Source organism: Lemur catta, chromosome 6 (genome assembly GCF_020740605.2).
Source record: "Lemur catta isolate mLemCat1 chromosome 6, mLemCat1.pri, whole genome shotgun sequence".
In the NCBI taxonomy this organism is placed as follows: domain Eukaryota; kingdom Metazoa; phylum Chordata; class Mammalia; order Primates; family Lemuridae; genus Lemur; species Lemur catta.
In genome coordinates, this window is record NC_059133.1 from 10,288,126 (window position 1) to 10,358,000 (window position 69,875).

A 69,875-nucleotide genomic window follows, 5' to 3' on the forward strand; every position below is an offset into this window, starting at 1 on the left:
CTTAGCATGAGGCGGGTTAAGGTCTGTTATCGTCTTCAAAGTGAAGCAGCTGCAAGATAAACCTGTATTTTGCTGTACAAGATTGTCTGTGTCAATTCAGTGTCACCACTATCCCCTTGTAAGGTTTCTTCTGGATGGCAGGGACTTCCCAGTATCCCCTTCCTCGTGCTGTTCTGGTTTAGTTCCCCAGTGAGAGGCTCTTGAGCAAGATTTGGAAGACAGGAGAGAAGAAGGCATTGTCTTCTGAAGGCACACGTGGGCACACGTGAGACCCCCCGGCAGCTCCCTTGGGAGCTCTTGAAAGCCATCCTTGCCCTTTAGTGGCAACTTCTTCCCTCCCAGTGGTGGCTTCTCCAGCTTGTGCTCTTCCTGCCCTCTGAATAATTGTTTTGACTCTAAAAGTGATTTTAGGGAAAAAATTGTTGATTATGGAAATCTGGAATTATTTGATCTTTTCAGATTTAAAGGCCACAATGACCTCACTGCCAGTAGAAAATGGGACGCTAGCAGTTCAGGACAGGTACTGACAAATCATTTACTTAAATTAGCATCTGTAATAGCTTGGGGTCAAGTGCCTATGGCAGGCAAGGCTTTGGGACAGGAGGTAGCTGCTGTAATAGGACTTTGCAACAGAAGGAATGGATTTTTCTGAAGACACTGGAAAATGTGGAGAAAAAAAAAAAGACAGACTTAGGGCTTTAGATTTCCAGCTCATGGCAAGGGCAGACAATCAGAGAATTCCTTGATCCCTCTGAAAGAATTCTTTATCTCTCATAGACACAGGGCCGAGAGTTCTGAAAACCAGCCCCCGGTGAAATACAATACAGACTGAATCCATGACCTTGCTAGATCTCGCATGTAAAAGTTAAAGGATCACTTGGGAAGGAGACAGACTCTATAAATTGGAATGGGGACATTTGGGCAGATTTTGATGAATCTGAATATCTTGAACCCCCAAATTCTGCTGGGTCTCTCTAGTTATCAATAGCAACTTTCTCCCCTAGGGAGGACGTCAGCCTTTTTTTGCCTGAAGACATTAATGAACTCCCCCCACGGCTGCTGCCTTGAGGGGTATGTTGATTCTACCCAAGAGTCCTTCCTGTCTGCTGTGGTTTTCAGACCCATAAAATCCTGGCAGACCCTAGGGTGTTGAGGACAAAAGCTGATCTGGAAGGAGGTACCAAAACAATTTCAAGATCTTTGCCGATTTATAATGGCAGAAACCCAGGGACTATGTGTGGGAAGGAGTTTTCAGGATGTTAGACCAAGGCAGAAGGAACATAATGTTGGACACACTCAATCTTCTAATATGGAAAAGCTCACTGGAGAGGCTGGATTCACTCTGTCGCACTGAGCAGCTGGGAGGGGCTTCGCCATGTGCTCAGTGCTGCAACCTGGACCCCAGGTCCCGTTAAATAAAGTCAGTGGCAAGCATTTTCCTTGGTATGTTATAGAGGAGGAAGTCCAAAGGCTTAGGCAGATAGGAATGTTGAAGTATATTTATTGTGTGCAACCTGCTCAATTTCCCCTGGGATAGTGCAGAGAATGCTGCCTTCGTTAAGCCTTTTAACAACACTTTAGTTGATGAGACACAGTGAGGCCTGCTGGGAATGGAGAAGCCTGGTTCCAATCGGTCATCCCGGGACAGAGAGCTCTACCACAGTGCAGATGCACAGCTGCACAGAGATAAAAATATTATATAATGAGCATGCAGAATGCCTGCTTGGAGTGAATTGTTAGAATAAGTCCATAACAGCAAGACATAATTTCTAACAATGTGCAAGCACTTGCTGATTGCTCGATGAAATGCATGGTTAACCTGTAAAATATAACTTACAAAATATGTTCAAAAGGAAGTAGAAATGCTAGTGAAAAAGAAAAAAATATGAGACTCTTTCTAATGTTCAGTTGTTTTGGTTTTTTTTTGCTTTTTTTTTTGGAGATGGAATCTCACTATGTTGTTCAGGCTGGTCTTGAACTCCCGAGCTCAAGCAATCCTCTGGCTTCAGCCTCCTGAATAGCTGGGATTACAGATGTGCACCACTGTGCCTGGCTTGATGTTCATTTTAATCTGATGCCCTATTAAATACTAAGCCATAGAAGCCCACCTAGAAGTGGGACAGGCCCACCTGCTAGGAAAGGCATTTGCCTTGGACACAGATCCTTCGGAGGCGAATGCCAGCTGTCATATAGAAAAGGAAAGAGTATTTTCAGAAAGCAACAAGTCTCCTTTTAAATGGCAAAATACTAAAAAAGAGAATAATTATAGAAAAAATGGAAAAGCTTATTTAATAATTCACCACTTATAAATGCATCAGCCCTAGACAGTTCAACAGGCAAGCTCTTTTAAGTTTTTAAATTCTTATCAGGCAAGTTGCTTTTAAGTAACAGATAATCCCTGTGTTATCTAGATGGTACCAGCAGAAAGGTAAAGATGGAAGGAAAATTTCCCAATTTGCTCAGTGCAGCTCTCACACCCTTAACGCACGCACGGAGTGGAAGCACACAAGCTGCTCTTTAGAAAGAAAACCTAAGATCAAGAGCGCGAAGGCCCTTTTTAGAACGGGGGTCAGCTGGCTGCCAAGCAGAAACGGCTTGCAGGCTACAGTTAGAAGCCAGGGAAAAAGCCTCCAAGGCAACAGTTTTGCTTTACCTGAACACAAGCTCCTGTCTCCCAGAAAGAAAAAAAAAGAGCTCTTGTGATGCTAATAAACAGATAATATACTCGTTGTTACACATATAAGACTGAGTAATTTAGTTACTTCAAATCCCTGTGAAATATTGGTCAGGATAAATTATATAGCTCATGAAAATTGATGATGGCTCAAAAATTGTGTCAGTGAACATAAATGATTCAACAGTGAGCTGGCGGATTTCTTAAAGAAGCAGGGTATTCACAGACTAGAAAACTCAGTAGCTGACTGTGCCGTTAAGAGAGAGATCTCTTGCTCTTTTTTCACAGTAGTAGAATTTTTGAATAGATGATATTTGACAGCTTTTAAAATTTTGAAATCTAAATGTAAGGCAACGCTTTTTATTATTTTTATTTTTAACTCTTTCCCCATGTTCCCCAAATCACAAAAAGAGATTTATAAACTAACTTTACTTGTAAACACAGACACAAAACCATCAGTAAAATACTGGCAGATCAAATCCAGCAGTGTATTAAAGGGATTTCTGACCAAGTAGAATTCATTCCAACAATGCCAACTAAGGAAACCTATCAGCATAACACATTTTAAAAGAAACCCTATAAATAAATCCCGTGACACTAGAAGTCCCTCTATAAGTCAGGGAAGTTGTCTCCCTTGTGGGTTTGGGTTCCAAGGGACTGTCCCACCACTGAGGCTTCTACATCACCAAGCTGGGAAGTGTCAAAGCAAAAATTGCAGCAGACAAAGTTAACAGGCAAAGAAGACTTTATTTGAGGCTCTGGCAGTAGAAGAGAGACCAGAACTAAAACTGACCTCGACTCCGTGGACATGAAGGATGGGGGGTGCTTTAGCACTGGGGCGAGGGGGAGATCATGGCCATTTGTGCTCACTGATTGGCTTTACCCAAAGGGAAAGTAAACTTTCTCATATTTGTATGACAGGAGGTAGTTTTACAACCGTCCACCACAAGGCTGAGAGATGGGTGCCATCTTCTTTGGTGATTGTACTTGGAAAGCACGGCTCCCGGTCCTGGGAAAGACGGTTCTGGGTGGTAGAACTGGCGAGAGGCTTTTCAAAAGATTTACCGACATCTCAAAGGGGCAGAGAAATAATTTCCAATTGCACGTCTTCTAAGGAAAATGTTCTAAGATAAGGGGAGGTCGTGGCCTAGAGTCAGCAAGAAGCCTGTCTTCAGTTTGGTCAAGCGGAGGGGAACACGGAGGCCGTTTTGGTCAGAGCCCCCTGCCACGGAGCCTCCTGGTGTGGTCTTAGTGTGAGATTCATTTTACTATGAATAAAATGTCTCACTGGCCGCTTGGAGGTGGGGACAGAAAAACATTTCCTTGGATATAGACTCTTGAGAGGTGACGGTCTGTTGTCATGTGTAGACTATTTCCAGTCGGATAAAGAGTATTTCTCAGAATTCAATAATAAGTCTCGACTAGGGAAGCAGTCGTCATCCCCTACGTAATCCTGCTGAAGACAGCTGTGTGCTCTACCAAGTATCGCGCTGTTTTAAACCTTCTAGCAAATCCAGGACAGGAATAATATGCAAAATAAGTATTGAAAATGAGAGACAAAACTAATTTGCAAACTTTAAATGGGTAAGAAGAAAAAAAGTTAAAAAATACTATAATTTGGAGAAGATAGGATTGTATGTCTAGAAAGCCTGTAAAATTTACTTTTTTTTTCCTTTCTTCTTTTTTCCAACATTCACCCTAAGTCAAACCTGTAAGATTTAAATAAGAATTATTCAACAAAGAAGACTTCAGGAAGGAGCTAGGTATAAATTCATTATAAAAATATCAATAGCTTTCCCTTGTACTAATAATAACCAATTGGAATAAAATAGGTTGGGAAGATATTAGCCACAAAAGAGAAAAAGAAAGAGAGAAAGAGAGAGAGACTGAGAGAGAGACAGAAGGCAGGTTGGTCAACTGGCCCTGAAATATCTTAAAAGCCTGCAGGTGAATCGAATAAGAACCTAGAAAGAAACTTTAAAATTTGCTGAAGTAAAATTCCCAAATAAATGTAGATCTATAGTTACTGGATCAAAAAATCCAATATTATAAAGCTGTCAAAACTGTCAGATCTTCACAAATTAAGAATTAAATTTAGTGCAATTCCAATAAAAATTCTGAGAGGACATTTTTTATGACTTGATAAATTGATTCTAATGCTAATTTGGAAGAATAATACCATGATACAATCCAATAAAATTTTGAAAAAGAAGAGTAATGAGTGAGGATATCAAATATGAAAATATATCATAAGTTATAGCGATGGGAAAAGTCTGGCATAACCATGGTAACAGAGAAATATTTCAGTGGAACGAATGAAAGTTGTCTTAGTTAATCTCTTGCTGCTCATGGAACCTAGGACCTCATGCATCACGACTTTCTTTTTGTGGGAAGAGGGAATTATTCTTTCTTATTCACTATTATTCTTCTTTTATTTTCAAAGCAAGCTATGCTGAGGTCTTCATGTCCCTTCCAAGAAAAGCTTGCATATCTCTAATAAGAAAGAATTATACGATGTCTGCAAGCTCTTTGTTCAGAGTTGCCTTCTCAAAATTATGCTAAAAAACTCTGTGCTTGGAATTCCACTTGCTTGCTCTTTATATATGTAGATGCTTCTCTTAAAAATTAGAGAGAAGTGATTGCATCATTATCCCAAGTGAGATAAAAGACAATGGTGAGTGCATGTCACGTGACCCTAGGAACTTCTCCATCTGGCCATCACAGGGGCTCTCTTGGGCCATGGGCAATCCTGCTGGTGTTGCCCCCGCCTGAAGGAGAACATGCAAGACTGTCCAGAAGGTTGAAGAACCCCACGTTCAAGCAGAGTACCAGAAACAGTGCCAGGATGTCTGGGTCATGACTGGCAAAGTAATGAATAGGAAATGGAGGGACGTTCTCTGACGAATCTCAGTCTCTTGGTATTGCACAGCTGTTGCTATTTCACAGGGATCAAGGAGACTCAATCTGCCCCTGGTCCAGAGAGGGGAGGCCTTGCCAGCCTCGGCCCCCAGGGGCACGCCAGGCACGGCAGAGGCCGCCCGCCTCAGCCTCCAGCCCACTCCAGCCCACCTGTGTGCTCTGCCTGGCTCTGGTCACAGTGCAACAGGCCCCTGTCAGAGTCTGATGCCACCCCACACTTGTTGCCCTGCCCCACGGCTGAGTGACGTCCTGCGGCTTGTATCAAGTGGTTTCCGGGCAAGGTCTTCTACCGAACCAGGGCATGCTGGATGGGCCGGCTCTGCACCCCGTCCGGCTTGCCTGTCGGATTTCCCGGGACAAATGAACACCTTCCTGGCTTAGTGAATTGCAGCCGACTTTCCAGAGTCCAGTCACCCTGGGGCCCTGGGGACAGGTGTTATGGGCCTGGGAGGGAGGCGAGGGGCCAGATTTGGCTCATGCCCTCGAATTCTCCAGGGCAAACTGTGCCCTTGTGAAACCTCTTGGGAATAATACTATCAGCTTCCATCTGTCAGTCCCAGCTAGCGGGAGTCTGCTTCTCAGGTCAGACTCGCCAGGCCAGCAGACGGAACGCTGTGGCCACGGCAGGTCCCCAAAGCCATTGTGGAGACCAAGATTGGTCTGGGATGAAACTTGCACTGCCCTTTCATGTGAGGAGAAACCCACAGAAAATAAGGGCAATGGAAATTCCAGCTGCCCTTTTGTAAAAAGAACCACCCTGTTATCTGCGATTAGAATTTTTTCTACTTCTTTTGTATTATTTAAATGTCCTTTTTTTTTTTTGAGGATGTCTGTACTTTGAGACAGGAGTCTGACAACCTCCTCATTTGCTGGTAAACTAATCGAGTCTTCTTTCCTTCTCCTCAAAGCCCTTGTCCTCGTTCCTCTGATGTGGCCTTGGGGACAAGTGTCAAACTTTTGGTAACAGAAGTTGGCGTGCCTGGGTGGGCCCAATGGCGCCCCGGTGGAATGGCACCCCACGACTGCCGGAGGAGGCAGGGAGCAGCCCGGATCAAAGCCGGGGCTCTTCACAGGTAGGAGCAACTTCTTTTTGAGGTGAGAGAGCAAGGGACAGCCCCAGCAGCTGCCGGAGCCTGATTTAGCTCCAGGGGACTCCGATCTCTGTCTCCCTGAAGTAGATGCAGCTCCCACAGCCTAAACTGAGTTGTGGAGAAGGAAGAGACCCTGATTCCACCCACAGGGAGGCTTTTCAGACCTTCCTGTTGGTTTTGTTTGTTTTGAGGCACTTTCAGGGGGTGGAAGTCACAGGTTGAGTGGAACTAGTGAAACTGGTTTGAATTCAGAGCTCATTTGTGGTTCCCAGGGAAGAGGGGTGGGGACTAGACTACCCATTTGGGGAAGGTTTTGAACCTTCCATTTGGGGTGAGGTTTATCCCCTTTGGATTCCCGTTTGTTTGATAGGCCCTGGCATCTTTGTGTTGAGGATGTCCTATATTGTCTGTTTATTGTTGGTGAGTTTCGTTGCAACCTAAGGAAGAACTTATGGCTACGAACCTATGTGTAAAGAGAACAGTGTCACTGTCATCCAGTGTGTGTGCTGGAGGGAGAGGAGAACTGGCTGTCACGTGGAAATTCCCATGTGCGTGGTAGGCCACGGCATTTACATTGCGTTGGGAATTCCCTATATTGTTCGTGTTTGATTGTGAGTTTTTGCACCACTTGCCTGGTGCGTTTCTGTATTGTGGTACCACTTGTATGGAATGTGAGAAAAAATGGTGGTTCATGGGCCTTGGGTTTATTCTGAGCTGTTGGTTCTTTTCCCAGAAATTTGTTGTTTGATCCTAATTTTTATTTGGAAGTGCATTCTAAGGAGTCTTCTCCTTGTCTCTTAAATCCTTTAAAAATGAAGAAAGACAAAGAGAATGATCCCCTTCGGGCACCCCAGTTGGTTTATGGCACTTCTACTTGCAAGTATTGGCATAAGGTTCAAAGGCAGGCCAGGATTTCTAGGATGGCCAGTTTTGTGTACAAGCTCCTTGCCATTCCTTTCACCCCCCAGTGAATTTTTTGTCTACCTCCATTTCAGGGACAGCCTCCTGAAGGCCTTGTGCAGTGTCAGTTCCCCAGTAGTGAACACGATGTGCATACCGCTGGTCTGGCCGGGAAGACAGGGGAGGGAGATGCAGCCCCCCAAGAAAGGTCTCTCAGGACTCCAGTGTGTGAGAACTTGCACCCTCATCATCAAGCTCCCGGACAAATACAAACATCTGTCATGGTCACCTGTGGCTCAATCTCCCCCTCCCGCTAATCAATTCAGTTTATGGATTTTTCTGTCTTGCCAGCTAGCAGGGATCACCTCGCACCCACGTGTGGATCTTCAGGTGAGAGACTTGTCTTCGAGGGCAGGCTCTGAGCCGCAGGGTGCGGGCTCCAATCCTGGCTCTGCTGCTCACCCGCTGGCTCGCCTGGGGCAGGTCGTGTGACCGCTCTGTGCCTTAGTTTCCTCAGTTACACAACTGATGTGACTAAGAGAATTTCTGCCTCCACGAGTCAGGAAGATCAAATGAATTGGTCCTGTGGGTCCCCTGGGCAAGGCCTGCCAGGAAGAAGCACTTGATCCTTCTCAGCCATTTCACTGGGGAACTCAGGCTCTTAGCTTTCCACTCTCGTGACTAGACGTCCAACACAGGATGCCCAGATACACTGGCATTTCAGATAACAACGAGTGATTTTTTTAGCATATGTTCTATATCCTCCTCTCCCTCATGCCTTTCTTCTTCCCTCATCCCTCCTGGATTTTCCCTGGATTTCCCGCCAACCACCACCACCTCTCCCTACCCTGGGCACAGCCACACACGCCTGTCCGTTGTGTCTGATGCACGTCCTGTGCTCACTGTCGTGCCCCCCAAACCAAAGGCCCTTCTGTTTAACAGATTCATCCTGCTTATGAGGCAACTGGGGTTTCGAAGAGCAACACCTACCCCCAACTACTCCAACACAGACACAAAAGTTCAGGGTTTTGTCTTATATTACAAATATTTTATTGCAGTCTTTTCTCCTTAACAATGTCTGGATATTTTGGAATTAATATCCTGGACTTCTTTCTAATACACGGGGGTCCATGTCATTCATTTTTAACAGAGGGTTCTACTAAAATGTCATGGGAATTTCAGTATGGATGAACATGTAAGTTGTTTATAAATTTCTTCAACCACAAGCATTGCTGTAATGAACAGGGATGTGGGAACAAAAGTAACAAGAACCCTTGCTCTCCCACTTATTAAAACATCAGAAAACTAGAACAACCGAAACGGTGGGTGCCATCAAGAGGACAAGGTAATAAAAATGGGAACCTAGAAACTGACGAAGGATATGCGCGAGGACTTCCTATGTCATAAAAGTGGCATTTTGGATACATGGACAAAGAATAGATAATTCAACAAATGCTGCAAAGACACTTCTGTGTCACATCCATACCTTCCAAAATAAAATTTTACATAAAAAGCTTGAAACAAAAAGAACTAGAAAAAAAAAATAAATGGTGACAAATGCAACTTTGCCGTGGGGAAGGCCTTTGTAAATCTGACACCAAAAATGGAAAAGGATTTCACTATAGATCTCTTGGACAACACAGAAGCTTTAACGCTGAGTACCCCCAAAAAGCCTCATATACAAAATCATAAGATAAATCACAGACTCAGCAGAAAAACTTTGCACCATCCATGAAAGGGCATACAGAAATAGTTTTAAAAACATAATTAGCAAAAGATAGCACCCAACAGAACAAAGACCTTAATAGGCTCAGCCTAGTTAAAAAATACCAATGCCCAAGACATTAATACATATACAAATATGTGCAAATTTGACAATCATCAAATAATGCAAGTCAAAGCAATTTAATGCCACTAATTTTGTGTATCAGAAAGGCAAAGATTTAAAAGAACCACTGTCCCCGCTTCAGGCCCAGACACAGATCAACAGTCCCTCACTGTGGCCACGGGTGGGGGGGTGGGGGGGGTGGAAGTCGTACAATCTTTCTGGAAGGGAGGGAAGCAAGCCATTCAGACTCAAAGCCCTCAGGCATCATCCTTTGTTCAGTAATTTTTCCCAATTCTTCTAGAGTACATGTGGGTTCTGGATTCCTCTTCCCCCACTTCCCGATATTCCCCAGGTCCTAGCCTGGCCATCACTTCGGCCCCTAACCAGCATTGCCCAGTCGGTGACTTCTCCTCATGACGTGAGGTCTCAGTTATCTCTGGGACACCCAGCAGGGCTCCCCGGGAGCTCCCAGACAGCCTCTCACATTCATCCTCTATCCGCCTCCTACCACGCTCGTTTCTTGGAGTGACGATCAAGGCTGGTCCGTGCTGCTCCTCCCCCCCCCACCAGCCTGGAAGTGCCGGTGCTGTGCTGCTCTTCCAAGTCCTGCCCCCATGGCGCCCACCTGGTGCCTCCTGGCTCAGCACCTGGGCAAGAATCATGTCATGCCTCAGTGCCTGCCCGGGGACAGGCAGCCCACACAAGTCCTTAAACACAACCAGACACATCTCGGTCTCCGAGTAGGCTCAGCTTGGACCCCAATCGCACTCTAATGATAAATCAGTGAAGAAAGGAAGAAAATAGCAAAAGCAAGGAAACCTGATAAAAAAGGAAATGAAGGGGAGATGGAAGGAGTATAATGGAAAGCCTAATAATTCACAGCCTAAACATAAATTAACATGAACTGTGTGTGTGTGCTCGCATGTGCGTGTGTGCATGCATGTGTGTGTGTGTGCGTGTGTGTGTGCGTGTGCGTGCGTGCGTGTGTGTGTGTGTGTGTGTGTGAGAGAGAGAGAGAGAGGAGCGGAGTGATTTGGAGTGATGTGGGGACAGCAGCGGGGCTGACCCCCTTCCTGGGCAGGAGGCCTCCCTAGGGCTCTGCAGAAGTGGCTGTGGAGGGGCGGGAGGCTGGCGGGAGGGAAGGCGGGACTCGCCTCGCCAGGTCTGGAGGGGCTCAGCACACCTGCCCAGGCCTGCTAACATCCCACGGGGGCAGCGACAGGTAGTCCTGCTGCTTCAGGGCTTTGAAGAGCTGAATGGCCGGCACCTGGGCCCCGGTCTGGCCCGGGGGCTTCTTGACCTGAAAAGCCTGGTCTAGATTTGTGACCTCAGGACAGGCTCCTGGGGAAGAGGGCTTACTCCGGGGCGAGACAGGACCTGGGCCCAGACCAGGGAGGAAGCAATAGTCACCCACCTGCTGCAGGACAAGGAGCCCCTCGGGCTGTGGGGATGCCAACGCGGGGCTCAGCACAGGGCTCAGCACAGGGCTCAGCGCGGGGCTGCTGGCCGCGGGAGGGGCAGGACTGCCCAGGGGGGACTTGGGGGACTGGCCTGTGGGTGGAGGGAGCTCCACATAGCCCTCAAAGCCTGGCTTCATGGGGGCTGGTACTCCAGGAGGCCCCCCGGCCGGCCCAGGACAGAGACTGGGGCTCGGGTCTAAGCAATGGCCCAGAGGGGGAGCTGGGGAGACAGACAGGGCCCCTGAGCTTGGGGTGAACAACAGGTCTGCAGCGGGAATATAACCAGAGGCCACGGCAGCATCCTTAGGGTCCCCAGAGCCTGTGGCCAGAGCCACTTGACTGTCCACTGGGCCCTGTCCATCCACCCTTGGCCCAGGTGCAGGAGAGGCAGGGCCTGCCCCAGACTCCAAGGAGGGGCTCCCCTCGGGCGCCGGGGTGGGCCTCCGCTCCACGTCCATGACCTGGGCCTGCCCCTCCACCTGGGCCAGTGGGACCAGCCGCACCTGCCCCCCAGCAGGCAGACACAGGTACTCCAGGGACCCTGGGGGCGGCGTCTTCTGGCCCTCCCCCGTCTGCGGGGGCACCAGCTGGCCCCCGAGTTCAGGCAGAGAGTGGCTGCGGGGCGGGCCCAGGTAGGGGCCGTTGAAGTCGAAGCTGGAAAGCCGATTCTCAGGCCTGTCTGAGGGGTCTGGCGGGGCCGGCGGGGGGCTGCGGGGCTGCTCTGTGGGCTGGCCGGAGGCAGCCGGAGTCACGTCAGGCCCCGATGGTGGGTCACAGACACCTTTAGGGTCCTCTGTGGTGAGAAGTGACACCTCGATGTCCTGGAAGCCTACAGGGATGACCCTGTGGGGAGAACGTGGGCAGAGATGTCAGAGCCACCCTGGGCAGATGACTGAGCTCTTGCACGGGGGGCCAGGGGGGTGGGGGCAGCTCTCTGGAGGGCCAGAGCCCACCTAGGGCTCCAGTGAGCACCTGAGCAGGGCGAGGTGAGGGGAGCAGGAGCCCCAGAGGGGGACGCTGGACGCTGACTCAGGCTCTCCCTGGGTCACACACTTCATCCTCCAGGCCTGGGTCAAGGTCTTCCTCCGCCAGGCTGGTGCCCTCTCCCTCTCTGACCTCACAGGCCATCCACCTCCAGTGCCAGGCTCATGGCCAGGCCGTGCCCTGTTCACTCGCTCCTTCCTCCTACCAACAGTGCCGTCAGCGCTCCCTGAGGAGACGGCGTGAGCTGCCTGCACAGGCCACCCCATGAGGCCTCTGCACTGTGGCACCTCCCTGGGCAGCAGGGCAGGGGGAGGCCATCTGCTCCAGTCTCCTGCCTCTGGTCAAGTCCCTTTTCTGTCCGTCCCTAACCTGGGAAGGGGAAGTTCTTCCTGATAGCCACCCGGGGTCCCTCCTGCTTTAGTGCAAAGGAGCCTCTTTGGATCTCTTCACTGTGAGCCACAGGCCAGAGGCCACCTCACTCGAGCCCCTGATGTGCACAACGGGGCCAACCCCCACCTGCCCCCAGAGGTCAGGAGCGACCGAGGAGCCCAGACACTCACCTCTCCAGCTCAGGGAAGTGGCTGCCCCACGGCCCCTGGTGTGGGGGGCTCCTGCTGGTGGAGGCCGACACGCTGTCTGGGAGCCACATGCCCCCACTCCCGTTCTGGAAGAGCAGGGACATTTGTGCCTATGGGCGTGAGGGGGCTTTGGGAGGGGGGACAGAGGGCGGAGGGCAGAGGGCAAAAGGCAGAGGGGGCCTCACGAGGACTCAGGGAGCCCCCGGATGTGGGAAGATCCTCCACATTGTCAGGAACAGCCACAACCTTCTGACACCAGGAAAGTGAGGCCCAGAGAGAGGCTGTGACTTCCCCAAGGTTCTCAACACTTGGGGACAGGGGCCCTGTTCCTGTGATTCCTCTAATCTGGGGTGTCACAGCCTCCATGCTCACCCCATTCCTCCTCCACACCGGCCCCAAGACCCCCCCACAAGCAAACCTGGCGCCGCCTGCCGGGCCAAGGGCTGCCCCGCCCCAAGCTGGTGTCCAGCCCCTGCTCATCTCAGCCCCCAAGATTCCCCCGGCCTCGGGTCCCCCCTCTCAGCCCCGTCCATGAAGGGTCTTGTCTTCCCCTCCACGTGCCCTGGGCCTGCAGTGACCTTTGCCACCTGACACCACCCGGACACTTCAAGGCTCAGCTCAGGTGTGCTGTTCTGCCGCGGCCTGCCGCGGGACACCCACCCCTCCCAGTAGCAGTGACGCTGTCCTCCAGCCCCCCCGCCCCGGGGCGTCCCCACACTCACTCTCCCTCGGGCTCCACGCAGAGCTCCGCAGGGAGGGCTGGGCTTGTGCACCTCCAGGTGCCCAGGGGAGCCCAGGCGGCAACTTCCAAGTCCAGCCCCGCTCTCAAAGCTTACAAGGCCCCTCCCCAGTCCTCCTAGACACCCCCACCCAAACCCACAGGAAGGGAAGGAGGCGGTAGGGACAGGGACAGGGGAGGCAGCAGCAGAGGACCCCTGGGCCCCTCACAGATCCTACCTGGAACAGGCAGCTCTTGCTGGGGTTGGGGATGGTCTCCTTCCACTTCCTGTTCAACCTGTAGACACCAGGAAGGTGACAGCCATCAGAGACCTCAGGGCCAGCTGCTCCCATGCGCATGTGCACAGGGGAAACTGAGGCCCAGGAGGTGGGTGGCAGAGCAGGGACTGGAAGGAGCTGGGCTGGGGGCACTGGTGGCCACTGAGGTCCTGCCCCCCCCCTCAATCCCACAGAGTCCCCTTACCTGTACCCATAGATGCCACAGAAGCGGAGGGCCAGGAGCAAGGTGAGGGTGATGCAGACCAGGATGAGGGCCAGGCCCCACGTGGGCAGCACTGCCGCAGCCAGGAAGGAGGAGGGGCATTAGCATCCCGGAGGGAAACGGCTGGAGGCTCAGGAGGTGGGGGCGGGGCAGGGTGGGTGGGGCTGGCTCCGTATCCCCCCAAGGACTCTGCTCTGTGCAAGCACAGGGCTCTGGAGGCTAACGACCTTGGGGAGTTCTGGGGGTGGGCAGGGGCCAGCACCTGCTAAGAAGAAGAGCGCACCGGTCTGAACCCCCACAATGTTCAAAGTGCTGGGGAGGACACAGGAGGGCTAGAGCCATTCCAGAAGCAAGAGGTATATGGGGAGTGCAAGGACCACAGTCCATGGCAATCACGGGGGACTTCCTTAAGGAGGCAGCACATAAGCTGGGCCTCCAGGAACAGAGAGAGTGAGAGAGGTGGGGATGTGAAAACCCAAGCTGGCAGAGGAACCAGCAGGTGCAAAGGCACCTCAGGAGCCCCTGACTCTTCCTGCTGCCCAGCCCTGAGCCCCTCATAGGCTGGGCCCCTCCAGGACTCCCCTCTTCTCCCTCCCCTAGGCCCGTTGGTCCAGCCTCCTTTCTGCTTGGTTGTGGCCTCTCCCTGGGCCTCCTCCCCTGCTAAGGCTGGCTGTGGACTTGGGGGCTTGCTCCCAACACCTCCTCTATTCTGTGCCTGAAGCCACGCCTTGGATGGACCTTGTCTTGCTCTACATGAGTCCCCTGGTGTCACCATGGTGACAGGTGAGGGGCCAGTGAATGCAGCAAGTGCAAGGAGGTGGGGAAGATTAAGAAATCAGATCCAACCTTCCAATCCCAGGCCCTAGTCTGCACATCTTGAATTTTTTCTTTTATGGTAACAAGAAACTTGGGCTGATCAACCACTGGGTAGTGGCTGCCACAAAGGCTAACGAAATCAAGGGTCATCGTAATATAGGCCTAAGCCCCAGTTTGAAGGAGGAGGGATTTGGAGACACGGCTGTCCCAGGAGGGTGGATGCAGGCCGGAGACATACCCCACTCGGTTTCCCAGGAGCACTCCTCGCTCCACTCGCTCCAGATGCCGCTGTAGCCACGCCTGGAGGGCTTCACCCTCACCCTGGCCCGGTAAGGGGTGGAGGGCTCCAGGGTTGGCAGGGCCATGCTGTGGGCATTCTGGAGGACCTCAGTCTTGCTATCCTGTGGGTTTGCGTGTGTCAGCAGGTGTGCTGAGGGCCCCAGTGCCTGTGGGCACAGCTGCAAACCCCTCCCACCTGGACGCCCCCGGTTTTCTTGTTCCCCTTTGGTCATCAGCTGCTACTGCACCCCAGACTTGCTGTGGCTTCACCCCCCCATGGAGTGTCTAATGGCGTGCCCAGCCAGGGACAGCAAGCACTCCAGCTGTAACCAGGGGCTCCACCTCTTCCAACACAGCCCTCTGACACAGGACAACACCAAGGCCCAGAACCCTGAGTGGTCACCTGGTCCCACCTTCATTTTTAGACTGCTCAACCTCCCCGCCTTCTCGGGGGGCAGCCTAGACCCAAATTCTGCCCTCTGCAAGAACGCAATGCAGGTCAACTGGACTCTGGACCCTGAGGTGGGAGTTCAGGAGCCTGGGGCCCGATCCCGGCTCCACCACTGACCCACCTCCCTCCTGGCCTCAGTTTCCCTATTTCTAGCCTGAAGTCTGGGGCTGTCTCTGTGGTTTCTGCTCTGGGCTCTGTGGAGGCCCTGAGGACTGCCTAGGGGTTGAGGCAGGAGACTGAGCCCCCAGGCTGGCCCACCCCCCTTGATAGGAGTAGCTGTCCTCTGAGCGGCTGCACACTGGGTCCAGGTAAGAGTTCTCTGAAGAAGTATCCCCAGGACTTTGCGACTTTTGAAAACCCTCATCCTAGCCTTCTCTCAGCCCCTTCCAGCCCTAACAGTCTGTGCTCCCTTGCAATTCAAGTTCAGGTGTTAATTTGGGCCAAGTCACATCACCTCTTTGAACCTCAGTTACCTCACCAAGGGATGGGACAGTGATCTGCTGACTGTACAGGGTCGTGATCACCAAGTCCCGGGGCTACCTCTGACTGGTCACCTGCTGGGAGCCAGACACCTGGCAGGTGAATTCCTCTGGGTGTTTCCTTCCTGTCTTATCCTCCCCACTGTTCACCCCCTCCCTGTGCACAGGCCCTTACCTCCCACGTGGCCGAGTCTTTCCTGTACTGCACCTCAAAGGTGTAGTCTATGTGATTGTATTGCATTTTCCTTGTTTCCCAGCGAAGGCTGTAGCTGTCTTCGTTCTTGGTCATGTTGAGACTTGGGCGGGCCATCTGGACTGGAGGGAGGGAAACTGTCATGGGTGGCCCTGTGTTCTATGCTAGACATCAGTGCTATTTCCACTGGTACAAGACTCCAGGTCCTGAACAGATGGTGACCAAACCGAAAGGTGAAGCCTCTGGCAGACGGCGCCTCCCATCTGCCCAGTAGACCCACAAGCTGAAAGAGGCCAAGGGAAAAGAAAGCAGAAACTGGGCATGGAGTCAGAAGTTCTGCATTCTAGCCTTGATTTGCCTATGAATAGCTGTGCAACTTTAAGTCAGTCACTCAACCACTCTGAGCTTCAGTCTACTCATCAGGAAAAAAAAACGATGCTCATAAGCTCGATTTCTTCTAAGGGCTTTTATAAAAATAATGCTAATGCCTGTAATTCATGAGGTCTCCTATGGGTCAGGAATTATCCTAGGCCCTTTACATATTTTGTACACTTGAACTGTAGGAATTCCTTTTACCAGGGAGGACCCCCAAGAGAGTTGATGGTGGATTCAAGCCCAGGTGACTAAGACAAACTGGCTGCTGCTCTTGACATAGCACTAAACACTGAATGGGAGGACTTGATCACCACAGTAGAATTTAGGGGGTTTCATTACATTGGGGTTCTGGCTACAAAAAAGGAATGAGGGCCATAAATCTGGGAGGATTAACAAGGTACTTACATACACCCCAGCCCCCAATTGAAATATGAACTACAGATCATGCATGTTGAAGTCTGAGAATATCAGAGGAGAACTTTGGAAAACAGGAAGGGAAAAATGCAATTAGGGAAAACAAGGGAAAGTTTTAGAGGCAGCCCAGGAGGTGTGGCGTGTAGCAGGAGCTTTGAGAGCTGCAGGGCTGGGCAAATACAGCCAGGGAGCAGGGGGCTGAAGCCCTGTTCCTAGGGGATAGACATTGTATCTTCATTCCCACTTTTCACCATCGTCATTGCTGTATCATTGCTTCTTGAGAATGTCAAAAGGAGATTAGAATTACTTTCGTTTGCCTTTGGCCACTGGACTGCATTGCTTTGAAAGTGACAAGCAGGAAGCCTGGGCCATGCAGAACCCTGAATTTTGGGGGGTTACACAATGAAAGGGTGCTGTCCCGAGACCACCCGCACAGAAAGCTCAGGGACACTCACTGTTTTCTGAGTTCTTGATGAGTCTCTCTTCCTTCCTTGGCCGAACAGAGATGGTGTACTGGCCATGGGTCCTGGGGGCGGGCACGGGAATCTGGCACCGGTGCCGGGTGTAGAGGCTGCTGAGCTTGTCCTTCAGCACCGGGGAGCACTCTTCCTCCCTGAGGATCACAGATGGCTGAGGGCAGGAAGGAGGAAGGGACCCCGGGAGGTAGGGATGAGACCTGGGGGTGGGCTGTGGCTTCCTCTGGGGCCCCAGGGACAGGAGGAGGCCTGGAGACAGCAAGACCAAGAGGAGAGGAGGGGATGGGGGAAGGAGACGCTCACCCTGCATCGGGGCTGGACTTGTAGAAGAGGCCAAAGGAGACAGAGCTGGCCACCTCCGTCCTCACCTCCCAGGAGCAGCTGAGCTCGGCAGCCCCATTGAAGAAGCACTGTAGGTTCTGGGGCTTGGCCTGGTCCCCTGGTTGGGAGACAGTCCTTCATTCCCTCCCTCCTTCAGCCCTCCCACAGCTCTTGGCCCGGGGGCTGCCATGGGACGCACCACGCAGAGGTCATGGGCTTTGGGGCCAACAGACCTGGGATGAAACTTCAGCCTGACCCTGCCAGCTGGGAGCCCGCAGCTCAGGGGAAAACCCTGCACCGGCACCGCCTCCGCCCTCCGGGGAGGATGGGGACAGTATCTAAGTTTCGGTGGGGGGGGGGATTGAGCACAATGATGTTGGTGAACCCTGCACGTGGGTAGCACCCATTAAGACACAGCTGTTAATAGCACTATTGTTACTATTACTGCAATTGCTACTATTTTCTACTATTGCAGAAAACTGGAACTCTGAAGTGAACAGATAACCAGTCTGCCTGTGCAGAGTCGCAGTGGAGAGGGAGTGGCCCGGGACAGGATTGTAAAGACGGCAGCGGGAGATCTGGGAAGCCCACAGGTGGCCTCTCAGACCCCTGCTGTGGCAGGAGCTCTCAGTGGGCCCGCTTCCCCCGGGCACTTCCCGACCCGGCTCCATTACCTGGCTGCGAGTCCCAGCGCACCTCTGGGCTCCACTCGCTGGGCCGTCCTGAGAAGCCGGAGCCCGGGGCCAGGCGGGTGCGCACTCGGGCCACGTAGGTGCTGCTGGGCATGAGGTGCTCGGGCCCCAGCGCGGCCTGGGACCTGTTGCAGCGGAGGGTGGGCGCGTCCTGTCGGGAGAGGGCGGCTGCTGGCGGAGGTGCGCTGGCCCGTCCCTTGAGGCTCGGGCAGAGCTGGCTGTGGTTCCTACCTGCCAGGGGTCCTGAAGCCGCCTGTAGACCACCTCAAACTCCAGGTCGCGCCGTGACAGCCAGTGGGGCTGGCGACCCCCAAGGGCCACACTCCAGGCCAGCAGGAAGCGGTCCCCGGCAGGGCGGATCTGGACGTCCCGGGGCGCGGGGGGCTGCACTGGAGGGGAGAGGAAGCGGAGGGCGCCTGAGGGCTGGCGCTGGTCAGGGCCTGCGTGGCCTTTTGTGTGGACACGCGGGCTCCAGGCCAACCCGCCCCATCCTGACCCGGCTCCTCCGCGGGCTCCAGCCCTCATCTGCAGGTCCTGGGGTTTGAGTTGGGAGGGTGGAAGCTGTGCAGGGGGCCGTGCACCTGCAGCACCAGCTCTGGGAACCGCGGGCAGGACACGCTCAGCTCAGCCGCCCCTGTCCTGAGGCTGCCGGCAGAGGGCGCTGCGGGCAGACCGGGCCCCTCCCGCTGTCCGTGCCCAGGGCAGATGCTCCTGCTCTAGGAACCTCCTGGGATCCCTGTCCCCAGGCACATCCCTTGTGCCTTCGCCTGCCCTGCCGTGGCGCCTCGTGAATCCCCCCACCGTGGTCTTACCACCCAGGTGGATTTGTGTGTCTTCCTGTCTGCCTGACAGGAGACGGGGGACAGGGGCTGGTGTTGACCCCTTCCCAAGCTCCAGGCCTGAGATGTGGCTGAGGGGTGAATCTGGGGGCAAGCTGAATGAATGAATGAATGAATACATGTCAGCAACCTTGGGGGCTGCTCATGAAGTCCTTCCAGCAACAAAGTAGGTGGACATCTGCTGGACCTACTGGGTTGGCCAAGAAGATGTGTTAATGAGTGACATGGCTCCTGGTTTCCTGAAGTGTCTGTCCCATTGCTGAGGGGTGACTTTGAAACACAAGATATCCACACGGATAGGATGTAAGGGCTCTGTACTAGACACAGGACGTGGCGTGCTGGAGCAGGTCAGAGCTGCAGCCCTCAGGAATCATAGGCCCAGAATGGCAGACACACAGCAGGGAACCGCCCTGCCCAGGCACAGCCAGGACAGCCACCACTCGTGGGTCACCGCAGTCCCCACCCTGATACTGTCACAGCGGGGATCCCTCCCGGCACAGCACTTTGGAAGCTGCCACCAACTGAACCGACTGGGAAGCCAGTGCAAAACCAGGGCACCCGACTTGGGAGATGGAGAAACTGGTAGGGAAGGTGACATGTCCCAGATCCACACGTGGGGCCTCAGAGCAGATCAGACGCACAACCGTCCCCTCCTCAGCACCCTCAGCCTCCTTGATTCATTGCCAGTCTGCTTTAGGCTGGACCCTGCCTCCTACCCAACATGAGCTCCGCGAGGCCAAGTGCCACCCTCCCCTCCCCATATTTCCAGGCTGAAAGCTCCAAGGGGCAGGGATGCCACCTGGTGTGTCCGCTGCTCTCCTGGTATATGTAGGTGCTCAATGAAAGAACAAGTGAACGAGTGAATTACATGTATATCCTAAGGGTGACTTGCGTCCCCCCATGTTCCCGTTCCCTGGCCATACCCCAGTGCATTCTCTGTCCTTTCTCCTGGGCTCAGCGCCTGAGCTCATGTTCTGGGCTCCCGCCTCCCTGCCACCCCTGCCTCCAGCATCCTCACACCACCTCTGGTCATGCCATCCCCTTTCCGTGGCTCTCCATGCCTAGAGGGTGGCTCTCAACGCCTCTGCAGGGCACAGAAGCCCCTCCAGGGCCAGGCCCCTGTGTGTGTCTCCTGTTTCTTCCTACCACCTGCAGCCCTCCCGAAGTCGGTGCTCCCCGGGCACGATGGCCAGCGCTTTCCCAGCATCCTGCCCCCTCCCGATCTCCCAGATTTGCACAGGCTGTTACCCCTGCCGGGAAGGCTCTTCCCACCCTCCCAGCCACTCTTCAGATCTGAGCTACAAGATTCTTTCTTCTGGGAAGCCTGTCCGGATCTGCCAGGGCTGGTGCCCTCTGCCCACTGCCCATGGCACACACTGGTGTCAGTAAACTCTCAGGCGGGACAACTTCGGGTGTTCCTGCCTACGGGCTCTGAGTTCCAATCAGAAGGGGACTTTCTCATCCGTCAATCACGTTTGGAAACAGTGTGAACTCCTCATGGCCTAACCTGTTCCCTCTTCCAGCAACAGGTTCCTGAGGCTGTGGCAAAAAGAAGCAGGAAGCCAAGGCCAGAGCCCCCTCCCCTCTGACCCTTGCCAGAGAGGCAGGGTGGCCCGGGGCCTGGGATCAGAGGCCCAAGAGTCAGACCTTCCTGGGTGGGAATCTCAGCTCTGCCAGCGGCAGCTGGGGTGGCCTTGGCAAGTCACCTCCCCCTCTGTGTCCCTTTCATAAGCAGCCAAAAGGCGGTGAGGGCAGTGCCCAGCCTAGAGTCACTTGGAGAGTCGTGCGGGAGCTGCAGTGTCGGCTGACAGCCGGCCACCTGCATGGCTTTTGCCATGTCAATGCAAACGTTTACAAAATGCCTCCGCTTTTTATTTAGTCTTATTCTAAGTAATAATTTCCTTGAATCCATGAATTTGAAGTGCTGGTTATATTTCTGTCTAACACAGAGTCCAGGAAACCCTAACTACATGAAATGACCATCTACACCCATGTGACGCCATGGACCATTTCACGGGCCACCGTGGGCTCCCAGCACACACGGGGCCACCAGCTCTGTGTCCAGCACGCAGGAAGCCCCAGGGAAGGCTGACCCTTCACTGTCACTACTGCTCGGGGGTGGGACTCTGGGAAAGTGATGTGACCTCTCTGGGCCTCAAGGGCCTCCTCCATATAATGGGTCGCTGCAGAAACGAGTTGAGGCCAGTAAGACGGAAGATTTTTGTAAATTGGTAAGTTTCTATGTGAGTCATCAGAATGGCTTTCTTGAAGGGAACCCATGGCTTGGGAGGAGGTGGGGGCAGCTGGGGACAGGGCAGGGGCTCCCCACATGGTACCGGCTCCAACACTTGCATTGTAAGGAGACTAGATCCTCATCCCTCAAGGCCCCAAACCCAGCCCCAAGCCAGTGTCTTCCCCTTGAACACTCCCTGGGCCACCCCTGGTGCCCACTGTCTGGACAGGGACCCAGCGCTCACCATGCTGGGCCAGAGGGAGCGTGAGCTGGACGCCCAGTGGCCGGTCCGGTTGGAATGAGAAGTAGTCTTTGTCGGCGAGGGTGAAGATCTGGTTGGGAATGACACATCTCCGGGGCACACAGTGGGGAGACGGGCAGTCTGACCAGGGCATGTCCTCACTGAGTTCGCAGGACACTGGCTTTGGACGGTCACTGTCAGGAGAGGACACGGCTCAGCCCGGAGTGAATGAGGGTCACTCACTCATCCACTGCTCATGGGGTGGCAGCCATGTGCCTGTCTTTGTCCGGAATCAGGGCCTGGCAGTGACCAAAGTGCACACAGACCCCTGCGCACGGAGCTGGCACCCAGGGGAAGCAGACACACACCAAACAGCTGAACGAACCGCGCAGTTCGTCAGATGGAGAAACCTTACGTAGCTACATGAAGCGGGGAAGGGGGGTGTGGGCTTGACGAGACACGGGTGCATCCGGAGATGGGTGTCAGGGAAGGTGTCAGTGCATGTGACACCAGGGCTGGGCCTGTGACTAAGCCCTGGAGCGTCCAGTGCAGAGGCAGGGGACAAGGAGGAAGGAGCAGAGGAGATCGGGGGCGAGGAGGCAGGAGAACCACTGGGCAGTCGAGTGACTGTAAAAGGGCAGGTCATAGCCCCGACGGGTCAAGTGTAAGAGGGCTGAGGATTGACCTTTAGAGTCAGCAATAAGCAGTCACTGGTGAGCTCGACAAGGGAGTCGGCTGAAAGCTTGGGGCTGACAGCCTGATCGAGTGGGTTCCAGGCAGGTCCCTGGGACGAGCGGAGGGTGTCGCTGTCAAGGGAGGCAGAGGCAGGCCTGGCCTGCAGGGCTGGGGGCCGAGAGCTGCCCAGGGGCTGCATCATTGTGGGCATCTGTAAAGGGGGTCAGGGTGCGTTTGCAGGTGATTGGGAAGGATCCCAGCAGAGGCACCATTGCTGGCACAGCGAGAGTGGGCACTGGGGTGGCAGTGACGTCCTTGAGCAGCAAGACCAGGTGGGACCCGGGCCCGGGACTGAGACAGGAGCTGGGACAGGTGATCCTCTGCCTGGGAGGGGAGGCAGGCCCAGGGCGGCGGGCAGACGTGGGTGGGGGGTGAGCGGGGGTCTGGGAGCATCTCTGCGGGGCCCCTGCTGTCTCAGTGCAGCAGGAGCAGGTCACAGCCAGGGTGGGGGGTGAGGTGGGATCGCGGACAGCAGAGAAGGGACGGTGGCGGCGTGTGGGAGAGCAGCAGAGGGACCTGCAGAAGATGTGAGCAGTGGGCTGTGACAGAGCCTGCCCCGCCCCGAGCAGCCTCCAGGGGGGTGTCGCTGGTCCCTGTCCCTCCAGCTATATAGTCATTTCATTCATGGCTGATTTAGTCTCTCACCAACATCCCAGGGTGATGCCGGTCACCTTCCCGGCGGCATGTGCCCTGGAGACCTCGGGGTGAGAAAGGCCAACCCTCCTCTGGAGGTTGTGGAGCCCCCAGGACACGCTGGTGTGGCCTGCACTGCTATCACTGTCAAGTGGCCGGGTGTAGGCCTCACCTCCACTGCCTCGGTTTCCTCATCCCGGCCCTGCCCTGCTCTGCCTGCCTCACAGTGAGAAGGAACTAAGAGAGGTCATGTGGGGTCATTTTGTCAAATTGTGATGAAATGGCAAAGTTTGTCACCACCACAACTGCATTAGAAGAGAAGTCCCATGCCGAAACCCTGAGGTCAGACAGCAGTGCTGTGGGGCAGGGCAGGAGCTCTGGGGAGGGGATCCCCGCCTCCTCTGTCCTCTGACCCGTCCCCTCGAGGCTGACCTGAGACGTCCCTCTGCACACCACAGCCCCCTGCCCCGGCCCCTGCACACAGCGTCACTCACTCATCCTCCCGGCGATGGAGGGTCACGTTGATGAGCCGCTGTGCATCCTGGGTGTCGGCCCACCTGCAGGTGATGTGGCTGGTGTAGTCGTTATAGCAGCGCAGGGTCTGCAGCGGGATGGTTTCTGACCGAGAAGAGGCAGGAGGGGGTCACCCCTGTCCCCTCCAGGGTACCTTGTCACCGCCCCTCCTGGCTCCTACAGGGCATCCAGCCCTGGGGAGGGGTCTCCTGGGTTCCTGCCTGTGCACCCTCCTCTCCTGACAGAAGCACAGTATTCTGGGTGGTTCTCAGCACACTGCCTGGGCCCCTGAGCTATGTGCTGCTCCTGGAGCAGGGTCCCCCCGCTTCAGGACAGGGACATGCGTCAGGCTCTGGCCCCACACCCTTGCCCCACTGTGCAGCCTGGGAGGAGGCACAAACCCAGCCTGGAGGTGCAGCGTGGCAGTGCCCGACCCTGGGGCCTCCCGCCTGCTCTCTGGGCCTCAGCCTGGGGGCCTGGAGTTTGGAGAAGGGAGTGTGGTTCCTACGGTTGTCCCAGAAGCTGGTTCTCTGGGGGCACTGGGACGCATCACTGTGCCCCAGGAACCCCAGGACCTTCCCAGCAGGGCCTCTAGGCACAAGAAAGGAGCCAAGGGCGAAGCAGGGCCCTGCAGGACAAAGGCCTGGAGGCGGAAGCCCTGGAGGCTGCCAGGGCAACAGTGTCTGCTGGGGCAGGAGGGGCAGGAAAGGGCTGGAGCAGTTACCCTTGGGGCCAGAGGGCTGGAAGGCCGCACTGAGAGATGTGGGCAGAGCAGCTGGACAGCCTGGGCCGGGTGTTCCAGGAAAGGAAGAGCAGGGACACGGAGAAGGAGGGAAAAGACGGGGGACCCCGGGCAGGCAGGGAGAGGGGTAGAGGAAAAGAAGAGGGCAGGAGGTGTAGGCCGCGTCCTGGAGCATGCAGGGGTGGGGGTCTCCCAGGGCCCAGCAGTCAGGAGGGGGCAGGGAAGGGGAGGGGGCAACTGGACTAACCTGCTCCCGCCAGGCGCGGCACCCAGCACAGAGCCAGCAGGGCCGTGGGGAGCAGCGCCCGGATCAGCGCCATCTCCCTGGTCCGCTCTGGACAAGCAGGGGCCAGCACCGGTGAGTCCTCAGTGTCCCAGAGTGTTGTGTTCCTGCCCAGCTGGGGGCCAGGAGAGACCCATGTCACAGGCCCTCCCTCTGGGCTCTGCCTCCTCTAGGCCTGCAAAAATAGATGTCACCTGGGATCTACCCCTCCACTCCTCATAGTCCCAGGGACACACCCAATGTTGTTACAGGAACCCAGAGTGGTGGCCCTGATGCATGACACCGGGGACAGTCCCCTCCCCTGGAGCCTCAGTCCCCTTGGGCAAGATAGTTGGGACATGAGCTTCCTGGCCTTGGGGGTGGTGGGTCCCCTGTCTGGTTGTCAACACCTACCACCGTGCAATGCCCAGGAGAGGAGGACAGCTGAGAGGGAGGCCTAGAATTTGGTTTGTACCAAGCTCCCTGTGGGGTGCTGGTCTGCATCTACTCTGGGGAGTCACTGGGTGTTGGATGCCCCTGTGTCACCTCCGGGTGTGAGCACACGCACACACAAACTCTCGCACGCTCTCTGGAGCACCGGGAGCGTGGCTCTCCCCCCCACCATTTACGGTCACTCCTCCCCCAACACCCTCTGCAGCCAGTTCCTTTTTCTCCGCAGGGCTGGGGATTTCCTCCTTTTCATTTTGTCCAGCTCGGGAAGTACCAGGGGAGTACAACAGAGGACCGTGGCCCCTTTGCTTCTGTGAGATTGTTTGAAACTCCACTCAGGCTACACACACACACACACACACACACACACACACAGACACACACGCACACACACGCACACACAGACACACACACACGCACACACGCACACTATCCGTGGACACACTGGCTGGAAACAAGCTCTGTTTTACCCGGGAAGACGCTACATGATGCAGGAGGAACCGAGAACAATGGGAAGTGACGGAATATTCAACTAAAAATGCTGAGATAATTGGATAACCAATAAAAAACATCAGTCTAAATGTCCATCTCAAACCATCCTCCAAATATCAGGTTAATTAAAAATTTTGATGTAAAAAGTTAAATCATATTAAGTTTGCAAGCCATAGAAGTGAATACCTTTGAACTATTTAAGCTTAAAAGCAAGTAGAAGCCAAAGACTGACAGATAGAAGTAAGTAAAAGTGAAATCTTCTTTATTTTATATAATTTACTGAACCATAAAGCAAAGGACAAAGTGCAAAAAAAAAAGTTTGTGCCAACGTATTGATCCGTTAGGGCAACCATAACAAAGTTCCACAGCCTGGGCGCCTTATAAACGACAGACATTTGTCTCTCACAGTTCTGAAGTCTGGGAAGTTCAAGACCAAGGCCTGGCAGATTTAGTATCTGGTGAGGGCCTGTTCGTAGACTGCTCGCTGTAAGCACACGTGGCGGAAGGGGTGAGGGAGCCCTCTGGGGCCTTTCAGAGGTGCCAATCACTTCCCACAAAGGCCTTCCAGATACCCTCACATTGCAGATTATGTTTCAATGTGCGAATTTGGGGGGAACACAAACATACAGACCATAGCAATCAAAATTATAGAGGACAAGTTAGTGTCCTTTACTGCAAAAGGTTAAAATAAATTAATGTCATCAAAGAAAATAAACAGAATATTCACATACACAGAGAGAATTCATGCCAGTGGCTAACAATATTTTAACACGTACCACAAGCCAGGCACTGCTCAAAGGACTTTACAGATACTAACACATCTATGTATAGGTTGCCATTAGTTCCCCACTGTATAGATGAGGAGCCAGGGGTAGGGATGCTAAGTAACTGGTCCACACTTACACAGCTGGTAAGGAACAGGCTGGACTGAAGCCCACAGCAGGCTGGCTCGAGACTCTGTATCCTTAACCACTCTGCGATTGCATTTCCCAATCACCACTCCTGCGCATGTCCATTCCGGCATATACTGATTCAACAGTCACTTCTATGGACATGCACAGTTAGAGCAAAGATAAAAGAAACCTTTAAAGCATCCAAGTGGGCATCCTCTGGGAGATTTGAGAAATCACAGCCATTTAAAAGAAGAGACTGCTGTGCAAAGAACAGATAAACACAGTTCTTGGAATTTGAAGATTTAGGATCCATAATTTTTAAAAATCTTAATAATGGCCACACTACAGAATGAACTCCACAAATGGAAAAGGTAGATATCAAAGACAGAGCAAATAGGCCAGGAGATGAAAAGTTTTGGAGAAAAGTTAAGACTTGGGAAAAAGATCCAAGAATTCCAACAACTAGAAGCAGGGAGCAGAGAGAATTGAGGGCAGGTGTAGCAGACAGTGTCAGTACCCAGCTGTCCCCGTTCTCGCGGCAATGAAGCCTAGGTTTCAGCTGGGTTTATTGCTGTACAGAATAACAGGTTATATTTCTTATGCTCTCCTGCTGCTAGGTGTGGTCAAGTGACTAAAGATATTGTCTGAGAAGATGTGAGTGGAAGCACTGTGCATGTCTTCCAAAACAGCCTGCTTAAAAGCAGTTGACTCAGGTGGGAGGGGTCCAGTTTTGCCCTTCTGCCTTTCTTCCTTCTTCCGGCTTGCAACCTGGAGGTGACAGCTGGAGCTCCAGCAGCTGTCTTGAACCATGAGGTTACCTTGAGGATGGAAGCCATATGCAAGGATGATGCGACAGAGAGGAAGCTGGATTCCTGCTGTCACTCTGGAGCAACCACACCTGCCTGAGGCTGCCTACCTCTGCACATCCTTTATGTGAGGGGAAAAGAAGCTTTTGTGTTGTTAAGGCACTGCTGTTTGGAGATTTGTGCAACCAAAATGATACAATTGGAAATAGAAGAAAACTTCACAGGGCTTTCAAGGAGACAACAGTCCACTAAATAAAGAACAAGGTTCTTTTTAAAAAATATTTTTAAAAGACTGTAAGGGGTGGATATGGTGGCTTATGCCTGTAATCCTAGCCCTCTGGGAGGCCTAGGCAGGAGGAGTGCTTGAGTTTAGGAGTCAGAGACCAGACTGAGCAAGAGTGAGACTCCGTCTCTACTAAAAATACAAAAATTATCTGGGCATGGTGACATGTGCCTGTAGTCCCAGCTACTCGGGAGGCTGAGGCAGGAGGATCACTTGAGTCCAGGAGTTTGAGGTTGCAGTGAGCTACAATGATGCCACTGCACTCTAACCAGAGTAAGACTCTGCCTCCAAATAAATAAATAAAGACAGTAAGGAAGACTTTATTCAAGGGGGGTTACTAAAGTAGGGCTTTGTAGGAGGGAACAGAGATTGGGCTTAACTGTCAAGGTTGCTTTTTAATAGTGCCATTCCCAGTTCACTCTCGTAAACTTTCAGTCTTCCGAGAATAAAAGGGTAATCCTGGAAAACCTTCCAGAAGGAAACAAACACATAGGTTACTGTCAAGGGAACAAGGGTCAGGCTGGCAAGAGATTTATCAGTGACCCTGAACTCTAAATAGATCCTTTGAAAATACCAAGAAAAAATATGTTTAAACATAGAATTACAAAATGCCAAGCTTCCTCTGACATTCAAGGGCAAGAGAATATTTTGAATATATAAGGACAAAGAAAGTTTCTCAGATCTTTTCTGGAAAAAAATTGTTCCAGGATATATCTCAGGAAAAAAAAAATTCCAAGAAAGAAAGATAGGATGCAATACTGAAGCAAAGAAACCAAGAACCCTTGTAGGTAAGTAAAGAAGATTGTCACTGCATAAAGTGAAAATAAATAAATACGTGATAACAATATTGAACTAAAACTCAGATGATTTTAATGTGGGAGTTGGCTGTGAGGTTGGGATGGAGAATGAAGGAGAACTGAAAACTTGCTAAGGATCTTGTCTTGTTTGGAAGATCATCTATGTGCTAATTAAACTCAAATGCTGGTGGAAAATATCCATGAATTACATGCGTTAAAGATGTAAGTCATTAAAGACAGAAAGTAAGCATGGAGACAGGAGGATGGCAGCGAAGGGGTGGAAGGAGAGAGAAAAGGAGAGGTGAAAAGAGAAGAGAGAAACCAAACATCTTCTCACTCAAGATAAACACACCACAAAAATTCCCCAGCTTATGAAGAAATGTAAGGATAGAGATAAAACTGGGAGGTGGGAGCACAACACAAATTCACTCCAGACGAAAACGATTTCATAGCACGATCTGACAAAGACTTTTAAAGGAAGGATGCCCGTGGCCAGGTAGAGTGTTCCACAAACGGAAGGAGAGCCTTAAGCAATCTGTTTATGATGAAACGAAACAGATGAACAGACTAAAAGGGGCAGGGGTGGGGGGGGAAGGATAAGTTTATCTTGACAGATGTTCCTAAATATTTAATAATACACAAGTCATTTCTGATTAAATGAACAAACAAATAAGCCCTGGCGAATGAAGAGGTGGAGGAAGCCGAAGGCAAGGTGGGAATTAAGGAGGAACGTCAGCGCCCTCCTGTCAAAGGCATGCACAGGGGAGCCTCCCGCTGCCGTCCTCATTTCCCGTCATCAGCCTCCCTCTAATAACCTCTAAATTCAAGGAAGTCAAATTAAAAACTCCAGAAGATTTGTAATGGGCTTGACAAACTGATTCTAAATTATAACAAACTAAAGATGAAAGCCTTGCTCTATTAGTTAGAAAAATAATAAGGAACAAAACAGTAGACAAAACAGAAAGCAATGAGGAAAGTAGCCAAGTGTGCGTAGGATTCCAGAAGCAATAGTGGTATTTCACATCATTGAGGACAGGAGGGATGGCGCACTTATAATTAGCAACGTTGAGACAGGTGATTATTATTTTAAAAAGTTAGGTCATTCCTTTACACATCACTCACCTCTCTAAATTCTAGATGGATTAAAAATCTAAAAGTCAAAACCAAAATAAAAAAAGCATTAAAAGTATTTCCATAATCTTAGAAGTGGGACAAGATGCTGAAACCAGAAACCGTAAAGTAAAAAATAATGACAGATTTAACTTCATAATTAAAACATTTTTACTTGACACAAGACACCCTAAACATGGTAAAGATAATTGATAATCTGGGAGAATATATTTTCAACATATGTAGATGAATTATTAATATACATAATAAATGAATCACTCTGCAAGTTGAGATGTAAAAGACAAAGAACCCATCGGGAAATGGACAAAGGACTTCTCGTGTTCATTATAAATGAAATGCAAATGGCCAGTAAATGTGTGGAAGAGATATAACCTCACTCATAATCAGGGAAAGAAAAACATTAAGCAAAACCGAGATAATTTTCATTTATTACATTGGACAAAATTAAAAGCTTGATAATTTCCCCAAAGATAAATTACCTTGGATGTGTTAGTCCAGCTACTTTGAGGATGACTTAGCAACACATATTAAAATTTTAAACCCACAACCTCAAGCACAGTAATTCTGCATTTAGGAATCTAAGCTACAGAAACACTTTCATAGGTGTGGAAAATTGGAAACAACTTAAGTATCTATCAATATGAGATTAGGTAAATTGTGGCATGCCCATGCTAATAAATGCAACATATTTCTTAGGGTTAAATAATGAGTTAAATCTATATGTAATATTGTGGAAATTTGGAAATATTCCAAAATGTAATATTAAGTGAAAAAAAATCCCATTTCTGTAAGAAGAAAAACTATACTCTTATATCATGCTTAGGAAATGTTCTGGAAGGATACATTGGTAGAGAGAGTAGGGCCAGGGCCGAGTGCGGTGGCTCACGCCTGTAATCCTAGCACTCTGGGAGGCCAAGGCAGGAGGATCACTCAAGATCAGGAGTTCAAAACCAGCCTGAGCAAGAGCGAGACCCCGTCTCTACTAAAAATAGAAAGAAATTAGCTGGACAACTAAAAATATATAGAAAAAATTAGCTGGGCATGGTGGCACATGCCTATAGTCCCAGCTACTCGGAAGGCTGAGGCAGGAGGATCGCTTGAGCCCAGGAGTTTGAGGTTGTTGTGAGCTAGGCTGATGCCACAGCACTCTAGCCCAGGCAACAGAGCCAGACTCTGTCTCAAAAAAAAAGAAAAAAATGAGAGAGAGCAGAGCCTTTGTCTTTTATGATACATAATTCTGGATTATTCTAATTTTTTAGTAAAAGGCAAAAGATTCATACAACCTGAAGAGAAACCAGTGCATGGATTATTCTAACTTTAATAAAGCAGATATATATGTATTTTTTTGGTTAACATTAAATATACTCATTAAACAACTCATGAACTATCCTGCAGTATTGGTTTATCCTTGTATTGTAACAATACAAATAAAATTGGTGACTAAAGGAAGATTGACCAAAAGCTAATCGTAAAGGATTACTCATTATAAAGTGATTAAAAAGCAGGAAAGAGTATAGAAAAATATTAGAATCTGGTTATGCAAACATATAACCTCAGGGCCTTTGAAGACTAAAAATTGCACATATGCAACTTTCCCATAGGCTCATACCCAAATGCAGACCCACTGAAACACCTGCCCTCTCAGCCTCAGGACAAGCACACACACCTGCACACACCTCGAAGCAGACACCCCCAAAGCCCTCGTACAGCATCCAGGCAGGGTGGCCCCCCCGACTGTCTCGCTACCCACTCGCTGCCTAAGGAGTCCGGGCTCAGGTCTTTCTCACCCAGGCAGCCACACACACCTGGGCCCAAACCCAAATAAGCAACAGTGGTTCAGGGTGGAGCGTGACAGTTAACAAAAAGGGAGATTGCCGGGCAGTGCCCCCTGTGTCTCCAGGCAAGGGCCCGGGCCTCTTCTCAAGTTCCAAGTGAGCTTCCTAGCTGCACCCGGCGCCAGGCCCCAGCACAGCAAGGTTCCAGGTCTCACCCTCCGCCTCTCAGTCTCTTGTGCATCTGCGATTTGCACGCACACACGCACACGCACACGCACACAGAGACATGCATGTTCTGTCTCTTTCTAAAACAGGGATGTCAACACGCACACGCACACAGAGACATGCATGTTCTGTCTCTTTCTAAAACAGGGATGTCAGGGGATAGCCACCCTCTCCCCATTCCATGGATGAGGAGATAGAAGCCCAGGGCGCAGAGCATTGCTCTCACTGCCACCAACACCTTAGTGACAAAGCAAAGACAGACAGTACACAGATGCCTGACTCCCAGGCCTGAGCACTCTCTACCTCCAAGGTGTCCTCCCCACCAGGACAACTGGATCCTGCTGGTGAGGCCAGTGAGGCTGGGTCCCCCCAAAGCCCTCGTACAACATCCAAGCAGGGTGGCACCCCTGGCTGTCTCGCTACCCACTGGCTGCCTGAGGAGTCCGGGCTCAGGCCTTTCCAAGCCTTAGCCATACCCTGGCGTCCCCAGAGCACAGCTGCCCACATGACAACCCCCACCCCCGATGCCCCTTATCCTTTCCCAGCCTGGATTCCCTGCACTCCCCTTTTCCCACCCCTTCTCCAGCCCTGTTTCTGAAAGCCAGGCCGTACCTCTGTGCGGCGGGACAGACCAGCCTTCCCCCGGAGAGTCCAGACGGCAGTGAGCCTCACACGCTTCCTATTTGTGCTGACGTTGTTAGGAAACAGAGAAGCAGAAAGAGGAAGCGGTCCCGGTCCAAGACTTTTCTGCACAAATGACTTTTCATAAGCATCACCCTGCTTCTTAGAACTGTGGACGTGACTTTGCTTTTATTTCTGCAAGAAGGACTTCTACCCCACTTTGTCTCCCCGTAAACTCCTATGCACTCTTCCAGCCTCAGCTCAACAGGGCCTCCTCCATGCAGCCTTCCCTGACTGCCCACGGGGATGCAGAGGGAGGTGGCTGCAGTGATACAGCCAGTGCGAGCCCAGGGCCAGACAGACCCGGGCTGGACTCCCAAGTCCATTACTTCTTAGAGCGTGACCTTGTGCAAATCACCTGCATGTAACTTCTCCGAGCCTCAGGAACTTCACTTGTTATGTTTACAGAAGCATCTACCACCTGGAAGGGCTGTCACAGGAATCCAGCGCGATGCTGCGTGGGAGACCCTAGCTCGGAGCCACCTGCAGGACCACTGCCCAAGCAGGAGCCGGTGGCATTTTGATTCCCAGGTATCCTCTCTTACCTTGTGCCTCCAACGTGTCTGTCAGTTGTGCGTGGTCATGACTGTGTTTCCCCAGCACTGTCTTCAGGGCTGGCTCACGCCCTCCCCCCAGTACCCAGCACACGGCCTGGCGCCGAGGAGGTCCTTAGTGACTGTGTGAAATGAATGAGTGAGTGAATGAATGAATGACAACTCCCTGAGCACCGCAGGGCAGGCGGGGTCAAGGCAAAGGTAAATGAGGTGCACTCTGTCTCTCTCTCTCCTGCAAAATTTAAGGAGGCACCCAAAAATTCAGTAATCAAATCATATTTTAGTGCAATATGGTAAAAAAATCAAAATTAATGCAAAAAGTATCCATGGGGAACAAACTGTCAAAACTTTCAATAAAGACAGGATCAGTCCCAGTGCCTTGCCGAGCCTTACTGGAGTCTGAGGCAAAAGAAAACGCAGTCGCATTGCTCCTGTCTAAGAGGAGGGCACCTCCCGGGGGAAAGGGGACAGCGGCTGTCCGTCGGGGGTGAGGGGAGTGGAGCGGTATGAATCCACCTTGAAGCCCCGGGACGTCTGGCCTGGTTGGTACTTGCTCTCCTCCTGCCAGGCAAGGCAGAGCTGGCCAGGAACGGCTTGGAGGACCCCGCCCGAGCGGAGAAAGCCCAGGGGGCAGCGCAGTGTGACATCCCGCCAGGGGAGGAGAGGACCTGCAGGGGCTCTGCAGGGCTTCAGAGGAGGCAGGTGGGCCTTTATCCCGCCCAGGTGCTGCCGCGGCCTGTCTTCCCTGAGTGCCTGTGCTGAGGGCCTTGATGGCCTTGAGGGGACAGAGGATGCTGTTGGGTAAATAAACAAGACACTGAGGCTCCGAGTCAAAATGACTCAATGACACAGACTCCAAAAGCAAAATGACACAGACTCCAAAAGCAAAGAAGTCGTAGGAACCCTCTCCCGGTTCATCTGGCTTGTCCTTTCCATTTTCAAGTCATCGGTAGAGCTGCACAGGATGAAAATCTACCCTGAAAATCTACCCTAGGTCTGAAAGAGCTCTAAGCACTAAAAGTTTCAGTGTCAACTTGTCCCTTCACTAAGGTGTTCACTCTAATCACTTGATCAAGGTGCTGTCGGCCATGGGACTGGAGTGACTTTGTCAGGGTCTAATTGAGCATTTTTCCCTCAGTGGTATATTAAATAACGTGTCTGACAATTGATGACATCATAGAGTCTAAGAAACCCAGTGGGACGTTAGCAAGAACCTAATGCTGATGATAACGGCCACGGCCGCGGCGCGAGCACTTCCTCTGTGACCAGAGCCGGATCCAGCGGCTCCCCCTCTTCCGCCGCTCACAGTGCCCTTTAGGTGGCTGCTTCTGTCTTCACCTCTCAGAGGAAGAAATTGAGGCAAAAAGAGCAAAATACCTCTTCAAAAGTAACATAGCCAGTAGATGGTAACATGGCATTTTTCCCCATTTTTATGTTTATTCTGAAACTATTTCAAAATACAAAGAGGGTTCAGAGTGGTCCCAAAGAACTCTCACGTACCCTTCGTGTGCAAACCCCCCTCGAGATGGTCTCGGTAATAATATATTTCACAGCGAAGGGTCCAGCTGGGACTGTGCATTGCATTTAGTCACCACAGCTCTCCAGTCTCTGGTTTGGAACTGTTGCCTCGGTTTCCTTGACGCCTTTGAAGACTGCAGGCCAGCTGTTTCGCAGCTTGTCCCCTGATTTTGGTTTGTCTGACGATTAGACCAGCTTATGCATTTTTGGCCAGAATAACACAGAAGTGATGCCGGATGCTTCTCAGGGTGTCCTATCAGATTTCAGTGTCAACTTGTCCCATCACTAATGACGTGCACTTGGCCACCTGATTAAGATGCCATAGGCCACGTTTCTCCATTGTGAGTTCCTTTCCCCAGCTCTCATTGTATTAACAATTAATACGTATTCCTCTGAGAGCTATGTTTAAGCTTCCTCTTCCCAGTTCCAGCAATAATCTCAGTTTGCAATGGAGTTCCTTAACTAAAGTCAATATTATCATGACAATGATTGCCAAATGGTGATTTGTAAAATCCCATCATTCCGTTTGCATTTATTAATTGGCATGCTAATTAAGGAAGAGTTTTATTTCCTTCTCATGTTCTTATTCATTTATTTAATCACTGTGGACTCACGGATTTCGGTTTTATTAAATGTTTTATAGTCAGTTACAATAATTATGTCCTTAATGCTTAGATCATCCCAGCTTTGGCCAGCGACAGACAGCTCCTGCAGGTTGGCTCCTGTACTTCATTGTAGCCCTGAGGTTCTCTACGACCTCCCTGACCTCCGGGCTCCATAAGGTGCTCCCCTCTCATCTTGTACTTTTCCTGCCCTAGCCTTGGACGTGGGCATTTCTCCAGGGGGCTCTGGTTCCCCTTAGTGGAGAAAGTTCCTTAGAGCCAAGATCTAAGCACGAGGTGTGCTTGTTCCCTGCTGCAGGGGTCATCGCCCTCAGGTCTCTCAGTGCACAGCACTGGGAAATGAATGAATGAGTGTGCACATTTACAGCTATGTTTATTTCTATATCTGAAGACTGTAAGTTCACACTGATACTGCCAATTCCAGCCCAACGCCACAGGCTTCTTTCTAGCGTTCTCCCTGCCTGCATCTGCACCTCCTTCCTTGGCTGTGAGAACCAGGCTATTGTGGGCACTGGAATGTTTACTTAGTTGCTCCCTTCCCTCCCAGGACACCCACCCCCTCCCCTCTTGCCTATACCCCACCTCCCTGCACTGACGTCCTCTGTTTAGGTCTGGATGGTGCCTCCCAAAAAGATACGCTGGAGTCCTAACTCCTAGCACCTCAGAATAGGGTCTTCACAGAGCTGATCAGGTTAACATGAGGACTTTAGGGGGGGCCTAGTCCAATATGACTGTTGTTGTACAAAGGGGAAGTTTAGACACAGACAGCCCTCAAGGGAAGGCAACATGTGGACACACTGGGCGCAGACGGCCATGGGACCAGAGTGATGTGTCTACAAGCCCAGGGTCTCCACGGATGGCCGGGAACTGGCAGAGGCTATAGGAGGCCAGGAAGGATTCCCCCTTGGAGCTGTCAGAGAGCATGTGGCCCCCTGGCACCTTGATTTTGGACTTGCAGCCTCCAGGAGAGTGAGACGATACATTTCTGTTGTTCCAAGCCCCCCAGTTTCTGTTACGACAGCCCTGGGAGACTGATACGCCCACCTTGTGTGAGTCTTGGCCACCGCTGGGCTGGCTTCCAGCCGTTCTCAGCCTGCCTAGTGACTTTGACTGAAAGGGAGAAAGGAAGAGAAGGAATCTAGAATCAAATTTTATTACAGACCCATCTGCGTCCAAAGGCTGTGTTCTTAATTATTCTGCTCCTTTTATAGACTACTAGGAGAGACCAAAATAAGCCTATTAACAAGTGGATCTTAATAAGTTCTCCAGCAGGCGTTGGTACACTGTGGCTGCAGGACAGACACAGACTGTGGCCTGCTTTTGTTCAGCACATGAGCTAAAAATGTTTTGTTAATTTATAAATGGTTGGAAAAAAATCAAAAGAAGAGTAACATTTGGGACATGTGGAAATTCTATGGGATTCTAATTTTAGTGTCTGTAAATGGTTTTATTGGAACACAGCTATGCTCATTCATTTGTGTTCTCCATGGCTGCACTACGTTTTTTGCTACAACGGCAAAATCAAGTAGTAGAAACAGATACCATATGGCCCACCGTGCCATATTTATTATCTGTTTTTTCACAGAAAAAGAACAGCCTTGTTCTAACTTAGGCATTCAAATAGCATCCTATTGGAGCACGAGGAAAAGCAAGATGACTTCTACCTGGGGGGAAAGGGAAGACTTCCAAGGGCAGTGACATCGGCACTGGGTTGTGAAGGAGGATATGAGACTCTGACGTTCATTAATTTGTTCATCTGTCCAAGGAGCATGGAGTACCTGCTATGTGCTAAGTAATGGAGCATGAAGATGACATCTTGGAATTTGTGATTTAGAGGGGGTGATGGTGCAAAGCTCTCTCTCCCATGCACCAGAAGGACCTCCACTCACAGTGGAAGCTTGTGCGAGCCACAGACTCATCTCCCGGAAGGTCAGAGGAAGATCCACAGCAGAGTTGCACCCAGAGTTAGACCTTGGAGTTTACAGAGGTTCTTGCCTGGCAGAGGAAAAGGAATATCCAGGCAGACTTCTCGGAGGCGGTGGCTTTTGCCCTCCCACTCATTATCCCTGGGTTCTATTCATTGACCTGGCAAGCTGAGGAGAACACCAGGCAGTCAAGAGGGACCCTAACAGGACTGGTCCAAACCCTACTTCCAGGCTCACAGGCAGCGAGTAACACCCCAAGGTCACAGCCACTTAGTGGCTGAGTTGAGGCCAGCTCTTACGGCCTCAGTGAGGATCTGATCCCCAGAGCAAAGGTGGGTCCTGAGCTTTCTGTCTCTTTTCTTCCCCCGCCCACTCCAGCTCCTGGGACTTTGGGAAGAAAGATGACCAAGGGATTGCTTCCTATCCACAGGAAACTCAGCGAGATCCTGCCTCTGCCCTCCCGCCATCCTCTGCAGAACCTCTAGTTTAGCATCTGCCATGCTCTGCTGCAGTCGCTGGCCTGACAGCTCATCAGGACCAGGGACTATATCATTTATTTCTGATCCGTGGGGCTGGGGGGTCATAGATGCTCAATTAATGTCTGTTAAATCAAATGCGGCTGACAGGGTGGGACTGGATCCCATCCCATGTTTTGCAGGAAAGACACCAAAAGATCGTTTCAGTAGGACACGTGTGGCCTCCCTACACTGATCTCAAAAGTCACAGACTCTTCCAATGGTCCTTTCTGGGGTAAGTGTTGCATTCCCTTTATGGGTCTTATCTGGGAATTTATCTACCATCATACTTTTATTTTTCAATTTTATGATATCTAAGTGGACTTCCTTCTTCTTTTTTGAGCAACTGCAACTATCAAAACCTCAGTTCATTATCTCCCCAGCGCAGCCGGCCCCTGTCCTGCGGTCCTTCTATAAACAAGTTAGTCAGGCCCTCAGCCCTCTTCCCGTCCTGCCTGCTGGCAGAGCTGAATTTGTGATCATTCTGCAGTGGCAAAGCCTCAGACTCCTGTCACTTTCTACCTGTCCCTCTGCCAGCCCATCAGAGGGTCCTGCCTCACACCCCTCTCAGCACCTGCGCCTCCTCACAGGGCTGTCGTGTCACACAACTCCAGGGGGCACCATTCACATCGTGTCCTGTGGGATTGCGAACAGTGTCTCTTGAGTTGTGCAGCAAATGACCCTGAGTGGTCACCAGCGTGATCTGTTGCTCCCTCGCTCACAATCCCATCCCCTGAGAGGTTCCCACCACCCAGGGCGAGGACTCAGCCCCACCGCGGTTTGAGACATCCCGCCAGCCCGTGTCTCACCTCTCCCACCTTCCCTGAACCGGGTCGCTCTCGCCCAGCCTGCTCGGAAACCCGTCTCTCCTAAGGCCATGCGTCACGAATTCCCACTTCTCTGTGCTGTGTTTCCACACTGGGGTGTTTTCCCTCAGCCATAAACATCACCAGGGCTGCACCCATCTCTAAACGCCAAAACCGCCCTGCACCCCAGCATGCTTCTCTAACCCCCTCCTTCTCCCCTGCAGTCATTCATTCACTCACCCGCCTTTCTGAGTGCCCACTGGGTGCCACGCCCTTGCTCTTGGCATTTAGGGTGCATCAGGGACCAAAACAGACCAGGGGCTCTGCCTGCTGGACTGTTGCAGTCTTGCGGGGAGATACACACCCAGCAATGAACAAGATAAACTAGTAAAGGCTGTGAGGCATAGAGTATTTTGGAAGGGGAGTGTAAACACGATGGGAAGAGAAGCAGAGCCAGTAGGGGATTGGGCGGGCCGGGGAGGGCAGGGGCCTGCGATGTCTGGGCACACCTGTCTGCAGGCACTGTCAGCATTGCTCCCCACCCCTTATTCCTCACCCCAGTGAAGCCTGATCCACAAACCCTGCTTGACAAGGTCAAGGACCTCCCTTTGCCCAATCCAGGTGTCATCGTTTGGTACTGCTTCAGCGGAATCCAGCTCTGTTGAACATTCACTTCTTCACACATGTTGTGCGTTCGTCTCCAAGCCCTCACAGCTTTCTGTTTTCTTTGACCTCTAGTGGATCTTCCAGGGCTCCTTTGTCATCTTTTCTGTCTTTGCCCATCCCCCTAAGAGATGGCATTTCCAAGGTCCCGTACATGCCCAGGGCTCACTCAAGCTATTTTCCCTAGAAAGTTCCATCCACGTGCATGCTGTGGAGCCCAGGGCTGGCTGCAGCCCTGACCTCTGGGGACATCTACAGGCTCCTTTCTGTTTATGAAAGACAAGGACCCCTCTCTCCTGCCCTGGCTTGCTCTGTATAAGCAAGTATCAGGAGGCTGGGGGGCCCTGGCAGAGCGGGCAGAGGGTGGTGGAAGGTTTGGGTTAAGGTCTAAGGTCTGGGATAAGAGGAGAAGTAGGAGGAGGCTTGTGGTGGGCAAGGAGACCCTGGAAGTATGGGCATGAGGGAAGTGCAAGCAGACTGCTGGGAGAGCCCCTCGGGGTGAGAGGCTTCCATTTGGGTGGTGCTGCCCTGCTCCGGGTGGCCCCAGGCCTGGGACCATGGTGAAGGCAGGCTGCCTGGATTGCCCGCTACCTCAGCACAGGTGTGAGGGGGAACATTCTCCTCTGCCTGTTCCTAGTTCCTCTTTCCACAGCTTCCCTCCCTGTGCTCACGGGACAAGCAGGCACGCCCGTGTGGACCAACTGGAGTGGTCACCAGGAGGAGCAGTGGGACAGCTGGACCCCAGATTTCTCTCAGGCACCAGGCTCCAGTCAACTGTTTGTGGAAGACATTATCTTTTACGGAACCATTTCCGTGTGGCCACACCCTCCCATATATGAGCCCATAATTAACAATCACCAAATTCCCAAGGAAACAAGCCACCGTGGGTGAGAGTAACAGAAACAACCAACAATAGACATAGACCTCCCAGAATCAAAGACATGGGAATAGTAAGATCTTGGATATAAAATACATTCCTGTCCCCAAGAAGCAGGAACTTGATTCATCAAAGTTACTCAGGGTAAGTCTCCTCTTGCCAACGATTGGCTTAGGAAGGGACATGTGACCTCAGTCTGGCCAGTGAGACATGCAGGGAAACCTCCTTGAGGGGGAAGATGTCATTTTTAACTCTGGACACTGTCCTCCGCCTGTCACCTGGAGCTCCCTTGGCCATCGTCACTCACATTCTGAGCTGTCAGAGCAGCAAGAGGGGAAAAGGCCCTGGGCTCTTGACAAGGTTGGGACCCTCGGCTGCCCTGCATGGGCTCCGTGTCTGGACGGTGATAGACCCCTTGTGCTTGGCTCCTTTCAGTGGCACTGTGAGTGCTGGCAGCTGGCAGCACCTGCACTGCCGCCCCCCTTACACGCTGTGCACTCTGTCCCCTTTGTGACATCCTTCTTTGCTCCACAAGTCCTCCCAAGTCTTCCCCCGAGGTGATGCCAACCGGGCCCCTGCTGCTCCGAGTGTGGCCCAAGACAGCAGCACCTGCCACCTTGTTAGAAACGCAGCACCTCAGGCCATGGGGGCCCCAGGGAACTGGAATCCGTAAGTTAATGAGATCCCCAGGTGACGGGTGAACACATAAATGAACCCACTTATTGCCTCACCTTGAACTACTGTTTCTTTCATCCACATTTGATTTTCCTCATTATAACACCGTGACCACAGGCGGCCCTGGCAGTCAGTGTGGCCTTGGCTGAGACCCTCCACTCCACCTGGCCCTGCTTCCCTGGCTCCAGGTCAGCTGGTTCCTGGAGGCGGAAGACTGGAAGCCCATCCACAGTTTCGCTTGCTCTGTAACTTCATTTTGTCATTGTTCCCACACGAGATCAGACTGCTCTGCAGTCACATGTACCTACTTAACTGACACTACAGCTTAAACTACTGAATTTATGTATTTAGCTCCTACACGCTTTCCTTTCCTCTCACATCATGGATTACCCCCTTTGGCTGATACCACTTACCTGTCCCCGCTCAATCCAGTACGTAGATCTGACCCCTCCCAGAGCCTGAGCCCTCCAGCAGTTCTGCCCCCTTCCCCACCCCCACCTCATGCAAAGGGCGTTATGGGCATTGCTGCTGCCCAGTACACCCTCGAGGGACACATTTTAAAACTCCAATATTGCGAAATTTTCCCTGCAACTCTATGACACTTTTATAATCCCGAAGAGATTCTAGTTTCTGAAGTTTTTTATGCATTCAGTTGTTTTGCATGATGTCTGGTTTGACCAGTAATAAAGGTTGCAATGAAGTAGTAGCTATGCTCATAACTCTCTTAGAATCTAAAATAAGTTGGGGATTTTCTGTGCTGTACAGGCAGTTGAGAAGTTCTCAGGAAGTAACCATGCGTCTGAAAGGAACTGGTCATCTTTTCTTTGATCAATTAGCACGTCCAGCTGAGACGCCAGATAAGACGGACACACGACACAGCTTCCACTTACTTTGATATGATCCCAGTCGTCCACTTAAAGCCTTTCCCCTGCCCAGGTCAGAGCACCGGGCTGCAAACTGGCCTTGCCCACCCCGCCCACCCTCGGATGCCAGCACGGCCATGGCCACGGCTGTGTCATCTAGAGGCACAGACAGTAGTCCCAAGTTTGTATGTCTCCGGAAGCAGACATGAAACAAAGTCTCCCCTCCAAAAAATCAACAGGGAGGTGGGCAGAGGGGCGGAGAGGTGGAGCGACACTGACCAGAGGGGTTACGACGACTCTTCCATATGGTTACTGTGGGCACCTACTATTTTTATAATCATTTAAAAATACGATAACTTACAAAAATACATTTGAGGAACTGGGAGGAGCTGGGATGGAGCCCAGAGAGGGAAGGAGAAGGCTGGAGATGTGATGAGGGCCCAGATTCTGAGGGACTTTTGGGCCGTGGTAAGGATCTGGGACTTGGTCCTGCGGGTGCTGAGACTGTGGCAGCCACGTGATCAGATTGGCTTTTTGAGGAGGTGGCGCCGGCTGCTGTGCCGGGAACAGTCAGCGTAGGGATCCGTGAGTCACCAGGAGGGAGATGATGCTGGCCAGGACTCTGGTGGGGACAGTGGGGGAAATGAGAGTGGATTCTAGAAGTATGTAAGAAGCAAAATCCCAGGGTCTGGTGGTTGCATTATTCCGGGCACGAAGGAGCCGGGAAGGGTGGCCACCAGGTGTCTCCTTTTACAGCTGAGACGGGGTGGGGGCTGCAGCAGGTGGGGGCTGGCGGTGCGTCCCCCAGGGTGGAGAGCAGGACAGGGTGGGGAAGCGGAGGCTCTGAGGGCAGCTGCCATCGGCTGGCCCCGGGCCCTGCGTACAGAGGACGCTCTTTCAGGATTTGCAGAAGGAATTTGTTTCCCTGGCAGCAAGAGCTTGTCTGACATCCTGGCGTTGGAGGCCCGTGTTGTGTTTTGAGCCCTCAGAACTCCACCTCCCCACCCCACCGCCTCCGGGATCATCTCCGTGGCTACACCACGAGCCACTAGCTGCTTCAAGGCCAGAAAAGTGCCCGATGCCCATCTCTGCACAGGCAGGAGCCTCCCGAGCCAAAAATAGTGAAGTGGAGAGGAGGCCCAAACCTCTGCTCCCCAAACCACCTGCAGGTTCTCGGGGTGGGGGGGTGGGGGGGTGAAAGAGATACCAGGAACCAAATGGTGTGGTTTGGAGTCCTGAGGAAGACTGGAGCCATGGGCGTGGGACCTGTGCAGACAGACAGTGGGTCCCCAGCAAGGGAATGCAGGGAAATCTCTTCCCAAGACACAGTGATGCTCGCTTCTTAGAGTTGGGGGTCTCCAGGCAGGAGACCTCAGAGCTGGGGGTCTTGTTCAGGCAGTCGCTGGTGGCAGGCAGTACTCGCCCAAAGACACGGGCGTCCCCACCCATGCCGATACAGCGAAGGGGAAGCAGGGTTGTCCTGAGGGTGGGCCCTCGGCTGGGCCTGGGGTGCCAGGTGCAGGGGCAGGAGGGAGCTGGGACGGGGCAGGACCAGGCCGCCTCCTCCTTGAGCTCCCTAGGACAGGCACCGGCGTGGGAAGGAGGGAGGACGCGGCTGCCAGGTGAAAGTGGGCCCCGGCTCCCAGAAACAAGGCTGGCCCTGGAAGCGAGGACAGAGGTTCAAGGAAGACAGGAAACAGCCGTGGTGCTGAGTCCCTCCTGCTCAGGCCAGGCTGGTCCCAGGGGTGGGGAACATTCTAATTAACAATAACTCATAAAGGAAGAAATGTAAACGGCCAATAAATGTGGGCGGAAAAAGTGTAACCAAGCATACAGGTAGGATCACTGATGGGCCATCTCTGGGTCTCCATACTTCGGGCTTCAGACATGTTTTGTCCTTTCTGCATGACTTTGACTTCATCCATTCCATGTTGCTTTTGTTGCTTTGGTATTCTCTGCCCCAGCCCCCTCTCCCAACACACACAAACACACGCACTCTGATCTTCAGAGGTTCTGTGATTTGGTCATGGAGATTCTAGGATTATAATTTTTTTTTTTTTTTGAGACAGTCTTGCTCTTTTGCCCCGGCTAGATTGCAGTGGCATCACCAAAGCTCACAGCAGCCTCAAACTCCTGGGTTCAAGTGATCCTCCTCCTTCAGCCTCCCGAGTAGCTGTGACTATAGGTGTGCATCACCTCCCCCAGCTAATTTTTCTATTTTTAGTAGAGACGGGGTTGGGGGGGGTCTTGCTCTTACTCAGGCTGATCTCAAACTCCTGACCTTAAGCAATCCTCCTGCCTCAGCCTCCCAAAGTGCTAGGATTACAGGTGTGAGCCATTGTGTCTGGCCCAGATTCTATAACAGGATTCTTTTTTTTTTTTTTTTTTTTTGAGACAGAGTCTCACTCTGTTGCACAGGCTAGAGTGCCGTGGCGTCAGCCTAGCTCACAGCAACCTCAATCCTCCTGCCTTAGGCTCCCGAGTAGCTGGGACTACAGGCATGTGCCACCATCCCCGCCTAATTTTTTCTATATATATTTTTAGCTGTCCATATAATTTCTTTCTATTTTTAGTAGAGACGGGGGTCTCGCTCTTGCTCAGGCTGGTCTCAAACTCCTGAGCTCAAATGATCCACCCACCTCGGCCTCCCAGAATGCTAGGATTACAGGCATGAGCCACCGCGCCCGGCCTATAATAGGATTCTAATTGCTCAAATTCTTAGGTTGTAAAACGTTGAGATCTGCAAGAGCCAATGTTGCTTCTGAGGGGCTCCACCTTCCAAATAGGAAAGGCACATGCCCCAGGCCAAAATCTCCAGATATCCCAACCTGAGTTGTTTGGGTCCATGTGTACATTATTTAAATGTCGAATGGGTAAACAAGGCCATCCTTGTTCATCAAACCTGTTGATGAATTCTCGTGAACAGCATGAGCGGGAAAAAGCACAGCTTGCCAGAGTCCCCTTAACTGCCACAAGCATATCTCCTTCCCCGTTCCTAGGTGGCTTAATGTTTCTGGGGGAGTTTTCTTCCTTGAAGGGATTGTTATATGAGGCGGTGGGAAGAGGAAACTATGAAGGAGATGTCTGCGATTCCCTCCACATTCTAGCCAGCGTCCACTCTGCCCCTATTCCCAGCTGTGCCACGGTCACCACCTCAAATTTCTTGGAGTTTCTTGTTGAAGCTTCTTTTTAGGTGGCCTTTTTTTTTTTTTTTATTAAGTCTGCATTTATGCAGTGAGTGCTATGTGCCAGGCAATGTACGAAATATATTTCCTTATTTTCACAAAAACTCTAACAAAGGAAAGTACTATTATTACTAGCCTATTTTACAGATGGGAAAACTGAGCCTTTTACCCAAGTTATCTAGCTAGAAGAGCTGAAGACAGAACCCATGTTCTCACCCCTGGGGCCCGACAGCCTCCCCTGCTTTCTTTCCTTCTTTTCCTAGCAGCCTCCAGTGGGTCGCTGCTGCCTTTCCTTTTTGGCATGAATGCCCCTCTCCACCCTCACCTCCATGCCCAGCCATACCTGCCCTTCCTTCCTTTGGCCTCATTCCTCACGGCCCCTACAGACTAACCTCCCGACCACGCTGTTGTAAGGGTTTACTGCACTTGTTTGCAGGGAAACAGTATTAACCAGAACTTCAAAGGTGGAAAGTCCTGGGGTTTTCAGCCTGGGAAGAGAGCTCCAAGTCCCTTCCTGTGACAGCACCGGGCTTGGACTCCTGCCTCGGCCTTTCTTCTTCCAAGCAAGGCTCCCCGAGCCACAGCCTCATCCCACCCTGTCTTTCCGGAAAGCCCCACTTCCGTCGCTTTTGCCAGCGGAGTAGGAAAAACAAGTTAGGTCACATTCACAGGTTGCTTATTGCTGCGTTGTTTAGTACACACCTCTCCCTCTCAGAGTTACCAGCATCATCCAATCATTTCAGAGAGGTGAAATGCCAGCCCTTGTTCCTGCCATGCCCTTCTGGGGCCAGGAGAGAGAGGACTAATTAGTGTCACTTAAGGTCAAAATCTGTGCAAAGTGACTCATGACAGGGAGGGAGTAAATGCTCTCCTGGCATAATAGATCAAAACAATTAATTTACTCAGGTAAAATGAAGTCAAAGTTCTAAAAACTACAGAATAAAAATCTTCCATGCAAATCAATTTTTAAACTTTTAATCTTAGGATATCTTTAATGTCATATTGGATACATACTAAAGAATACGTGTAACACCTACGTCAGCCATAAAGTGTAATATAACAAACAGCTGTGAACACGGCACCCAACCCCAAGGAGAGCAAATGATAGTATCCACCTGTGACTGCCTCCCCCTGCATCCGCTGCCTCCCTCAAAGAAGTAAGCACTATCCTGAATTCGTTGTTTGCTATTTTTGTTCATAGTTCTTGAGCTTTACAAAAATAGAATCCTATCTTCTGATACTTGATTTTTTCATTAGATTATATTTCTAAGTATCATGCATGTTGTCATTGTGCTATAATCACTATGTGAATCTACTATTCTCTGGACAGGTGTTTGGGCTGTTTCCCTGCATCGGGAGCTATGAGAGAGCTGCCACGGCTGTTCTTGCTTATGCTTCTTGGTCGTGTGCGATGGTTTATCTCTGAGTCATAAGATATGGGAATGTTCAACTTCACAAAATAATTGCAAATGGTTTTCCAAAGCGATTGAGCTGATTTGCATTCCTTATTACTACTAAGGATCTTTTTATATATTTATCAACCCTTTGTCTTCTCCACCTTAGTGGAATACCTATTCAGAGCTTTGCCCATTTTTTAATATAATTGTCTGTAGTTTTTTGTTGACAGATGAGAATTCTCTATATATTCTGGGTACTAATCTTTCATTAGTTACATGTCTTGCAAATATCTTCCAGTTTGGGGCTTGTCTTTTTCTTGCATCTTTTGATGAAGAGAAAGTCTTGAGCTTATGTAGTCAAATTTATTAATACTTATTTATTTTTGTTTGATTTAAGAAATCCTTTGCTATTCCAAGGTTAGGTAGATAATACCTGACATAGCTTCTCAAAGTGTTGCTTTTACAACTTAATGCATCTGAAACCGCCTTTTGGAATGGTTTGAGTTAGAGCTTCAGTCTCATTTGTTTTGTGTTCTGCTCTGTATGGTTGAACAACTGCAGCACATGCACCATTCTTTGATATTGTTCCTTCCTTCCCTGTGATGTGCACAGCTATCTCCGTCATATATCAAATACTTGCGTGCATGGTATTTCTGGGCTCTCTCTTCTGTTCCATTGCCAAGTTGTCAATCCCTGGACCTGTATTAATTACATTGTTTTCATTTCCATTGCTCTATAATAAGTCTTGCTATCTAGAGGCACATCTTATCACTTCATGCTTCTTAAGGTGCAACTTGGCAATTTCAAGCCCTTTGCTCTTCTATATACATTACATAATTTTATGAAATTCTAAACAAAAATAAAACAAAAAGTTATTGGGCTGTTTTTCCAATTTCATCAGATCTATGGATATCTATGGGTCAGTTGGGACAATTGACGTCTATATGATATTAGCTTTCAATTCATGAACATGGTTGCCTTTCCATTTATTTTGGTTTTCTTTAATCTTTCAGTTAAGTTTTATAATTCTCTGCATACAGGTCTTGCACACTTTTAGTTAGATTTATTTCCAAGTACTTTAAAGATTTTATTCATGTTGTACATGACATCTCTTTTAAAAATTCTTTTCAAATTGTTTATGGCTGACATATAGAAAGACAATTAATTTTTGGTATTAATATAATCAGCCACAAGTGAAGCTCTATTATCATATCCAGTAATTTCCTATGCATTCTATTGGGTTTTTGATGTAGGCAATTATATCAAATGTGCATAGTGACAGATACGCTTTTGCCCTCTGAAATCCTTACGCTTTCATTTCTTTTCTCCCTACGCGACTGGCCGAGGCCTCCGGTACTGACAGCTGAGCAATGATGAGCATTCTTGCCTTCATCCTGCCTTTTCAAGGAACTGCTGCTGTATTCTGATGTTTTCCTGCTAAGAATGATGTTTGCTGTAAGTTTTCTTGATGGCAACCCCTTTCAGGTTAATGATATCTGTTTCATTCCCAGTACGCTAAGAGATGTGCAGCTATGTGTATGTGTATGTAATTTAAATCATGAATGGGTCTTGAATTGTATCAAAGTCTTTTTCCCATATATGTTGGGATGATAATACAGTTTTTCTCCTTTATTCTCTTACGTGGTGGTGAGTAATATTTACACATGTCTAAAATGTTAAGCTTTCCTTGCATGCCTGGGTTAAATCTAACATAGACATTTGTATTATGTTTTGTGTGTATGTTCCCTGCTGGATTCAGTTTGCTAAAATTTTTGTCTATATTCATATATGTGATTGGTTTATATGTTTTACTACTTGTGTTGCCTTTGTCTATTTGGGTGTTGCTATAGTCTGAATGCAGCCCCCAAAATCCAAGTGTTAGAAACTGAATCCCCAGTGAAACAGTGTTGAGAGGTGGGGCCTTATGGAAGGTATTAGGTGATGAGGGCTCTGTTATAAAAAGGACTTGTGGGAGGGGATTCACTCTGTTTTCCTCTTCTGCTCTTCTGCTGTGAGGACATCGCGTTCCTCCCCTCTGGAGGACACAGCCTTCAAGGAACCATGCTGGGAGCAGAGAGACAAGGCCCCACTTTCCAGCCTCCAGAAGTATGAGAAATAGATTTCTGTCGTTAATAAACAACCTAGTCCATGGTAATCTGTTATAGCAACACAAAATGGACTAAGCCAGGCATCAAGCTTATTCCAGCTGTACGTATGAGGTGGGAAGTATTTTATCTTCTATTTTTTTGTTTTGTAATACCAGCATTATCTGTTATTTGAATGTTTGGTAGAACTTGCCCATAAAAGGCAAGTGCTGGTGAGACAGAACTTTTGCTGCAATTTGTTTAATAGTTATGGGAAAATTCAGGCTGCTAGTTCTCTTGATTTTTTTTAACCAAATTATACTATTCTAAAAATTTGTTTAGTTTATGTGTTAAAATGTAAGCTACAAAGCTTCTGATGGAATTCTCTTAGCATCTTCTAAACCTCTGCTTTATCTATAATTATGATTCTCTTTCATTTCTTTCTTTCTTTTTTTTTTTTTTTGAGAAAGAATCTCACTCTGTTGCCCGGGCTAGAGTGCCATGGCATCAGCCTAGCTCACAGCAACCTCAAACTCCTGGGCTCGAGCAATCCTACTGCTTCAGCCTCCCAAGTAGCTGGGACTACAGACATGCACCACCATCCCCGGCTAATTTTATATATATATTTTTAGTTGTCCAGCTAATTTCTTGCTATTTTTTTAGTAGAGACGGGGTCTCACTATTGCTAAGGCTGGTCTCGAACTCCTGAGCTCAAACTATCCACCCGTCTCAGCCTCCCAGAGAGCTAGGATTACAGGCGTGAGCCACCGCGCCCGGCCCACTTTTTCATTTCTAATACTATTTTTTTTCTTCTTTCTTTTTACCCTCATTGGTTTTTCCAGAGTCTTTCCAAAGAACCCACATTTGACCTTGTCGATCTTTCTATCGTATTTTTTTATCATTGTTGATGTGGAGTCCTGTGCTTCCCTTTGTTGTTCCTTCCTTCTCTCCCTGATCTAATTCTATTGTCCCTTTTCTTTTTTTAAACCTCTGACCTCGGAAGCTTAGCTTGTTCATTTCCAGCTATTTTTCTTTTTATGTACTTTCTGTATTGTTATATTTGGCAATTAAAAATGTTTTTAAAAATCCTTACACATGTAGAAATTTTAAAACACACTTCTAAATAACTGATATCTCAAAGAAGATAATCATAATTGAATTTAAGGAATACTTACGCTTGAATGATAATGAGACATATCAAACACTTGTGGAATATGGCAAAGGGCCATTTAAAAAATTAGAGCCATTTGAAACTCCTTGTGCCACTGAGGCAATGGGTGGAGAAAACGGTCCCTGTACCGCTGGAGGGATTGATCCCCGTTACCAGGAGGAAGTCGGGTTGCTGCTACACAAAGGAAGCAGGGAGAACTGTCTGGAGCTACAGTGATTCGTGGGGGTGCCTCTTAGTGTTGTCTTACCCCATAGTCCTGGTCAATGGAACAGTGAGGCAATCTGATAAAAACGACTAGCAAGAGCTCAGATCCCATAGGAATGAGGAGTAAAGACTCGTGTGTGGCCAACGTTCTAGCAGAGAATTAGGGAACATGATATAAAGTGAGATATAAAGTGAGAGAAGGTAGCTTGAATGACCACTTTGGACCTGTGACCAGCTGTGGATGTGGAGACTGTAGCAACTATGTCCATGTTGTTTAATTCATTGCCCCTCTGCCTGCTGTACATGAAGAGTACCTGTAGTGGCTAACGTTTTAGGTTTCAGGTTTATATCTGTATTGATACGACCCTACAATGCCATTGTAGCTGATGGGAATTCCTGAACACGAAATTTTCACTTGGATAAAGGAGAGAAGTGGATGCTGAGGGTGAAATGGTGCTCAGACACCTTCATTTCTCCATTCACGTCGGCTCCATGCTCTCCCTGCCCTGTCCCCTTGCCCTAGGAAGCTAACCTGCGTGGGGGACGTCAGCTTAGTCCCAGGCGACCAGTTAGGTCTGGCAGCCGGAAGCCCCTACCTTGAGGAAGGAGAGGAGGAGGAAGTAGTCATTGCTCTGGTCCCCTGCAGGGTTCCCTTGGGTTGGTCACACCCACCAGCTGGAGGTCACGGGTCCTCTCAAAGTGGCTTTCTCTACACAACCCTCTCCTTCTGGGTTTTGTAAACACTCCCTCTCTTTATTCCTCTGGGCCCAGGCCCAAGGTCCCATCTCTGGGATATTGGGCTAGAGCTGTGGTTTTCCGACATGCTGCCTACATCTTTGTAAACCCTCCTTGAATTATCCGAATCTGAGGATGCCCTGTTGGACATCGGAAAAGATAGAGCAGCAGCAGGGTCCTCAGGTGCAGACGTGCACTGCAGGCGATTTGCTTTTTCAATGGCTCCTCCAGGGTCGTAGCCCATGGACTTAGATTCCTACCCAAGAAATCTGTTTCTAATTGAGTAGTTTTCCGTTATCTCCTGCTCACCATTAATTGCGAATTGTTCAAGGCCAGTAATTAACAAATCACAAATATTCACCGTATTTTCAATGGGGATGTTTCATCCGTGTTCCTTGTGTCATCCTCACTGTCATGATTACCTGTCAACTTCATCTGTATTTCTCAGCAATTTCCCCAGCACGCAAACAATAGACAATAGATGAATCACAGTGTTTCAACATTTCTTTGACATTCACTCCTCTAACTTAATTACACTTTTGGCTGATAAACTTTTTGTGCAAGAATGAAGTTTGATGTCATCATCTTCTCATTGGTCACGAAAAAGTTCTTCAAAGCCTTTACGGGCAGGTTTGTTTGCAAACATCATCATAGTCAGAGTCTGTGTCAAGCATTTGTTAGTGTTGGTTTATCGGCATCATTCCAAACATTGGCGATAGCGTAAGTGACATTCTCGAGACTGGACTCCTTTGGATAGTCACAGAGTCTTGGGCTCTGTGATTGTAGTGTTGGGGCTCAGAAACCAAAACCCTAAAAGATGGTGCTTTGACATGCTGAACTGCAGAAGAAGCCGCCAGGTCTCTCTGACCCACCCACCCCACCCCATCCCTCAATACTCTATCTCTTCCAACACACAGGATGGAATTGTTCTCCCAAGTTCCCTTATCTGCCTAGAGTCCGGTCCCACCAAAGAAGAAAACAATTACCTGTGGTCCCTTCCCTAAGTTTCATTAACTGAACTCACATTGCAGGAAGAGACTGAAGTCTGCCAACATACGTGGACAGAATTTTGTCACAGTCGTCTTCCTTGTGGGCCCAACAGACTTTGTCCCAGGCCATTGTATGTTCTTCAACTCCATAGAATTCCCCTAAATATCATTTACTACCTCCTAAAATCATCCACACTTCCCCATCCCACTTTGTCCTAAGAAGAAGGGTATGTAACCATCTGTACCCCAATGCATGTGGGCAGGGTAATCACTCTGCAATTCTCCTGTGCATGTTAACAAATTTGTATGCCTTTTGTCAGTTGATTTTCAGTGAACCTTCAGAGGCTGGAGGGGAAGTTTTCCCTTGGCCCCTCCAGTATCAAGCATATGGTCTGAAAAAAGTTTACCCCTCCTCTAAAATTCTTTATACACAGACCATAATACGCATATCCCACTGGCAGAAAACAAAAGCTGAAACACTGCTTTTCACAGGACGTTCCAGGAAAGGGGTGTGAATAGCAGTTCTCCAGGAACGATAACATCAAGCAATTGTTTTTTCCCAGCCCAGGATCCTGTGATGAGTTTGTTCCATTGGTAGGAAGTGGTTATTAATCAGTACGGAAACATTTGTCTGGTTACCCAGGCTGTCTGATTTGCATATTCATGTACAGTAAGTTGGAAGCACCTTACAAGAATGGTAGATGGTGGCTTTTTCCAGTTACTTCCAAATGTATCCCACGTGTACCTGCAGCCCTTGACGCAACAAGAGCAGTCCCCAGGGTGTGACCAGTTGGTGGCCCTCATCAGCCTTTCTGCAGAGGGTTCCTTCCCACTGCCCGTGGGTTGGTGCCAAGGTTTCTAGCAGGTAGCGTCTGAGCAAACCCACTGATGCAATTTCAACAGCCCTGTTATCAGCAAAAGCTTTTCACTTCTGATTTTGACATTTTCTTAATTCAGTTACACATAAAGTAAAAAATCATCTTGTCTGAAGCCACAAAATATGGGGGGATGGCAGAGGCCTGCGTGGCTGGTAACCAGAGCTGTTCACTTTGGGGTCCGGGGTGGCCACCAAATGAGTTTTGGTGCCAAGTTTACACAGAAGTAGATTGTGAATCTCTATAGATGTCTCAGCTGTCTTTGGTTAGTAGTTTTCAGGAATATCTTTTTCAATACTTATACTTTCAACGTTTCCATGTTCTTTTATTTTATGTGTGTCTCTTGTGTAATTTGATACTTATGTGGATTTCGGTTTTTTTAAATCTAATTTGACAATCTTTTAGTTGGTGCATTGAGTCCATATATGTTTATAGCATCAGAATTATTGATAAATTTGGCCTCATTTTTCCAACTTATCCTTTGAATTTTATATATATATGTATATGTATATGTATACATATCTTACCTTTGCAAATCTGAAAATTTGCCTGGTCTTTCTCTTTTGCTTTTTCATCTTCATGATTTCACTCTTTATTTCTGTAACTAGTTTTATCACCTACTTCAATTATCTGTAGTCCCCAGGGCTCTAATCTGTTGTCTCTGTCTGTTCTCACTCACAGAGACTTGCTGATCTTTGACTATGAGCCTTTTGCTTCATATTAATCTGGGCGACTCCAGTCAGCCCAAACTAGGGACACTTTGCGCGAGAGGGGATTTTCTTCTGCTTCTGTTTGCAACTAAAGATGCCACTTTCTCAGAATCATCTCTGCTCTCACCCCAGGGTCTGGCCTAGCACAGGAGCCCCTGGACCAGACCCCCCAGCTCCTGCCTCCCAGGGCTCTGCATTCCGGACTGCCCCGCCTTCCAGAACAACACGCCAGCTGCTCTGGGTTCTGGCCCCAGCTCTGATCATGGTTTTGTTTGTGAGGTGGGTAGCGAGAGGGTCACTGGAGAACCCCTCTACCTCTTGTGAAGGTCGTGATTCCTTGAAGAGCATGTCCTAGCCAGAGTTTAGGCTGCAGGACAGTTCCTTGGAGAATATGGTCAGGACACAAGTTGCGGCTGCATAAGCCACTTGGTGAAAAGTCAAGCCCCCTTCACGGGTTAGAGTGTCACCCTTTACCTTCGGCTATGTGTGCAGCGTGGGAACAGCTTTCATAGTTCAGGTGTTTTCAATTTTGCCCCAAGTTCGGTCAGGAACTAATAGCTCAGTCTCTTTCTCCAGTCACTCCTGAGCGCAGTCAGCCTTGGGCACACACCAGCCTCCTGGAACTCCAGGAAACAAATGTGATTGTATTTGTAAGCCTGGCTTCCTGAGCATCCCCTCGGGGTCAGAGTTGTTCGGCAGAGGTTACGCTGAAGCCCCTGAGTCGGCTGTGTGTTTTGGTGCCGGGCCTGTGTGGTTGGGGAAGGATGTGCAGTCTGCCTCCCTCTCCAGCCTGATTTCCCTGGGCGGGCGCAGCCGCACGCGGCACAGTCTTCCCAGTCCTCGGGATGGCCGTGCCCCCAGCAGCGCTGTCCTGGCTGCCTCTCCTGCAGTTCTCTGTCGGATCCCGGGCTCTACGTTTCGCTTCCTGCCGCAGGGATTTTTACCAGCCCCTCTAAATTGCTGACCACCAGGATTTTCATTACTTATGACACCTTCTCCAGGCTTCTTTCCAAATAAAGTCAGTCCTTTCAGGAAAAGCTGTGGAATTCTCCCTCCATGAGCCTGCCTGTCTCCCAGGACAGAGCCCCCGCACCACTGCACCGGAGCGGGCAGGGCAATCGGCGCACTGCTCCTGGAGTGACGTCCTGCTCTGGGAGTGGGCCCTGGGGGGTATCCCTTGATCTCAGGCTGCCCCTCACAGCGGGGAACCTCCGGCCTGCAAGGGAACCGGGGTCCAGCACCCCTGGCCTGCTGCGCCTGCGGTGAAGAATATGTCCTGTGGTGGGAGCCAAGTGGGTAAAGGGAGTGCAAGGGGTCGGACTGATATGTTCAGGTCAAAAATGACAAGCTGAAGTCCTAATCCCTCGGACTCCAGAGTGTGACCTTATTTGGAAGTAGGGTCTTTTAGAGGTAATCGAGTCAAAATGAGGTCAGTAGAGTGGGCTCTCATCCAACATGGCCGGTGTCCTTGTTACGGGGGGAATTTGGACACAGAGACAGACGTGCACAGAGGGAAGATGGGGTAAGGACACACAGGGAGGATGCCACGTGGAGACAAAGTGACCCAGTCACAGTAGGGGAGCACCACCGATTGCCGACAGGCCACCAGCAGCTGGGCAGAAGCAAGGAAGGGTTTCCCCGCAGGGAGCAGAGCCCGCGGACACCCTGATTTCCGACTCCCGACACCCAGAACTGTGCAACAAGACATTTCTGTTGTTTTCTCCATTTTGTGGCGCTTTGTTACAGCGACCCCAGGAAACTCAGTCCCCCCGGCGTGATGGCGTGGCACAGTGCTTCTGCAGCACAGGTCGTGAGACAGAGACACCAGCGCCCGCCCCACTGGGCTGAGACTGCAGAAAGGCAGCAGCTGAGGGATGAGGGAGCCCCATTTTCTCGGCTGCACCCCCCCAGAGTGGAGAGTCTGGAGTGGAGTTTCTGTCACATGGAGCTGGGCAGGGGGGGCATGTGGTGGCTCGAATGCCACAGTCACTGTTCTTCGTGGGATTTGCTGGTCTTCTTGAATAAATGTTTCTCCACTTACTATACGCCCTTAGGACAATTTCCAGAGACTTTAACTAGTTGATATTAAGTATTTTTTTTTTTTATCAGTTAAACAGTTGTCTCACTGGGGAGAGGGTCCGTCAAGGTCCCCACACCATGCTTCTGGAGGAGACACCCGTGTGGTTTTGGAAGGCTTGGGATGGAAGGAGCTTCAGCTCATGGAGGAGGATCCCATCGTGCTGCTTCCCCCTCCTCCCCATGGGACCAGAGTCCTCCCCTGTCTCCCCTGCGTACAGTGGCCACAACCAGCCCCGAACCCCACGTCTCCCCCTGCCCCCTGCAGAGCAGCAGGAACAGGAGGGCCGAGGAGGGCCCCCAACCCTCCCCACTCAGCAGAGAACTTGGCATCGGTGTGACCCCAGAGGGTACCAGGAGCAGGTGCCAATCCCAGGAAAAGGGAGCGAGAGGGGCAGACTGAAGTGGGCAGCAGGGCTGGGCTTCCCCTGGGCTTCACACACAGGGACAGGGCGGGGACATGGGGTGGCTGGGCCGGTGGCCCGGAGCCAGGGCCCCCGCCAGATATAAATGGCCCCCAGTTGCTGCTCATTAGACGGTATTTTACTCCCTCTTTTCTCTTCCTGCAAAAAGATCCCATTTTCCCCACATAAAATGGTTTATTTAATTCAGAGGTGAAGAAAAGAAACAAACGAGCTTGAGCCAAGCCCAGCAGGTCCGTCAGCCTTGGAGCCAGAAGTCTGCGCCATCCTCCCAGCTTTCCCGTCCTGGTCGCCTTCTTGAGGCTCTTTGCCAGGTGTCCCCTCACTGCCCCAGGGACACCGTCAGCTCAGGGCGCTGTGTTGTAGACCCTGTAGTTGTCCGTCTGGGTGATGTGCAGCTTCCAGGGGAACAGGCGCTTCTGGGAGGGGAGACCTCGAGCCTGCTTCACCATGACCCCCACATCCTCATCCGAGAGCAGCCGGACCAGGTCCCCCTCAGCGTCCCGGTAGTTCAGGACGATGTCCTCCCTCTGGAACTCCCGCCTGCGTGGGAAAGGTCAGGGCTGATCAAGGGCCCGAGGAGAAAACCCCGGGCAGGGAGAGTGTCACAGCCTGGATTGAAGCATCAGAAAAGGTCAGGTCAGAGCCTGACACAGGCCCTTCTCCCAAGTAGTCCCACCTCCCATTGTACAGATGGGGAAACTGAGGCCCAAAGGAGAGAAGGGACTTTCACAATAAATTAGCCCGGAATGTCTTGTGCATAAATGCGTGTCGTGAGGAAGAGGCTGGGCTTGGCGGGGCACAGAGCAGGGCACAGGAAAGCCCGGGAGAGATACCTGCGTGAGGCTGTTGGGGAGAACTTGGTCGGATGGAACTCTGTGCGGTGTTGCCAATGGGTACTCTCCCACCGGGCTGGCAAGTGTCAACCTTGATCTGAACTTTCTACAGGGAATTTGATGAAATGGGCCAGAAACCTAACAGGTTTGCAAACACTTTGATCCCAAAGTTCCACTTCTTGAAAATTGTCACAAGGAAATAATCAGACAAGTCATCCAATAGGTGAACCAAGATGGGCATAACAACATTGTTTACAGCAGTAAACAAGTGGAAGAAATCCTAACAAAAGGTCATGGCTGCAGTAATTAGGGTGCAGCCACAGAAGGTTCCACGTCACCAACGTAGTATGTGTGTGTGTGTGTGTGTGTGTGTGTGTGTGTGTGTATGTGTGGTGTGTATACTGAAGCAATCTGAATGTACATCAAAGAATGAGATGAGTAAAAGTATGAGGTGATTTCACTTCTTTACATCTTTGTGACATGATTACTGATACTTCTTTTTTTGTAATGAGTAGGTATGACTTCCATAGTTAGACATGCGACAATGCTGTCACCATGCTGTAAGATAACTGTCCAACGACCACGTGGGCCTTGGGAGGTAGTGAGCTCCCCAATGGTGGAGGGTCCAAGTCCAAGGCTTCTAGCCAGAGAGACTTAGGCTGTAGCTGCGGGTCTAGGTCTAGACTCGTGAACCGTGTGGCCTCAGCTAAGGCCCCTTTACCCCTCTGCAGCTCCCGGCTGGTCTCCAACTTGGGGAGATGACACCCGACCTGCAGGGCTGGGCCGTGGTGCAAAGCACCGAGCAGCTCGCCACCAACATTTGGCCCTTCTTCCTGCAGGGTCTCTGCCTCCCCCGCAGCCCCTCACCTCATGAGCTCCAGCAGGTCTTTGAACAGTGGAGTGCTGCTGAGGTCTTCCTCCACGGCGATGTCCCTAAAGGGGCAACAGGCCAGGGTGAGGGGCCGCAGGCTGGAAAGGGGGGCATGAGCGAGGCCGGCCAGGCCGGGCTGGACCTGGACAGTCACTTATCCGGAAGGCAGTGGGAGCCACTGCGGGCTTTGGAGCTGGGGAGGGACACGTGGGCATGTGGAGTGGGGGACTGTGGAGGTAGGGATGGCAGGAAGGGTGGCAGGCCCCTCCCCCCAGCAGGCCACAAACTTGATGGTGCTGATGGTGTCTTCGTAGTAGTAGCAGCGCAGCCAGTTGGTGGGGTCGTCTTCCTCAGGGAAGTCCTTGAGGATCTTCACGAAGGAAAGTGGGAAGATGCCCGTGGCCCCCCGGACGGTGCCCTGGGGAGGAAGGGAAGGATGCCGGTGGGCAAGGGGAGAGGCAACAGGGCTGCGCTTTGGGGCCACCGGCCCCTTTATGATGACGGGAAAGGCAGTGAGGTCTGAGCGCCCTTGACCTCATCTAGAGGGAGGAGAACGAGGGAGGAAGCCCACCCGGCCCTCCACCTTAAGAAGCCTTCTATTTTGCTTTTAGAACAGCTCACGATCTGGACAGCTGCTTTCACCTCACTCATTCATTCACGCATTCATTCGACAAAGACTTCCTGAGCACCAGCTCTGTGGCAGGCGCTGGACTCTCAATATAGATCCAAGTCCTTGTCCTCGTGGAGTGCCCATCGCAATGGAGGATGACGGGTGGTGCCTGTAAACGGTGACCTCTGTGGTGAGCTGGTGGCGTAGGTGTTAAGCGGGAAAGCAGAACAGGGCAGGGAGAGGATGAGGGGTGGGGAAGGGCCTGCGGGTGAGCCCCATTCATTCATTCGTTCCGCAGATACCACCGAGACCCTGCTCTAGACCAAGCAGCCAGAACGCTATTCCCCCAGCCCAGGCCTGTCTCCCAGCCGCTGCCTGGGCTTTGCACGCGGGTTCTCCTAATCTTCGCAGTGACCCTCTGCAAGGTGGATTATTGACGTGCCATTTCACAGACATACAAACCGAGGTTCAGCATGGTCTCCTTCCTGCTCCCCTGCCCCTCCTCCCACCTGAGGCCAGAGACTGGCCAGAGACCGGCCAGCACACTGACAGGCAGGACTTTCCAGAAAACAGGAAGGCAGCAAATGTTTCCTGTTTCTGGAGTGTGACCCAGAGACAGCTGTCAGGCGGCTGTAAGAGCTGTTGCGTTCGCGAGACAGAGCTCCAGCATTCGGGTAAAATCGAAGCTGCTAATCAGCTAGACCAGTCACCACGTACTCCTCTCCAGCCCATGGACACCAGGGACCCAACTTGACCCTCGATGGTCCCAAGACCCCTGGGCTGGCCCTGCCTCTGACCCTGTCCCAAAATCTCCATCAGACACCCCCCAACCTTGGCAGGAGCACAGAATCTGAATAACAGGAGACCCAAAGCAAAGGCTGGGCCAGCCTGGAGCCTCCGCGCGGTGATTTCCTATCTCTGCTCCCTGGGTCAGCATGGAGCCCTTCTGTGGGCCATGCCGGGACAAAGCAGTGGCTGGGACAGGCACAGGCTTTGAGGCTCACTTAAGTCTCCCAAGCACCCTTGCGCCCAGCCAGGCTCCGTGCATCCGGGCTCTCCGTGCACAAGCCCGGCACGTCTTCCATCCCCTCTACCCTTCCAGGAACCCGATGAAGAAATATTTACAGAAAAGGAAACTGTGGGATTGAGCAAGTTTCCAACAGGCCACAAAGCTGTTTAAAAATAGCGCTAGGGGCTGGGTGCTGTGGCTCACTCCTGTAATCCTAGCACTGTGGGAGGCTGGGGCGGGAGGATGGCTTGAGGGCAGGAGTTCAAGACCAGCCTGAGCAAGAGCGAGACCCCGTCTCTACTAAAAATAGAAAAAATTAGCCGGGCATGGTGGCGCATGCCTGTAGTCCCAGCTACTCCAGAGGCTGAGGCAGTAGGATTGCTTGAGCCCGGGAGTTTGAGGTTGCTGTGAGCTAGGCTGACTCCATAGCACTCTAGCCCAGGCGACAGAGTAAGACTTTGTCTCAAAAAAAAATAAAAATAGTGCTAGGAAGCGACTGAGACAGGCACTCTCGAGAGCTCACACTCTTCATTATGATCTCTTACTGCTGCCTCCAAAGTAAGTGACGTTATCCTGTATGACTGACCAGTGGTTCTCAACCGGGGTGAGTTTGCACCCCACAAGCAGATGATGTCTGGAGACCTGCGTGATTGCTGCGACTGAGGGTGCGACTGGCATCCAGTGGAGAGCCCAGGGAGGATGCTAAACACCCCGCGGTGCCCAGGACAGCCCCACCACAGGGAGTTATCTGGCCCCAAGTGTCAGTAGTGCCACTGCAGAGAAACCCTGTTTCAGACCGAGAAACTACACTCAGTAGGTTAACTTATTTGTCAGAAGCAACCCATTTGTCGGGGTCAGAACCAAAGGCAGGTGCATGGGCTCCAGAATGTTCTGCTCCTGCCACACACCTGTCTCCCCAGTGTCTGTGTTCCCACAGGCTTCCCCACCTTCCCACATCTTCAGTATCATCCTCAGATACCATCTCTTCCCGGACCCCTCCTCAGTCTCTGCCCCCCACCACACCTAAAGCTAGCTCACCTCCACCCTCACCTCCAAACTCACCTCCACCCTCAGCTCCAACCTCACCTCCAACCTCACCTCCACCCTCACCTCCAAACTCACCTCCACACTCAAACTCACCTCCAACTTCACCTCCAAACTCACCTCCAACCTCACCTCCACACTCAAACTCACCTCCAACCTCACCTCCACCCTCACCTCCAACCTCACCTCCAAACTCAAACTCACCTCCAGACTCACCTCCACTCTCACCTCCAAACTCACCTTCACCCTCACCTCCAAACTCAAACTCACCTCCAAACTCACCTCCACCCTCACCTCCAAACTCACCTCCACCCTCATCCCCACCCTGACCTGCAGCCTTGCCTCCAAACTCACCTCCAGCCAGTCTTTGTTGATCCGACTGAGAAGGAAGATCATGTCTCCAGCTTTGAAACTCAGCTCCAGTTTGCTGTTCCCAGTGAAGTCAAACATGGCCTGAGGAGAAGGGCAGGGTAAGGAGGGAGGGAGGAAACATACTGACGTTCCTTACCTACTTTGGAGTCCCATTTTACAGATGAGGAAACTGAGGCTCACGGCAGATGAGTGGCTTGTCTAAGGCCAGCCTATTTGTTAGTGGAGCAGTTGGAGCCCGCACCCAGGTCTCCCTGCCTCCAGAATGGCGGGATGAGCACACAGGGGAAGGACCGACCAAGCACCTCCCCAGCCCCAGGCCTCCTGTGGGCTCCAGGCCTCCCAGCTGCTCTCTGCCAGGCTGACTTTAAGACGCCCGAATGTAAATGTGTCCTCGAGGGGCTGTGAGCTCCTCAAAGGCAGGGCCTTGTCTGAGTCCTCCCTACCACTTCAGTCTCCAAGGCAGGGCCGGCCCAGAGGCGGCCAGGGCGAGCTGGCCGAGCCGTGGGTTCCCCTTAGCCTCTCCACGCCGGTCACGTTCCCTCCCCTGAGCTGTGGGGGGGTCCCCGTGTCAGAGGCTGGGGCTGCAGCCCTTACTTCCTCCAGTGCCCAGCACCACCCCGGGGACACAGCGGTGCCCAGCAGGAGGGGCTTGGTGGCAGACAGGTGGAGCAAGGCTGCTGAGGGGGAGGGCCTGGCGTGGTGGGGTACCTCTGCTCGCGGAGCTGCCAAGCGGTCAAAGCCAGCGCCTTGCGGGGACACGCTCTTGCTGTGGAGAGAGAAGACTTGAGATTCTCTCTGGGCCCAGCTCCCTGGATCTGCACCCAGAGGAGACCCTCGCCAGGGGTGGAGAGAGGCGGGAGAGGGGAGGGTGTTCAAACGCAGCTACGGGTGCTCTCCTGCGCCAGCACACTGGGCCCTGAACTCTCACATCCGCCCCGGAGGTGGGATCACTCTTTGCTCTTTTTTGTTTTTGAATATTTTATTTTTTTATTAATCCTAGCAAATCGAATTCAGCTGCTCATCAAAAAAAAAATAATCCATCGCGACCAAGTGGGTCTCTGAGTCTCTTCATCCCAGAGATGCTCCTTGCTCTCTGTGGACCAGGAGGGCTGAGGCTCGGTGAACACGTGGGAAGAGGACGCACGTTTGCTCAGTGCCCTTAACTTGACAAACCTTTCGCCTTTGCTCTCGCTTCTGCTCCCTACTTCCAACCTCTGATGTAATTGTTATTCTGTGTTTTCAGCTGAGGAAACTGAGGCTTAGGGAGGTGATGTATCCTGCTTCAGGGCCCCTGGCTGCCATGTGGCACAGCTGGAATTCAGACTGCACCCACCCAGGTGCACAGGGGAGCTGCCCGGACACCTGGAGATATTGGCTGGAGGGAGGGAAGGGAGGAGCTGGGGGAGGGCAGGGCTCAGGGGCTCTGTCCTGCTTTTCCTGGGATTCTTGGTAGCAGCAACCCCAACTTTGGAAGTGCAGCACAATTTCAGTGGCTTGGATTTTTGGTGATGGATTTTAGCTTAGGAGGGGGCTGGGAGGGAGGCTGGGGTCTTTGGAATAAAGGAGAAGCAGCGTCCTGTGGAGGCCGATGTGGTGCAACCAGAGCCACAGCCAGCCCCAGAGAACTGCAGCAAGCCAGGGGGGAGACACCCGTGTGAGGATTCAGTGGCTCTTCCCTCCTCTCTGCCCTCACTCTTTCCAGGCACCCAGAGCTCTTGGGCCGTCCGCAGTGGTTGCTGTGGCACCAAACCCTCCAGGGTCAACGTCCCAGTCCCCGTCCTCCAGCCCTCCCTATCACATCAAAACACACACCGGGTGTCCCTCCAGGCCCAAAGCCTGACTTCCCAGACCCACCTAACAAACCAAACCATCCCGGAGTGTCCGGGGATGCACTGATCTGAGTCCTTCTCTCCTTCCGGGGGGCGGGAAGAGATGACTTGCCAGCAGGGGCCCAGGACTCAGGGCTCTGGTGCAGGGGACAGCCACTTACACTTTCCGGGTGCGTGGGCGGAGCCGGCGGAGCGCCTGGGGCACCTGCTCCGAGTCGTAGGGCGACTGGTAAAAGAAGATCCTGACGTCCTCGTCCATCAGCACCCAGACGGGCAGGCTGAGGAGGCCCTGTGCGGGAGAGGGCGCAGGGCGGGCAGCGTCAGCAGGAGACCTGGACGCCCAGCCCTGCCCCTGGCATCGGGCCTCCTCTCTCTAGTAACGCATCCTAAGCCTGATGCCTGAGAACAGAAATACGTAAATTAAAAAAAAAAAAAACTTCAGCAGGCTGAAGGTAACATTTCACAAGCTTTGCTCCTGGGCCCAAGGTCAGGAGGGACCATGGGCATCAGAGGAGTCCATTTGGAAAAGCCCTAAAGTTCTCCAGAAACAGCAATAATGATGACAGGTAACATAACCTGGCGGTGATTGTGCCAGGCACTGCACTGGGTACCGTGTGTGTGTCCTTGCCACATCTCACAGTAACCTGTGAGTTAGGATGAGAGAGGTGAAGGGACCTGCCCAAGACCACACAGCCTAGCAAGTGACAGAGCTGGGGCACCCAGAGCCATCTGCTGTGAAGCCTGCCCCTTAGCTCAAGGTGAGACATGGTGTGGGGGAGGGCTCCCAAAGTAACCCAAATTAATGACAGTTGGTGGCATTACAGCCTAAAGAATGCTTCCTGGTACTTTATCTCATGTCACAGTTGGGGAAACTGAGGTTTGGAGAGGGAAAGTGGCTGGTCTAGGGGCAGAGATAGAAGTGGTGGGGTCAGGACTCAAGCTCTAATCTTCTCGTTCCATCCTGAGCTGGTGACACCCACCACCATGCAAGGCCCCTGAAGCTGGGAGGACACATGCACCCAGAGCCTGGCAGCGTCCCCACCGAGCTCCATGCTGCATGAGCTCCAGGACTCTGGGGTTGGCTCTGGGTGCTACAGAGGGTCCCGTGGAGGCAGCAGGACAGGGAGGGGCCGGGGATGGAGAGCCCGGAAAAGGCTGTCATATGGGGAGGGGCAGGAGGCAGCCTGGCCGGTGTTTAAGGAGCCAGGTGCTCCTGGGATCGAATCCCAGCTCCGCCACGCACCAGCTGGGTAACTCTGGGCAAATGTGGCTCTGGCTGCTCATTAATAAAATGGGGATGATAATAACAGCACCTCCCTCATGGGCTTGTGTGGAAATTAAATAAGTAAATAAATGCACAACACTTAGAACAGCACGAGGCACATAGCCAGTGGCCATCTAAGTTCGATATTATCATTGTTGCTGTTGTTTTTATTATAACATAGCACAGAGGGTAGGAGCTCAAACCCTGGAGTCACAGAGATGTGAGTTCAATTCCCATCCCTCCTACCTAACTGCTCTGTGACACTGAGTGACTTCACCTCTCTGTGCCTCCACTTCCTTAGCTGTAAGTAGGGATGATAGTATCTACCTCACAAGTTATTGAGGGGATTATATCAGACTATTCATTTATCCATAGACATGTGTCAACAGCCTCTGGGTTGTCAGCCCGAGCACTTCGCAACCACTTCGCAGTTGTCATTATCACGTGATTCATATTCTTCAGGAGCGAGTAGAAGTTACAGAAAATCGGGCTTTTCTCATAGCTGCCCAACAATGGCACACGCAGCCTAGGTCATGGCAGAGTGGTAGTGAGCTCCCCGTGTCTGAAGGTGTACAAGCACAGGATGGGGTTGCCATAGCAGAGATTCCTGCACTGACCTCAGGCTTCTAGGAACCTGATCGGGCCTAAGTAGGCAGAGACGATGGGGTCCTCTGGGCTGCTGGCTGCGAAGGCCAGGTGTGGAGTGAAGAGCCCCAGCTGCCCAGCCTCTCTTCCCACCTTGTCTTCCTCCCTCCCTCCTGGGGAGCCCAGGCCTCTCTTCTAGCCCAGAGGGTGGAGGGTGGAGCCTCAGCCTCCAGGAGCAGCTGTCGCAGCGCCCCCTTGAGGGGAGATGCCTCCGGTGCGCGTTCCCCTCCCTCCTCCTCCCTGCTCAGAGCCCAGATGCTGCAGCCACCTGCTCCCTCCTCCCTCCTCCCGCCTCCTCTGCCCTCTCCCGCTCCCTGCCTCTGTTACGAGTCAAGAGTTCGAGTCAAGAGTTCTCAGGTCTGGAAGCAGGTTCACAGTTTACAAAGCACTTTCACATCCTTTTCTCAGTAGTCCCAACTTCACTCCCGTGAGACCAGAGGGCAGGGGGTACTGTCCCATTTCATACGTGGGAAAACCAAGGCCTAGAAAGGTTGGGCAATTTGCCCAAATCGCCCAGCCAGTCAGTGTTAGAGCCAAGGCTAAAGAGACTCCTAGTTCAGTGCTCCTCAGCCCTGAGGATGCCTGTGGTCTATGAGGAGGGCTTCCCCCACCAGCTTCCTGAGGTTGCCCCCAGCGACAGTGAGCTCACTACTTCATGAGGAACACTGTGCCTTCTCTGGACGGCTCTGACTGGTGAAGTCCTTTCCTGACCACCTTGCCCTCTGCCTCTAAGATGCTCCTTCTTCTGTGCCCACATTTCACAGGGACGCTGACAGTTTGCAGGTTGAGGAATACTCCAGGGGGTCCAGCCAAGACCTGTGAGTGCAGCTGCAACCCAGCCCATGCTCAGGGAAGGGGCGTGTGTTGGCCAGAGGGGAGCCCTCTCCAGTTTGCACAGATGTGCTGTGTGAGCCATCATGGCCTGGTCAGCCACCCCCCAGTTATGTAGACATATATATGCCTCCGAGTGATTTCATAATCCACCGGCCAGTATTCCTGCTGGGCAGTGGGTACCTCAGGGGCAGGCACAGCATTGAATTCCCTGCTTATCCTAACGCCTGGCACAGACATTCGCCTGTGGGCTTGGAGTGCTAAGCAGAGATTTGTCAGTTCAGAGTGTGGCTCCTTGTACCGTCTCTGTGGCTCCTGTCCCAATCCCCAGAATCCGGAGCACACATCCTGTCTCTCTCCCCAGGCCTTCGGAGCAGGAGAGCCAGCCCAGTGCCCAAAGCCATGCCCGGGGTGGTGCCCAAGCTACCCACCCCCAGCACCCCACGCCCTCCCAAGCGCCGAGAGGACCTGGCCCCCCCATACCTTCATGTAGGCGTTGAGGGCGGGTATCCTCATCTCTGCGATCTCCTGCTTCACGCCCACGTAGACTTTGGCTGAGGAGGCAAAGAGATGTCCTCGGTGCCGGCTAGGAGTCCCGGCCGGGGCCCTTCCCTGCCGCCCCACCGTCTTCTCTCGCACCGCAGCGCTCACGCTGGCTCCATCCCACCATCCAACTCGCATTCTCTGAGCCACACTATCACCAGCTGATATTTCTCTTGTTTTACTTGTTTGTTTATTGCCTGTTGCTACACACACACACACACACACACACACACAGGATTCTTAGCTTCCAGAGAACATTCTTTGCCTGCTCTGCTCACGGCCGCATCCCTGTCACCTGGGACAGTGGCTGTCAGTCCCAGCTGCACATTCAAAATCTCATTGTGTAGGAGTCACCCTGGAACAATGAAATCAGAGCCTCTGGGTGGCTCTCAGGAATCGGGATTCTTTCAGTCTCTCAAGGAATTTCCAATATGCCACCAAGGCTAAGAACCGGGGGTTTAGAATCATGCCCAGATGAATAAATATTTGTTGAGTGGATAAAGGAACAATTCCTCAAACGCAAGGCAGAATGTCCTGGGGGAAGCGGAAACTGATGGTGACCGACTAAGAGACAGATGTCCCCTCCAGGAGCCTTCAGGCAGGGGCACTGGGGCAGCCAGTCACCCAAGCGTGAGGCCTGTCTGGCCGCAGTGTCCATGGGACAGGCGGCCGTGGTGTGGGTGGTGGCAGGAGAGTCTGGGCTAGAGCTAGACATGTGGGAGTTAGTAGCAAGAAGGCGACACCGGGGGGGTCAGCCGGCCCAGGCAAGTGTCGGAACGAGAAGACAGAGGACGGGGCCTGTCCGGAGGATGCCAGCCTCCGAGCAGCAGCAGAGAAGGCAAACTCAGTAGTGGCGGAGTTGGCAGAGGAGCCAGGAAGGTGGGAAGGGGATTGGGAGACGCTGTCACCATAGAAGGTTGAAGGAAACCTAACGGAGGAAGGAGTAGGGTATGGGGACAAGACCTGAAAAGAGCCCATGGTAGCCAGAACTGAGCGGCTGCGGCATCCACACAGGGAGGAATGTCAGTGGGGCAGCGACAGTGTCATGTTCCCTCGGGGCTGCTCCGCGTGGAGCTGAAGGAGCTGGGCGGGCTGTGGCCCTACCTGGGAGCACGGGCAGGCTGCAGGCCAGGGGACTCTTGCTCTCGGGCCCGAAGCGCTCCTCCAGCTTGCTCTGCAGGGCGTAGAACTGGCGGTAGCGGCGGTAGATGAGGTACTTGGAGCCCCCCTTCGTCTTCACCTCGATGACGAAAACCTAGGAGGACAGAAGCCGGGCGGGGGCTCAGAGACCCGAGGCAGAAGCTAAAAGGAAGGGGTGAAGGGTCAGGGGGCAGAGGGGTAGCACAGGGCTTCCCAGCCTCAGTACTACGCTGGGGCTGGATGGCTCTGTGGGGGGCTGCCCTGCGATGTGACGCGTAGCAGCATCCCTGGCCTCTGCTGCCAGGTGCCAGCAGCAGCCCTGCCCCAAGATGCAAGAGTCAAAATGTCTCAGGGTGTTGCCAAACGAAGGGTAAAATCAGCCCTGTTGAGAACCACTGGGATAGAAGTTCAGAGATGAGAGAGTTGGAGGTGCAGAGGTCAGAGGGTAAAGTTCAGAGGTCAGCTGGGTGGAGGTCCAGAGGGTGGAGGGTGAAGGACCAGGGGTCCTCTTACAAAGTGGCTGGTGAAGCCCCTCTTCTCCTCGATGTCGGCAATGTTGGCTGAGATGGCAACGTCATCCGGAAGCTGTTCAAAGTCGCTGTGGGAGGCCGGAAAAGAAACCCTGGTTATCACCCAGGCGTGTGCCGCGGGTGCCCTGGCACAGAGCAAACCGCCGTGCAGCTGGCATCCTCGCTCAGACCCCTCCCGCGCCAGGCCCCGTCGCCGACGCGGGGAAGGCCCAGACAGCGGACACAGGCCACGCCCTGACAGCGAAGGCTTTGACGCTGGGGACCATGAATCAGTAGCCGTATTATAGCCCAGCAAACCACCGTGCAAGAACGTCCATGTGTCCAGGAACCAGGCATCAAGCCCCTCCTCCATACCCGGCCCTGTCCTAGGCCCTGGGTCTCTGGGGTAAGTGAAGTCAGCACACGCCCTGGACGGAGTACTATGAGCTCCGTGGAGAGAAAGGCTGATTACGCCCAGGCTGGGGAAATCCACAAACAGGAGGTGACATGTGAGCCGGGTCTAGAAGGTCCAACAGCAACACGCCAGGCAGGAAACAGGGCAGGGTGTTCCGGGCAGTGGGAGCAGCATAGCCGGAGGAGTGGGCCCGGACCCGGCGTGAGCTGAGACAGAACTGGCAGGAGAGGCCGGTCTGAGGAGGGTCTCAAGGGCCAGCTCAGGAGCTCCACAGGCAACAGGGAGTCATGCCGGGCTTTGGAGGGAAGTAAAACTCGGAATGATCCTGGCTTTAGGAGGCTGACCGAGGCAGCCGTGTGGAGGGGAAGGAAGAGACAGAGACTTAGGGGAGAGAGCACCGCTGGGAGGCCCGGATGTGGTCCAGCTGAGAGATGACATGGGCCTGAGTCAGACAGCAGGGACAGGAGGAAGGGACAGACACAGGGCCACCACCCTTGGCAGATACTGTTAGCATTTGCTGTGTCCCCTGCTTCTTCCTGGCTAACCAAGCACCAATGGTGTTCAGAATGTCAGTGTGCCTAGGTGACAGGTCATAGTTGGTCTAGCCAAGCATGATGATCCTGCTCCTGTTCCAAGCCTCCCTTGCAGCTAGGAGTTCTGGCCGATGAGACATGAGAGGAAACCTGATGCAGGGGCCTCTCCAGAGCATTTGCTTTCCTGATCCTGAGGGATAGACAGGAGCAGTACAGTTTCCTCCCTTGAAGCAGCCTTGAAAGCACATTTGACATCTGGATCTGCAGCAGCCATGTTGTGTCCATGAGACAAAACCACGAGGAAGACCACAGGACTCTCTGAGATGCTAGTCCTGAAGTCACCGAGCTGCAGAACCAGCCGTGGCCGACCTCTGGACTTCTTGTTATGGGGAAAAATAAGCCCCTGTTTGTTTAAGCCACCATCAGTTCCCCTGTTCCCTGCAGCCTGATACATTTCTAGCAGACACATTACCCATTTGCAAGTTGTTCCCAAGTTACAACCGGCAGGCATTGGGCCCTGTTTGAATGTGGGAGTGAAAGAAAGGGCAGTGTCAAGAGTGACATCCACACTTCTGCCCAGGATGGGGAGCGTGGGGCGGGGTTGATGGACTCGGTTTGGGACATGCTGATTTGAGAGGCCTCCTGGGCACCCGGGTCGATGGCTGGCAGGAAGCTCGTGTGTAGCTCTGGCGCTCAGCGTGGGGGTCTCAGCGGGAGTGGGAGGGGTAAGAACCATCTGCCTTCGGCTTGTGACCCAGACCCCCAGTGGAAAGCCACGAGGGAGCCGAGGAGGGGCCGAGAGGGACAGACAAGGAGGGAGACAGCAGACGGCCAAGGCGAGGGAGAGGGTGCAGCCAGGGGTCACTGAGTCCAGCCACTTGTAGGCAGATGAAGAAACGAGAAGCAGTTATGATTCTTCCAGCGCAGCGATTGGGAAACAGGGCGAGGGCAGGAACTGCCGCGTCCAAAGCCTCAGGAGTCCACACACCCTAGACCCAGCCCACGCGGGTCCCGAATGACCTGGGACCCTCAGGCTGCATCAGAACTCAGAAAGCTGCCAGGCAGAGGTGACTCGGGGTGGCAGTGGGCGGGCAGAGGAAATCCCCCCACCCCAGCCTCAGGGCATCTCGGTGGCTGCTGGCCGCGTCCCCACTCACTTTCCCCACATGCATGGTGACACCCTTGGGAGAGGCTTCCTCCTGCACTTTCTCCCCTGAGGCTGTGCACTTCGTGGGTGGCTTCCTCTGCAGTGTGGCGGGTGGGGCAGGAAGGAACCAGGAGGGTATGTAGGGCCCTGGGCAGGGAGTCAGGCAGGTTGGGTAATGACAACTACAACTATCTGTTTCCCAAGTACACACCATGCACCAGGCACTCTTCCAAGACAAGGTCGCCTTGGTGCAGACAAGGAAACTGAGGCTCAGAGAGTCAACTAACTTGCCCAAGTGAGTCGGGAAGCTGGGATTTGAACCCAAGCAGTCTAGCTCCAGAATTTTGATTCCGAACTCTGCTCCACTGCCCCTCATTCTGGCTCCCGGCAGCTTGGCGCATGGACCTAGGTAAATCCCAGCCCTTCTCAGCCTGGGTCCCCATCGGAAATAATAGTATTAATAACTTGAGCAAATCCTTATGTAGCACAGACCATGTTCCAAGCCCATCAGGACCTATGCGCTTCTTGGACCTCACAGAGTAGAGGCGTTGAACACTGAACCAATGACTATGTAATCTGAATGGTCATCGTGCTACAAAGGAATAGCACATGGTGTTTGAGCTACAGCAGGAGCCTGGCCGTTACTGTAGTCCCTCAGAGAATCCACATTGCAGCAGGCAGGAGAGACGGGAGCTGGCATGTGTACAATGAGGCTCAGGCACTGTCAGAGGGCAGCAGGGCACCCTCAGGCTGAGGGCAGTCAGGAAGGGCTTCCTGGAAGAGGCAGTGGCAATGGTCAGCCACGGCATGGTAGGAAAGGCCTTTCAGGCAGGGGGAATGGCAAGTGCAAAGCCCGTAGCCATGCAAGGGGGAACATCTGAGGACCTGTGGGCTGCTGAGCACACGGGAATACAGAGCATGGGGTGGAAAATGAGACGTGAGCAGGAGAGAGGCAGGGCACACGCACGAGGGAACACCGTGCCTCGCGGAGGGGCTGTGAGCTTGCCCTGGGGTGGGGGGCCGAGGAAGGGGCTAAGCAGGGCAGGCATCAGCAGAGGGTTAAGGCACAGGGACAGCACTAGAAAGAGGAGGCCAGATTCCCTCGGGAAGACTCGTGTCTGCATGCTGTCTCCTTCTCCTCCCCTGTGAAATGGGGACAGTATGGTTTTGAGCGGCCATGAGGTCCCATCTGTACCAAGCACAGCCCTAAACTCCCCAGGAGGGCAGCGACTCTGCTCATCCTGTGTCCCCAGCACCCAGAACAGGGCCTGGCACATAGTAGGCGCTCAACACATGGCTGCTACCCCCACTGTGTTTAGCGAGGCCCCTGGTCGGCAGTGCGAGGGTGGCCTGGCTCCCGCGGGGGTGGCACGGAGGCTGCTGCACAGGGACGCAGCGGGGCTGCAGCAAACCCAACTGAAGTCCCTGGGGTAGCCGCTCCCTCGGAGACCTCGCCCAGGCCGGGCGGGTGGGGACGTTGGGCCCAATACACACTCGCGCTGCTCATGAAAGGCCCACTTGGGGTCTCCA

The 69,875-nt window shown here is 52.0% G+C and overlaps 2 protein-coding genes across 3 annotated transcripts in view; both read right to left on the minus strand.

Annotated features, from left to right (window-relative positions):
• Positions 1–8,610: 8,610 nt before the first annotated feature.
• Positions 8,611–31,899, minus strand: CSF2RB (colony stimulating factor 2 receptor subunit beta). The gene is made up of 14 exons (XM_045552961.1): positions 31,812–31,899; positions 24,333–24,543; positions 23,325–23,448; positions 21,466–21,656; positions 18,381–18,538; positions 18,132–18,300; positions 17,440–17,575; positions 17,116–17,273; positions 15,854–15,993; positions 14,708–14,870; positions 13,636–13,726; positions 13,392–13,449; positions 12,417–12,520; positions 8,611–11,715 (listed from the first exon to the last, which is right to left on the minus strand). The coding sequence occupies exons 2-14, from the start codon at positions 24,403–24,405 to the stop codon at positions 10,587–10,589; spliced, it is 2,694 nt and encodes an 897-aa protein (XP_045408917.1). The 5' UTR covers positions 24,406–24,543; positions 31,812–31,899; the 3' UTR covers positions 8,611–10,586.
• A 23,000-nt stretch (positions 31,900–54,899) lies between these two features.
• NCF4 (neutrophil cytosolic factor 4) overlaps positions 54,900–69,875 on the minus strand; it is a 16,874-nt gene continuing 1,898 nt past the window's right edge. Inside the window, exons 2-10 of one of the 2 annotated variants that reach the window (XM_045552962.1) lie at positions 66,255–66,339; positions 65,706–65,856; positions 64,542–64,612; positions 61,480–61,607; positions 60,198–60,255; positions 59,472–59,570; positions 56,742–56,872; positions 56,451–56,516; positions 54,900–55,290 (exon numbers count right to left, since the gene is read on the minus strand). In XM_045552962.1, the coding sequence (XP_045408918.1) occupies positions 55,095–55,290; positions 56,451–56,516; positions 56,742–56,872; positions 59,472–59,570; positions 60,198–60,255; positions 61,480–61,607; positions 64,542–64,612; positions 65,706–65,856; positions 66,255–66,339 (985 nt within the window). In that variant the 3' untranslated portion in view covers positions 54,900–55,094. Of the gene's footprint in view, positions 55,360–56,450; positions 56,517–56,741; positions 56,873–59,471; positions 59,571–60,197; positions 60,256–61,479; positions 61,608–64,541; positions 64,613–65,705; positions 65,857–66,254; positions 66,340–69,875 lie in introns of both variants that reach the window. The other variant, XM_045552963.1, reaches the window with a different exon arrangement.

Bases quoted from the DNA above. Each gene is read 5' to 3' on its own strand.
- CSF2RB (XM_045552961.1), bottom strand. From the start codon at position 24,405: ATGGCGCTGATCCGGGCGCTGCTCCCCACGGCCCTGCTGGCTCTGTGC. The intron at 21,657-23,324 runs GTGAGTGACGCT...CTCTCCTGACAG, and splicing joins CTCCATCGCCGGGAGGATGA to TGACCGTCCAAAGCCAGTGT. The intron at 17,576-18,131 runs GTAATGGAGCCG...TCTCCCAACCAG, and splicing joins GCGCTGGGACTCGCAGCCAG to GGGACCAGGCCAAGCCCCAG.